We start from the raw sequence: 72,089 nt of genomic DNA, 5'->3' as shown, positions 1-72,089 counted from the left end.
CCTAAAGATGGCCATCTCCTCAATCCCTTATCCCTACTGACAGGTCTCCTTATCTTCTCCACTTAATCTGGGATTTAATCAGGGGGACTATGTAACTGCAGTAAGGGCTGCCGTCTCCCAGGGCCTGGCTGGAATTTGAAGCTGTGGGTGTGGAAAGTGTTTCTGATGGGTTTGTGCATTCTTCTATTGGAACCACATGTTAGTGGCTCACACAAAACCCCGGCACAGACTGAGGGAATGGCAGCTGATCCACCCCGGCGTGGCTGTCATGGTGGAGTGAGCAAAAAGGGAAAGCAGAGCCAGTATATTTGCCTGTAAGCCATGTACATTTCTGGGGGAGTAAGTGGAGCTTGGAAGGGCTTTGTCCACTGGTTCTTTTTTCTCAATTCAAGTCACATTCTCAATCTCTTACAGATTTTAAATGTTTGCACATCTGACATGAATATGTTGGTATTTAGTAATTTACACCAGATGGGATAGTACCATGCAATTCAGTGTTTCCTTGACAATGAAGTAAATTGTTTGGGGTGAAGCACAACAAAGAGATTTCCTGAAAACAATTATTAGGAATGCATTCAGAGTGTGAGACTGAGTGTGCAACAGGAACATATTTATGCCATGTTCTTTAAAAACACAACACATGAATATCTAAGCATTTATAAATAAAAGCAGAAACTGGCTTCAGTGGATAATATTACCAAACACAACATGCTGTGGGCCATAGTAACAACCAATTTCTCCTACTAAACTGTAAGTCATTACTCAGTTGGTCAGGTTTACCGCTCATGCCAGATGTGAATGCCTCGCTGCAAAGCCATCCTTCTGTGGGAGGCTCTTTACTTTATCATCGATAGTGGTGTGCGGTCGCTCAGTTAGCTTTCCATTAATGAACCTGCCACTCGCTCCTGATACATGAGGTGCCACCTGAAGGCCTCTTGAAGCGAGGCCAAGTAGGCTACACACGTACCCTGTGCACGTCTTAAATACAATGAAGCTCACTTTCCTCACAGCAGAAATCTTTGTGTTTATGGCAACCACAGCCTGTGAAGCATTTTTGCCTCACGACCACATTCCCAGTTAAATATGTGACGCAGACGTTTGGTTAGCTCTCTTACTTATCTTTTTTCTTTTTTAACAAGTCATGTCAAGCCTAAAATAATTCCGGCTGAGATCCTTTTGTTCCGTTTTCTTAATATGTTTTTCCCCCAAATAGTTTCCTACTCAATAAAACAGAAGATTTACATGGAGGCCTTTATTACTGGACGCACTATAAAGCACAACAGACAAAAACAGAACAATAATGAATATGATAATTACAATTTTTACATGCTTAAATAATTTTCCCTCTTTGGTCTCAGCATTGTGATATCAAACTAAAACTGGAAACAATAAAGTTCTTATTAATACACTGGGATGTCGTGCTAGAGGCTCAAGTTGTCCTCGTGAAATTCATCTTCCAACATCTGAATTGTGAAAAGTCCCAAAGTCGGCTTACATAAATGTCAAGAGGAATTATTTGAGTCATATGAGGTGGGTGTGTACATCGGGGATTGTGTATGGGTCAGGAATGTAATATGCTTTGGCTCAGTCAGTGCATAATGGGGAGCTGGCACTGTTGTGGTCATGTCGGCCAGGAGAGGATGCTGCCCGGCTCTTTGGCTTTCATCCGCAGCGCCACGAGGCCCGTCGGCTTGTAGTCGGTCTCGGGCCCCTCGATGGAAGGGGGCCCGAGGCCTCCTGGGAAGCTGTGGAGTGAATAGAGGCCGTTGATGCCTGGATGGTGAGGCGGGTGGTGGTGGTGGGGATGGCTAGGCGATGCGGGCATGCCCATGAAGCCCTGCAGATTGCTGTGGGGGTGAGGATACGGACTCATGCAGGACGAGGGGATGGAGTCGGCTCCCAGGACGCAGCCAGCACCTGAACCACCACCACCTCCTGATGTCGCCCCGGGCCACAGGTTGCCCTGCATCTGGACATTGAGACATTTGAAAAAAATTACTATGAGCACCAAATCAGGACACAATATCAGCAAAGTTCCTGTGAGCTTGAAAAAGAAACCAAGTTTGTGTGCTGCGGCATGTATGACACGAGAGATCTGCAGTGGCCTACCTGGTATGTATCGTGGCGAGGGAGAAGAGAGATATCATATGTAGCAGCAAAGTGGTTGCGGACTTCCTGGATCTTGCCATAGCGTTCTCGTTTCCTCCACTTGGCTCTACGATTTTGGAACCAAACCTTTTAAATACAAAAATATAGTACAATAAGAAAGTTTTAGAAGATAATGTGTCTTTCTCAGGTCATAAACTCTCTTCAGTTTCATAGCTATAAAATGAAAAGGATGTAAAATATGAGGTTGTTGCCCTAATACACACCTGAACCCGAGCCTCGGTGAGCTCAGTCCTCAGGGCCAGCTGCTCCCGGGCATACACGTCAGGGTAGTGCGTCTTCTGAAACACTTTCTCCAGCTCCTCCAGCTGAAAGGTGCTGAAGGTGGTGCGGTTGCGCCGCTTCTTGTTCTTGCCCGATAGGTCGATGGAGTCGGCGATAGAGTCCCCCTGTAAACCGCTGCCCGGCTCTTTCAGCTTGCCACAACAGTCCGTGCCAATACCAGGATAGCCCATGGTCTTCGTAGCTCCTTTCTCTCTGACTGAGACATGGAGGGTACACAGAAAAAGTAGACAGTTTGATGTAAATATCAATTTTTATGCATATTCTTATATTGTCAATTTATCAGAATAAATTCACTGTTTGATGGTTGCCTTGGAGGATTTTGAAAAAATCAACTTCTGATTAAGATTTAAGCATGTTTCATGTCTGATGCTCCTTAAAATAGTTTATGTAATCTGTTCACTTTATTTGTCTGGGACCAATTGTTGTTGTTACTGGCCTACTTGTTGCAACACTGAAGGGGATACGTATGAAATGGGGGATGGGGAGGGGGGAGGGGGGTTCTGCCAGGAAATGTTGACTGTCAAAAACTCAATTTCCTGCTTTCTGGTGATTTTTTCTGCACCAATTTGTACCTTTTCTGCATTACTTTGTGGTGGAAAAAAATCATTATTTTCTTCCAAATAAAAGTCTTCTGCTTCTTAATGTTTTTATCTCCAAGTTCTAAATATTGAGGTGGATATATCCCCTGTGTCCCCCTCCCCTGAAATCTACAACCATGACAAGCAAGCTCCTGAATTTTTTTAAAAATGAAAAATATACTTTTATTTCAATACAGCTTTTGTGGTTAAGTAAAGGTTTAAATAAATAAATACATTTTTTTTTTTTAGGGTTGCAGAATAATTGGGTAGCACACCGGCAATGACACAAAAAGGAATAAGCAGCCTTTTACAGTACAGAGAAACGGGGATTTACCCACTAACACGAGGATGAGAAATCTTTTATACAGAAAAGGCAGCTGCTGGAATTCATATCTCTTTGCATGTAAGGCAGCAGCACAAACAACTAAATGACCAACCACTCCCATTTTCAATGCCAGAGAAAAAGTTTCTTTAAAAGCAACACACTTTCACCTGGACATAGCTGTAAGCTTTTCGATTGACACTTTTTGACACAACTGTTAAATTTAAGAGGATATCACATCAAACATTTTGTCAAAAAAATCCCTTAATCTCTTGCTTGTTTTTTATGCTTCTCAGTTTGATTCCCAAAGTACCACAAGAGGCTGAACTGCGAGACGTCTCAGAAAAGCAACACACAACACTAATTCAGGCGAACAGCTGTTTTAATTTGATTAGCTGAGGTAACCCATAGTGAACTCTCAGTGAGTTAGTATGAATTAAACCCACAAGGCAATAAGTACAAAACAAGATTTGATTTGTTACATTTGGAAATATAGACAAGTAATGTTTGGGGTCACCTTCCAAACAGACAAATCCATTTATTCAACAGGAAACTCACTGCAATGTGTATTTCAAACTACTCCCATGCAGAGTAAAAAAAAAACTAGGATACAGCACTGGATTATATGACAGATTTATATCTGATAAAGCACATGATTGTTTGAATAAATAATATACATTCTGCCCTCCACATTCAGCAGTGAGGGGAATCTGAAAGCATTATTTCCCTTCCTGTTAACGGACCATGGAAAGGGCTGTTCCCTCCTGCAGTGTTTGGATGTTGTTGTCCATATTCATTATGCTTATCCCCGAGCTCCAAAACAAAATCACTCTGCGTCTATCTGCAGGCACTTACTCACTGGGGGCAGCCGAGACATTACTTTGCCGTTCTCCTAATTCAATATGGGGCCCAACAGAGAGCACTTTTCATTGCAACATTAATTTCCTCGTGTCCATTAGATCCCACCTCACACTGCAGTTCATGCTGAAAATATTCTCTGTTAAAGATTTCAAACTGGGGCCGCAGGACGTTGTATAGCTTTTACCATGTCAAACACCCACATCCGCTCTGCCTGCAATGTAACAGGAGATATATGTGAAATGCAGGAAGAGGCAAAAAGAGGAAAAATTCTAAATGTAGGTAGGAATATCATGCTGTGAGCAAGGGGATCAAATCTAAGACACTGAAATAGCCGTGGTAGAAATTTAAGCTGCACTTCTTCCAGGCCAACTGCTCTGTATATTTGAGGTTTTCAATTTGTGCAGTCTTTAAGCACGTTTCATCCTGTTTCTTAAGGATATATAAAATTCACTGATTTTGAATCAGTCTGCTATTGTTTGTATAGCAAATGAATAATAAAAATGACGGAAATTAAAAATGAAGCAATCGTACCCTCTAACAAAAGATTAAGGTTTGAATTTTAGTTTGTGCTGATGAGTTCACGAAAGGGTTTAAGTAGTGAGAGATTATTTTATTTTATATTACGGAGTTTTGAGATGCATTTGGATGTGAAGCATATCGCTATATCGGAGAGCATGAATAAAATAAGAAACATATTGTGCCCGTGGATACATTTTATGTTGGATATATTGTGGCAAATATGACATACATATATGGACAAAAAAACAAGTCTCTCACTGAAATATCGCACATGTAAACCAAAATTTAGCAATATTTATTACCATAAATATGGTATGAACATACTTTCAAGTGTTCAATCTAAAATAAGTATTTCTGACATTCTGACTCCTTTTATTTGTATTAAAAAATAGTGAGACACCTTTAGACTCTTTTTGTTGGAAAAATGTAAGTCCGCATTTTTAAAAATTTATAAGATCAACACCCCCATTAATTAAATTTTGTAAATTCCTTATTGCAATTGCGCAACTTGATTGCAAATAATATTACCAACTTAATTAAACCTTCAAAGTGTGAAGATGGTCGAGGGGTTTTAAATTCACTGGCCTGTCCCACCATCAATAAACTTTCCTCCCACCATAGACAAAACAGGAAGATGTGTGTGCCTTTGAAGGTTAACTAACCCAAACTCAAAAACACAAAGAGTAGTATGAGTAGATGCGCACACACACACAAACACACACACACACACACACACACACACACACACACACACACACGCTATATACTCTGCAAATACATGCAAAGCCTTAAACTCAGTTAAAGCAACATAACCAGTAATTTACAAAATAAATTACACCGACACTGAACTGTCAGTGCATTAGTGTGTGTGTGCGAGTGTGTGTGTGTGTCAGAGGATAGAGGAACCATACATGCTTTGTCTTGTTTAAACCCAATTTAAAAGAAAAGTAATAAAAGTCCACTTTCAAACAGGATAGCTGATATCGTTATCATAACCGTGGACAAAAAAAAAAAGTCTATTGGCTGTTTTTGGCAGTAACATGAATCAAGCCATTGTATATTATTCTGGACACAGATATCACAAAGACCTTATCAGCGCTCATATCCTCTGTTGCTTTGCAGAATCATCAACACCAATAAATAAAGTGAAAGACCACATCATTTCTTCAGGCTTCGGTTCAACATATACAAGCGTTACTTTTCTTCCCAAGATGGACATTTACGGGCTTTAATATGGGACAGCCTTTGAGCGCACGCCTGCTTGCAAAAGTTGACTCTGATGTATTTAAATTACAAAAGCTTACTTATGAAGAGAATAAGAAACAGTTGAAAAAAAGGCTCAGGGCTAAAACACAGAAATATTAAGCTGAATGTTAAAAGGCTGACTAGCAGCCTAATGACACACCCAACTTGCTGCCATGCTGACCTTTAACCTCTCTTACTTAACATCAAGCGCTGCCAAGTGAAAGAAAACTTGTTGACATTTTTATCACAACTAACCCTCATTGGCATAGCCAGTAAAAATCAGTCAAGGCATTTGTATAATTGTTAGTTGAAATGACATATTTAAAGAGCCTGCAAAAAAAAACAAAAAAAAAAAAACAAAACTGGCTCACTGGAAAAACGGATACACCAAATTTGTGCCATTTATGTTTTATAATAAATAAATTAAAAAAATTAAATTTAAAAAGGCAAATTTAAAAAGGCAAATCATTGAGATTATTCTCATATTTTATTTCTCAGTTTATTAATTTTAATTTACACCCGCTTATTTTATGCAGTGTGAGCATAATTTCATTAGAAATTAGTGAAAAAAAAACTGCTAGTGCAAGGATTGTCTTCAGCACAATTTGGGCACAATTTCTTATGCCTCAAGTATATCTCTTATCAAAATTTACAGAGCATTGCTGAGCAATTATACTTTTCATGGTTCAGACAGATATAAAAACAAGCTAAGATGAGTATTATCAGTATATTTTAAAGATTTTCCTGTTGCGCCTGCTTTTATTTATTGGGCAATTATTTGTTCTTTTTTTTAACTTCTTTTCTTTTTTTAACACATCACTTAAAATGTCTCAAACTCACCTTCCGAGTTGGTCTCATAAAACGCCGGTTTGCCGCTTATCGCCGTCCCCTTCTGATCCTGGTTTATACTTTCCAAGAACTTGCTGTGTTTGGACGGAGAGGCGGGTGGGTTCGCCGATGAAGCGCCGTGCGTAAAGTCCGCTGCAGCATCACCAAACCTCCCCATGGCAGCGGCATACAGATCCCCGCGCAGGCTGAGGCGGTGAGGAAGAGGGGGAGGAAGGTGCGAGGGTTTCTGCAGCTCATCGCAGGGGAGAAAGGAGCCGGAGCCGCTGTGCTCCAGTCTGGGAGAGTTTTCTGGCGTCCTCCTGCTGGTCTGCGGAGAGAAAGGCAAACAACTCTCCGTCTCCATCTTACGGATCCAGCAGGCAGCATAGACAACAGCGACTGGGCGCTGATAGTGTGGGCGCCCGAGACAGAGACAGTTTTTTTTCTTTTTCTGTGTTCATGTCAAGTGGGTGGGATTTAACAGATCAGAAACAAAGACCCGTGAAACCGGGGCTGCAGTGTGTGCGTGCGTGCGTGGGAGAGAGAGGGGGAGAGAGAGACAGAGAGGTGTGTGTGCGTGTGTGTGTGGGTGAGAGAGAGAGAGAGCGTGAGCGTGTAGTGTCTATTACAGCATCCAGCAGTCTGATATAATCCGCCAAAAATTCAATCACGTGTGGTTTCTGTCCCTCCAATTAACCATTTAATTCCTATTTCATATATTGTTATGGGCCTAATCACCAAATCAAGCAGGACAGGAGAAGCAGACAGCGCTCGCGCGCGCACACACACACCCACACACACACACAGAGAGAGAGAAAGAGATAACTGCCCGAATAAAAATACCTTTTAACAAAATGCCTTAATGACACTATCTGCTGTTTATTTCTTTTTTATATACTTTTTTAATTTACTTTTTCCCCAGCTATCGTACTTCCTTAATTTCGTTTTACTTTATTTTATCTGATGCCTATTTTATTTTTCGCAGTCGGGCCTAAATGTTTTTAATTTAATATTCTTTGTCCAATTGAGACTTTCTTCCTTTTCATTTACGATTCTCCGTGCATTAAACCAAATGGTTCATATGTTGTTGTTTTTTTTTTAAATTCGATGTAGATGCGTTATTTTATGCCAATAAAAATAATGTGCCCCTCTGTCGCTAAACAAGAAAATCAGAAGGCATGGACAGAATCCATATTACAAATAATCATATTCACTGTTGTGTGACACACATTTCTGACCACTGAAAAAAGCTCATGTAATATCAAAAGAAAAAAAAACTAATGCAATTACAAAGCATGTGAAAATCAGTTTCAAGACGGCCAAAGTCTTTCTCTGGTTAATAATTTCAACACAAATCCATATGTGAACATAATTATTAAATATGACAATAAAGGCCTTAACATACGAAATGCATTGAGATCATTTCTGTAATCGTGCACTCACTGCGTTAAAGGGCTTTTATTTTCGCTGTCTTTGTTTTTAAACACGCAGCATATATGCGTCGACATTCGTCAAAAAAAAAAAAAAAAAATTAAAAAATAACGGCATATACGGCTTTTTTCGCATTTATCCTTTCGAGATACATAGCTATATATAGCAATTTTGGATTTTGGAGTCTGTTATCTAAATAATCTTAATGCAAAACCAGAAACTCGGAGACTGTAACGACAATTATTAATTTAAACAAAACGATTATTCTATCAACAATCTTGAGAATAACGCAACACCGCAGAAAACTAATGGAAGGCAGAAATATGTTATAGATTATCACTAATATAATGATCGAACAGATAAATTCAAAAAAATCTAATTTTGTTAGCGATGTGTCTGCTGACGTTTACATTAGTTCACTTCGCCGTTTCCTTGTCGTTCAGCTCTAAAGTATGGTGCTGATTTCCTGTGGTTTCACTGAATAATCCTGAATGTCTTTAAGAAATGATGGAAACAGCAAAACAATAGTTATGAAGGTCATAACATCCCCCTGCTTGCAGTGAAATACAGTTTTAATTAATGCAATACAATTCTTAAATCTTTGTGGGATTTTTACTTAGCTCACTTGACAGCTGTTTTGATAAGAGTCAATATAAAAATAATAAGGACATTTAAAGTAAAAACAGAAAAATATACTTTGTCCACGGCACAGAGCAGGAGATGTGTTATTAATTCATGCAGCTCAAAACTGACTGAATGTTCAGAAAGAGACTCAACAGAAAGATAAAAGGCTTTTGAAACTGACATGTTATCTCTGATCTAGACAAACCCCGTCTAAACACAGTGCACTTACCAGGTTCAGACACGGTACCGCTGATTTTGGGGACATCTCACCATCTCTCTGGATACCTGAGGCCGCACGCTGCTCAGCTGATGGACAAGTGTGTAAACACCAGGTCCATTTGGGCCAGGAGGCCTCATAAGCTCCATTTGATTCCATTTTGAGCTCTGTAATATCAAAGTATCCACAGTGCACGTTACACATCCAAGTGCAGGAGAAAAAAGGCTGTGTAACAAGAAATACAGAGTTAAATTCTTGCTTAAATCATTATTTGTACAAAGTCTAGCTCCAGAATTTAAATGACAAATAGAGAAAAGCTGAAAGCAGCTAAATTGACATTAATAAAACAGAAGGAAATGTTTTAATTCTAATGATAATCTCATTCACTCCAACGTGCAAATACTCTCATTCCTCTCTTTACCAAGAGAATCCTAAAAGTGCAGTCATGAACAAAATCAAAATTCCAGTCTTCACCTGGATGCAAACTGCAAAGACATGGCTGCGTGCATGGAAAGGAAAAGCTCCTTCAAGTTTAAAATGATTAGTGAGCTTAGATATAAGGCCTAATGACATTTATGTGCAACATGACTTAGATTAACATGTTTAAGTCAGTAGAGCGTAGAGGCTTAAAAAGACCGTGCTGTCATGTTAATCACAACCACAATGCCACCTTTCATACCCTCCCACACTCTGAGTGTATTCATCCCTGCAAACTTCAGCCTGCGCATAGTTGCCAGCATTTATCAAACTGTCTGGCTGACCACCATTAAAAACCTCATAATTCTGTTAGAGGGGAGTTTAGGTTTTTAAGATGTACACAAGGCTGGGGGGGGGGGGTGTCGAGGGGCACGGATATGTTTCTCAAATCTCGTGACAACCATGTCCTCTGTAGCCCGAGGCAGCAGAGCACTCTTGAATTCACGAACCCAGCTGAGTAAATGCATTCCAGAAATGTGGGCAAGAGGAAGAACGTCTGCGCTATGATCTCAGAGCCGCCGCAGGTAACAGTGTTTATATGAATACTGCATCAAGAGAGCATGAGATGTGGAGGATTATGGGTATGTTCTTTGCTGGGGAATCAAAGTCCTCTATGAGTCTGTGTGGACGCTGGTGTGCTGTGGTTTGTTTAATTATACTTGGAAGTCCAACTTCCATAGAACATTGTCCTTTATGAAAATAAGCACATGAACTTAAGACAGAGATGTGTGCATTTAATCTTCACACAGGGAAAGAAGCCATAGTTAAAGGCAGAAAAATAACATCAACTCCCTGTCCATACTCTGACCACCTCCACTCAATGCTCCCCCTGGTCCTAAACCCTTGTCCTCCAAACCTGTCCTGGGCATGACCCCACACAGGAAATCAGTTCAGCCTGTTGGGAGTCCCGGGTCTCCGTCAGCCGCCTCCCGACTCTGGGCACAGACAGCGTGGATAAAGGTGACCCTGCACTCTCACCGTGCACCCTGCAGCCCTCAGGCTTTCAGAGTCACTTCCACCCCTCCTTCCTCCACTACATCCTCTTGACCTGGCTGTCAGTCTGCAGGGCTTTGTCACACCCTGTTACACCTTATATCCTCTCTCTGGCACACACACAACTTAATGACACATACACAGGCTTACATGTGTACAAACAGACACATTTGTACACATTTGTAATCTAATTGGCAGGGTCCCAACACATTTTCATGGCCAAACATTTAAATAAAATGTCATGATATTTCAAGGACCAATAATAAATGAAAAGTTTTGCCATACTTGCCTTGTGTTTTTTAAACATATCAGAGTCAAAAACATATTTTAAGCTAGCTGGTGTATATAAGGAGAGAGACAGAATGCAAGATGAAAATGGGGAAACACACGTGACGATAAACAAAATTACACATCGAGGCATAATAGAGCTACGTTATGTCGACAGCTACAGAAAGTAAATTTGCCTTAAAGTAAAAAGAAAGGCAGTTCAGACACTCACTTTTTCAAGTTAAAACAAACAGTTGCTTTTTACAGTGTATATTGCGTTACATGGAAAGTTATCCGTAGAAGATAACTGTAAAAATTGCATTACACACAACACAATTCTATGCCTTTTTCCAAAACTTTCAATGACTTTTACGAATGACATGACTCTTCCAGGCCTGGAAAAATGTGATTGTGAAATTCCATAACTTGTAAAAGTTTTTCATGACCATTAGAATCCCAAACTGGGATTCTTTATTACATAAATCCTACTTTTTTAAGCTTCAACAATAATTAAGTAGTGTTATAAAAGTGAATAATGTCATGTGTGTGGAGTGTGAACAAAAATCTGACCTTATTCAGTGACAATCTGTGGGATCCTCCAACAGCATGTAGATGGATAAGTTATTAAGATCGACCTGCCAGAGGAACACCAACATAGACAGCCAGCTAGAATGAAGTACAACTCTGTACTTCATTCAAGCTGGCTGTCTTTGTCTGGTTATCACCGCCTGGGGCCTTTCCTCTCACGTACAGGGTGGCGATTCAACCTGAGGTTTGCATTAGAATAGGAGAAGGATAGCTAATTTAATTACCCACCATGAATGCACAGAGATGATCCCATATGCAGAGCCAGGGCTCCTCTCAGAGGCCTCCCTCACATCCTCCAGTCTATGTCCAGAAGCTGCACAGCCAGCTGAAGATGTGATTGACAGCTGCCGACCTTGGGGTCAGCCGGCTGGAGAGGTGCATTCTGGGAAGTTTAAGCTGGTCTGCTGTAGGGATGGGGGTTGAGGTTTTTTCAAAAGGGAAATGGAAAGTGGGGTTGCTGTCCTCTGTCTGACCTCGTATGAGGCGTCATAGAGCACACTGGAGCCCAGTGAGTGTTAGCAGCAAGTCAGGATCCACAGCCACAACACACCAGATGAGCTGGGTACGAATCTGTCAAGGAGAAAGTTTGTCACAATAGATGGTAGAAAGTATTGCTTTGGTTAGAGTTTTACTGTTTGATTTTTTTTTTTTCACACTGCAATGACAGAGCATAAAACATTGAAAAGGAAAAAAAAATATATTCATTTCACTAATAAAAAGACTATGATACATTAAGCTTCTCTTTGAAACCCTGATGATCTTCAAGCTAAATAAAAGGACTTTGATGTTTGACATTGTAGACAGACAAGAAATAAACTTGTGCTACAGCCTTTGTTTATTAAAATTTGGACATAGCTATGGTTGATTTATCACAAATGACTTTCTGCTGCAACACACGCTGTGTGCTGCTTTGTCACTGTGCTTTTTGAAATTGGGAACACTTATTTCAAATCCAAGACAAAACTAGCATTAAGGCTCACAAAGCCCACAACACATGACCTAAGAGAATTGCCACATTGTCAGTTTTCTCTGTTTTTACGCTACACAGTTATGTTTTTCAGCGTAATTGAAGGGGAACACTACCTAAATTAAGAATACTGATGTTATTTCAATGGCCTAGAAAAGTTCAATATTTGTGAATGTGAGCCACTCTCAAAGCCAAAAATCAAACAAATAAGTCAAATTTGGGGTAGTGATACTCAACCTATGGCCTGTGGGCTAAATCTGGCTCCTGATAGGGTGCTGGGTGGCCCCCCGAACCACTTTCTAATTCAGAAATAAATACAAAGTTATTCAAACTGGGCAATATATTTTTTAAAAATGTTTTAGTGGGTCTATACATAATTTACAAGAATACATGTAAATAATCAAAATAGAGCTTGTTTATTAAAAAAAGCTAAGCCCCTAATGTCCTGAAATCGTAGTAATGCCCCTGTGTACAGGTATGGTGCTGCTGCGATTGGCACCTGGCCTCCTGTCATTTTGCAAAAGTGGCCCCAAAAGTTATATTTCCCTGCCATATATAACCAGAGGTGTAGTGGAGAGTATATGGATTATACCCACTTTTTCATTTGACATTGAGTATATCCACTTGTAAATCCCCTCTTATGTGCAACATTCAGAAGGGTGCTGCAAGCCAATTTCATTGAATTAATAGTATATCCACTTCTCCAGGCACCACTACACCACTGGGTATACTGTGTGGAGTTGTTCTGCAGACAGTGAATGGCTGCCTAATTTTGTGGACCAACAGAGTGTTTGTTTCCTTTTTTTATACCCAAATTAGCTTTATTCTTTCTTAGTGTTGTTAGTATTGAAGCAGAAAATGTACACATATTCTCATTCATTCCCTGGGTGCTCTTTAACATCTTTCCCAGTTCATTGTTCATACAGAGGCTCCAGACTTTATACCCTGTGACATCACTGATTTTTAAACAATGATTTTGGGACTCAGTTGTTCATTTTTGGACCGCCTTTGACCGTAAAAATAACACATATGAATTTTGAAAATGGACGTAGCTCCAATTTAAATTTTTTTTTAGTACAAAACAACCACAAAATACACAATTACTTACTGTAACAACATTGCTGGGATTTCGGTTGTCATAGCAACAAGCTGAAGGCCCTACACAGGTGCTAGCTAGCTAACTCAACGCTGGCACTTTAGCAGTTTAATACGAGCACTTAACCTCTATTATACTGGCAACAGAGAGCTGAAAGAGGAGACTTACTCGACACAGTAGCTAATCGAGAGAAATGCTGCGTGCGTGTGTGTGCGGGAACACTGGGTTATGAAAGCTCAGTCTGTCGTGATAAATGCCTCTCTGCTAGGACTGGCTCCTAATGAAGGACAGACTCGCCTCGCTCCTTACTCACAATCTGCAGGAATCCGTAAACATGCACCTTAGCAAAACCATCTGGACGCATCAGCTAAAGGCCCCGATACAGCAGACACACGCCACAGCTAAAAATAAATAATCCTTAAATGTGTTTTAAAGCGGACCGGGAACTGTTGACGAAGACAGGAGGCCCTGTTGGGGCGGTGACGCATGCGTAACTGAGGAGACTAAAAAATAGCCTGCAATTTCCGTTAAAATAAATTTATAATGAGGTCTTTGCTTTTGCTAACTGTCAGCATATGTAGCCAAATATTAAATTAAATGTTATATTGTTCAAATTAATAGCTATAAAGGCCTATCAAAATCCCACTTTATCTAATTCAGTCTATTTTAGGTAACTTGAGATACTGAAGTCAAAAGCTAGTAGGCCTAATCATCATCTTTATTAACGCAGGTTAAAATAAGATAACATTAGATTAGAAATGGTCAATAAGGGCTATTTCCTTGAGGTGGAAGCACAGTCTAAAGTGTTTTAGGAGCATAGCCTACTCTCGGCTATTTGTTTGCCTTGATCGTTTGAGTTAATGACTTATGTTGCCTCTGATTGGTTTTATTTTTGGATACTGAGGATAAGTAGGCTAATGCAACTAGTTAATTGGGATCTCTTCAGCGGTGAATAATGGCTATGATCTCATTGAATGATCAATGACACTTTATTTGTATAGCACTTTTCATTAAACTAATCTGTAATACAAAGTGCCCCCCCCCCCACACACACACACACAGACTACTAACACGAGGATACACCAGCCTCAGCACAAGGATAAAAGAAATAATAATAATAATAATAATAAACAGCAAGACGTTATGATTTGAAAAACAAAAGTAGGTATTTAAGTCAGGACACGCTACCACAATTGAGGAAACACCAGGGAGATTAAAACCTATAGAAAGACAGATTTTAAAATAAAGAAATAAGCAAAATAAAATAATAATAATAATAGTAATAATAATCATGAATAAAATACTCTAAACAGTAGATAAGAGGTAAATGAAAATATAACAGCACAAAGTAAAGTAATAGCCTAAGTAGGCTGTATGTCAAAATAATAATAAAGTTATAATCCAACTAGTGAAAGACAACAACGTATACGCCTAAAAAAATAGCCTAGTCAATAAGTAAATACGTAAAGTTTGATTAAAAGCCAGACTAAAAAGGCAGGCTTTTAAAAATTGTTCTGTAACAACCTCCAACACTGTCCGTGACCCGAGGTCTCGAATTGAATTAGAGGTGGTCACCCAGTGATAAATCTCACCGACTGGAGATCATGAGATTTTCATTACACAGAGCCAGAGGACATACAGGAACCTCCGCAGGTCCTCCTGTCCCGCAGACACAGCGGGTTTCCGACGAGTAGCCTAAATTTAAGGTGTCATCAGGATCAAAACATACAGCACCTGCACTCATAAAAAATCTGATGTCCAGTTTTCAGTCAAGAATAGTAGACCTAGACTAAGGCTATTAAAAAAAAACATTTAAATGGGCTAGATTTTATTAAATAATATAAAAGAAATAAGCAAATTCTGTTATTTTATATATTTAATTGATAGTCCTAGCATTTATTTATTAAATCTTTCTATCTGTATCTATTCAAGATACTTTGTAACCTATACATTCGAATAAAAATATAGCCTAATTTAACCAATTTAGGCAATTAAAGCTAATTCGACTCAAAACATAAAACCCGGCTGTACAGTGTTACTTTACAATCAAAATGTTAGTTAAATAGCGAATAGATAGCTTTAAATTTGGTTTGCAATTAAGATGGAATAAAGAGGCATAAAGTGTTAAAGTGTATCTAAAAATAAAAAAATAAAACTGCGTACAACTGTACTGTAACAGCAAAAAATGTCTCTTTTATTAATTTGGTCGTTCCAATAGACGATTTTAACACGCATTAGCCTACTTATCAATTTGTTTTTTCGTCTTTTTCGTTTAGGGGAACAAGAATAATGGATAAAAGAAAGTAAAGATAAAAGAGAGGTTTTTTTTCAGGCGTATGAACTACTCTTTTGTTACATCTCTAGTAGTACGGATTAATATTGGCATTATTTTCCGGAATAGAAAAGAAATGCGATGACTGAAAGAAAGAGAGATTTTTTCCCCCTGATGTTTGATTGCATGATTGGAAATTTCGCAAATCATCTTACGGTTTCCTTTATATTGTGTAATAACGAATAAGAGCAAGACAACGAACAAAAGATAATCATTTGAATAGGGTAACTTAAAAAAATATAAAAAATCATCAGACTTTTCTTGATTGAGATTTTCACAGCGAAAAAATAGGTTATTATTGTTGACGGAAAGTTGAGAGGAGATAATAGCTCAATAATGTTTAATTATTGCCTCCAGCGAGACAAAATAAAATTAAACAAATTAAACCCTCGGAAATAGCCAACAATAAAGTGAAATTGTTCTCATTTTCTGTGTTCATATGAAGCTTAAAACCATTAGCCTACAAAACTGCAAAATTATAGCCTACTTCGTTTTAAAAAATGTAGGGAGTAGCCTAACCTATTTTTTCCCTCGTGCGCTTTTTTATTTTATGCAATATTACAGACTAGGCATAGACAGATTTTTTATAGGCTATAGGCATATTGACAACTGTGAACCTAAGTATAAATCTACAGCTGGCCCAAAACTATAATCATGATCTTTGATGGAGAAATCGTACTTTTATTATATTGGTGATAATAGTCTTAAGTCGGAGCCTTTACATTCGTGTGTGTGTGTGTGTGTGTGTGTGTGTGTGTGTGTGTGTGTGTGTGTGTGTGATCGCTCTGGCATTGTTACAGACGACACTCACACTCTCAGGTCTGTAATCCTGAGGCTCCAGACAGGACCTGCGGCTTTGGCAGCGGCCTCCGTCTCCAGCGCATCAAATAAGAAAACTCCTGACGCACACAGGAGGTCTCCGGTAGCTCACCATCTTTCTCACATTTTTTGGACGAAACCTGTCAGCTATATTTTGGATAAACACTTATGAAAGTCCGCAGAAGAGCAACATGAGGATTTTTTTCTTTGGTCAGAGTACCTCACAATAAATCTGTCTGTTTTGCGAGCTCAGCTGAGGGGAGAGATGACAGTTGCAAAAATTACAACCAATTTAACGCGCCCATATTTCTCCCGTGATATCAGCGGTGTGGCAAGGATTTGTTGGACTATGATACCTAATGGGTTTTACAAATGAGTCAAGGTGTGAAAGATACTCCTTTGTAGTGGATTTTCCAGATCCATAAACGCCATATAACGTGAAATAACTCCCAAATAACACACGTGTAGATCTATAGCTAGATCTATAAATATATACATCTCCATAGGCCCATTGACTGTAATGGAATATTTCAGAGGATAGGTTAAAAAACAACAACAAAAAAAACCCCAGTTCATCAGCATCAAAACTTCAGGTGAACACTGATAGTTTGGTGAAGAGAAACAGGAACAAAAAGTTCAATGCACTGACCAAAACTAGTTTTCTCACTGTGATTCCTCATTATTCATATATTTACTTATATGTAGCCTTCATATGAACAATACAGGGGCTCATGCTAAGAGCATGTTCTCTATTCTTCTTCTCTACAAGACTGCAGAAAACATTGCAATTCAATAAATAAGTCTGAAAATGTGCACATAATAATACTGTTGCCAAGGACATTTCAATTCACAAAATGTTTTTTCTTTGGAGGGGCACATATTAAACTGGAGACTTAGGGGTCCTCCGACTGAAAATACTGAGCATTGAAAACTTTATTTTTCCAGTAATCTGGGGAATTTTTATGCACTAATTTTCACCTTCTCTGCACCATGTTATGGTGGAAATGTCTTCGGTTTTGTCAAAATAAATGTATTCTGCTTCTGTAATGTTTATATGGGAAAGACAAATGCACATATTCTAAATATTGATGGGGACGTGTCCACTGCTTCCCCTCCTGAAATGTGCACCTATAGGCTGCTGTTAAAAAATCAAGATTAAACTCATGCCCATCATGTCTGCTTTGCAGAAACACAAAACTAACACTGTTTTCATATTAAACTCATGTTCCTTAATTTTTTCCCATAATTCTCATTAATACAGATCAACATAATGATGTATGAGAGAGAAGAGTAGTGATTCTTGTCTAAGAGAATCACTTCATATCTGCTGAATGCCAAACCCCCTGGTGCAGTGCAGCTCTTTGTTCCTGTCCAATCAGATACAGCTGTACAAGCCAAACTCCACAGGGATAGCTGGGGTCATCCTCTCAGCGGATGCTCGAGCCCATCCTGCTACTGGTGCCCTGAGGGCCTGGGCACAGAGCATGACCCCCCAAGCAGCCACCCAGACACTTCAGACACCAATGCACCACTTCACCCAGCGCTCGCTGAAGCCAGCATAGTGGCTGGTGTTTTGTCTCTGCTGCGACTCATCCTCCGCTTTCAAATTTCCTTTTATCGTGTGCAACATACAATTGCGGTATCTATATGCACAGACATTTAAGCACTGCACATAAAATAGGTTTGTGCAGTCTCTAAAATATATAAGAGATAGTAAGACATATTTCTCATTAATTACACTGGATGTTCAACTGTACTCTGCGTGAAAGGCTTCAGCTGGAACTATTGTTTTGTTATCAGATCTCAGGCAAAAGATGAGATCTGTAAATTTAAGGAACTCTGACACGTCTGAACGAGCCTGTCACAAGTCTGCAGGGGAAGAACAGACCAGCATAGCGAATTAGACTGAGTGGAGTTCCACCAAGAAAGGACATGTGAGAATTCAGCCTGTTTAGAAAGAGAAAAAGCAAATGACCTTGGGGGCTGAAGTGGCTGGATAGAAAATAAACTGTTTGGAATTACTCTGCACATTGAGGAATAGAAAGCAGCTGCAAAAATCTGAACTTACTCAGTTGATTTCTCTGTGATTTGGAAAAGCTTTCAGCAGGCACATCACACTAACCTCTAGGCTCAAAGAGCAAAAGCATGAGTTGTAATGTTTTCAACATGTCTCTGCTTTTTAAAAGAGATAAATTGCACCACTGGTGGTTCCAGTTAAACTGAAACTAACTTTTTGCCTTGACTTGTTGGGAAGAAGCCCTGCAGAAGGAAAACAACAACAACAAAAAAAACATGCACAACTAAGATAACTTGAGGTATGTGACAATTGATCAGCGAAGTTTAAGGGATTTAGGTAATGATAATAAGAGCTGCAGTTGGCGAGTGGGGCTTGAGCGCTCCAGTGAACGACACACTGGAGACTACGTCTGCACCAAGTTTCAGAAAATCTAATTTATGGCCACTTCGCAGCAGCTGGATTTGCACTTCCGACCAGGGGATACCATTACCAAACACCATAGAGTGGACTGATGGAGTTGGGACGCTCTTGCTCTCGCTCTTATGACTCAATCCAACACAAATATAATGTTTATTTATAGAGACATGCACATAAACATGCACATGCTCACACAGCAGAAAAAAAATGCATGCTAGACACTAAAACTCAAATAGCTCAAAAATAATTTGATAAAAATTTGTATTTCCGCACTTTTTAGATGCTGTTGTTTTCATTCTTCTACTCTATGTGTAAGTAAACTCTTAGGTCAGTGGAGTGTGCTTGGGTGGCATTGAAAGGGAAATAGCACTCATTAAAAGTATTTATATATGTCATGAGCTCAATAGGGTTTTTAGAACTAAATAACCAAGTAACATGCAAGGCCAGACAGCTAAAGCATTAATCTGTAATACCACTTAGATCCACAGTCTGGAGCTGCTCCACTGGACATAAATTGGAGACTGACTTTGGGGTTGGTAATGAAACAGAAAATACATCTATTTGATGAAGAATCCATTGACTTCTCTGTCAACTTCTGTTCACTCTTCATGGAGCTGAGATGTGACATCCCAGATTATGGGCAAGACTGCTCTTTTTGTTTCTGTCCACAGAAAGCGATAGTATATGTTCCCCCCGGGTACAGTCTGAATTTGTCCCAGGACATAGGAAAATCATTTTTGACATCTTAAATTTGGTGGTGTATCCAAGTAAAGAGTTTAAGCCCTGCCATGGAAAGTCTAGTCAGCTGCAACCACGATTCGCTCCCCAAGAGCCACAATTCACTGACTTGGCGAGGGAGTGTAATCTTGCAACAACCTAGATGGAAAAAAAGCCCAAAGCGTTGCACTTACACTGGATCTTTCTCTGCCTGCTATCATCCTCAATCACAAGCTTCAGCACTCTCACTTTCTAAACTTCTTATCCAGTTTGCTAGGATTACCCAAACGTTTGGTAATCAGATAGCCCCGACTGAGACAGTTGACATTCCCGGCCTCAGATTTCAAATGTTTTTGCAACAACTTCATTTGAATCCCCGTCAACACAAACCCAACAAAGCAATTGTTATTGCTGGTGATCCAAATCATCTTCAGCAGATAAATCATCAATTTCATGGATGCTCATTTCTCCAGAGGCACTCTTTGTCAGATGATTTGTTGGTGTTGTGTGGAAAACAAACCGGCTTCACCGCATGTCAAAGCTTATTTTGACGAATGCTGGGAGAGTGGAAGTGACCACTGTCCCCCTGGTTTGGAGACCTGACAGTGAACTCTTAAAGGCCAGCCGCCCCCCAGACAGCTTCCCCTCCAGCCTCTAGTCTCCACCATCCAGCCGTAGCCTGGGGACCAATCACCCCGGCTGCCCTCTGCGTCTCTCTTTTTCCCCTTTTCTCCTTCTCTTTTACTATCTGTCTCCTTGACTCTCTCTCCCTTCCTCTTTCTCTCGTTTTCTCTCTCTCCAGGCTCTCTCTCTGCCCGGTGCTTTCAAGAGCTCCCTGTGTCACCAGATTGATTAAAACAAACACTGACCCTATTTTGGTATCTAATCCAATTGTGCTCTTTTTCTTCTCACCGGCCCTGGAGCACGCAGAGTATTAGGTGTCCTGGGAGCCACGGGGCCCCCCTCTGTGACTGATCTTAAATTTCAAACACTCTGGAACATCACATATGGTGGGCAAAGAGTAAATAAAGTCTTATTGAACTCCCTTTTAGCGCCCATGAGTAAACAGAATTTAGGATACATCATTATTATCAGCCTTACATTTCTGCTGTTGGAATAGTGTAAAAAAAAAGAAGAAGAAAAAAGATGCATGTGTATGTGCGTGAGCTGTGTGCATGCCTGTATACTAGTTTGAGTTAAGAGTAAGGGGATGAAAGTGCAGAAAGCGAACACTGCTGGCGAGGGTGCTGACTGGGGGGTTATTGAGAGAAGACTGCTGTTTATTGTTTTATTAACAAGAGCATGTTGGCCTCACCAGGTCAGGGCTTTACCTTTGACCCCGAGGAAAAGACTAGAGAGCAGCGGCCTTTATGTATCAAACAGAAAACTGTGTTCATTGAAGTGTGTGTGTGTCCATGTGTTTTAACAAAGTGCTATATTTTTTAAAAGCGGCTATAAATCTTTATTACCTTACTTTTAAGACTTGCAGCAGAGTTTTGTTTGCTTTATGTAGTTTCTTGCTGTTTTATTAGGAGGCTAGAATAGATTTCCTGCACATGCAAGTAATGCGACTTCTATTGCTGAAATTAATTTCATGCTATCTATAGTTACAGCCAGAGATCAGTGTTTGTTTTGTCTGGCCCGCTGACTTCAGTGCTGGAATACCAGTTGATATCAGATATCAGTGTGTACGCCCTGTCAAGAATTGAAACAGGACACAGGAAGCTGATGGATGCATTATGTGTATGGAGATGATGACATCCTGGATTGGAGCAAGACAGCCTGTCCCACAGTGCAACATGCAGCTTGAGATGCTATGTTGTAATGTGGATGGACTTTCAAGCCTCAAGCCAGCAAGTCATCATGATTATGTCACTTCCTGCAGCACAGTGATATTAATGATACCATCTAGTGGTGATTAACGGTTATATCACTGCACTGTTTTTGATATATGATCAGGGTATATATGGGTTTTTTTGTCAGTCTTTGTCTTCAACTTTAAGGCCTTTATGATAATATATACAGTATTGAGGTGAAAATCGATATCTGTATATTTTTGGTAGGTGTACTGATATGACAATGGAAAATGTAATCAGAATTTTTAGCTTTGAACATTTAATCAGTGGTGGGACAAAGAAGTTGTTTTGCAAGTCATTAGTAAGTCTTAAGCCTTTGCATTCAAGTTATCAAGTCAAATCTCAAGTCCTAAACCTTTAGTTTTAAACCCAGACAACTCATAATGCACCCTTCACCAAATGTAATGCCATGCTGACAACACGGTCTTGAGTTTCCTAAACAAGTCACCATTTTAACAAGAGTAACAGTAGTTAAATCTACAAAAACTGTGAATTTAAAAAAAATAGTATTTATTTGGTAGAATGAATTTGTTGGAAAATGGCACTCAATGACCTCGCATTATTTCTTCTTGATCCTAAGTCATGACAAGTAAGTCCCAGGTTCTAAAGTTTTGAGTTTTGAGTCCCAAACAAATCATAATGCACTCTTTTTTTTTTTTTTTTTTTTTTTTTTTACATTTGTAGCTATATTTGTTTAAAAAACTTGGTTGGAAAATGAACTTTTTCCAGCTGGGGCTCAGTAACGTAATTTGAGTTCTTTGCTATCAGATTGATTCAGTTTAAGTTTAGTGTTGACTTACTGCTAATAAAAAGCATTACCATTAGTTGATTCAGGAGATGGATTGATTTGTGGCACACTTTTTAATAGCATATTATTTAATCTCTAGGCTTGTGGAAACGTATCAAGTATCTGCAAGTCAAAAAGCTCAAGTCCAATGGAGTCCCGAGTCATCTGTGCTTAAGTCCAAGTAAATTTTGATTTTGTTGAGTCTAAAGTCATCATATTTGTGACTCGAGTCGGACTTGAGTCCAAGTCATGTGACTGTAGTCTGAACCTCTAAATATAACTAAGTGCATTTAATCAAGTACTGTATCTATGTAAAGGATTTCAGTTTTACTTGAATAAATGATCTGAATGCTTCGTCCAGCATTTCACTTCTGTATCCTGTATATAGAACAAGCTCATGTAAATGATAATTGTTATGAAGCCTGAGTATGCTCTCAGATATTGTGGTGACTGGTGAAATGATTTCATTAAAACCACGCAAGTCAGAATAATTTTTTCTCTTAAAGTTGGCACATATATGGAGAGCCGGGAGTGTAACAACTTCATGCAGCCAGACAAACGGCCTGTCAAACAGGCACCTTCAGTGTATGGAAACCAGCTTTGATTACAGCCAGAAAGTCTTTGTGGGCCTTGTGAATTATGGCCAATTACCTTTACCCTCTTATAATAATCATTTGTTTTCCCTACTGTCACAAGCAAGACCTTGGAGTTGCTATTACCTAAAAACTTCAGTAGGCGACTACAGGTTGAAATATATGGCGATAATCATTCCCACTAATGGCCATGGAGCTCAGAGCAAAGGCGGTTTTTATAGAGCCCAGAACTGTACATCAAACCCAGTGACTAGCCAGATTTTATGACCAGGTCATTTCACCCTTTACTCTGTTGTTTATGGTTTTAATGGCAGACTGTTGCCAGTTTTCAAGGCTGCGGTGGCTGATTTTAACTCAGGCAACATGCTGCTGACCCCAAAGTTAAGCATCTTTGCAGCAAGTATGACACTCTTACTTAATCATTTGAACCATCCTGCCAAACCAACAGCTTGTGAAAAGCATGGTAATATATAGTGAATTTCTCCTGCACGTATTATCTTTGCTTTTAGCCTGCAGGCTTTACTATTGCTGTAAAAAATAAATAAATAAAGCACACTGCAAAAGAGACATCGAGCTCTTGTCACCCCGCATTCGAATCAATAATGAAATAGGGTGTGAAGAAAACACAGAATTAAATGAGAGTGAGGCACAAGGGGAGGCTAAGAGCAGTGATAATCGATGGTGGCCACAGAGCGATGGCAGACATGAGGTCGTTTGTCTCCAGGAGAGGGAGAGAGAGAAAGAAGAGGAGGTGTACAGACAGAGCTGTCTGCTGATGGAGCTGGCAGCCGGCCAGACTCTGTATGAGGGCGTCTGAACAACAGCAGAATTTATCACGGTGACTGCTGGCCTTGTTACTGATGAAGACATGAATCTGAACATGGAGAGGGACTCAGGCTGGAGAGCAGGGCAGCTACATCGGTGGTAAAGCCCAGAGCTGGTGTACAGTGACCAAACAAATTTTAAAATCCACACTCACTGTACTCTATGTGTACTTTATCCCTCTGTGTGGCGTATGTGAGCACATTTATGCTCATTATGCCCCCCATCACCCTGCTATTGGACTTATAATTCAGGATTTTAATGGCACAATCATCTTCTATTGAAGAGGAGCATAATAGGCTTTTGTTTATTTATTGAGCTGCTCTGAAAACACTTTACTACTTGCTCACTGTTAAGAATACCCTTTTGCTGCATGTTCCTAAAGTAAACATAGGCCTGCAGCATGCTGTCATCCCACAATAATTCACAACAGACCTTGAGGCTAGGTACTCTGCAAAGCTGCATAGTTTCAAACAGCCTATAAAACATCTTTTTTGCTGTTTTGATGGATTTCTTTTTGCTTTTGTGTACCCTCTACTGTCATCTTTACTCATACATTAGGCTTTTATTCCACTATGTGTCTTGCTGATGGTACATAGAGGTTGTATGTGTGTCTTGGTTGCCACTCCCTGCTGCAGCCCAGATGGCCGTGAAGCCCTCCCTCCACAGCAGAGGTCTCAGCAGCCTGCCTCGACAGCCGGAGAGGAGATGGAGGGAGGAGAGGAGATTACCGTGCTAATCGTTTTGAGACATGAGACTGATTGCGCAAACCTGTGGAAAAATCAATCAATATTTGTCATTTGCTTATCTTGTAGGACAACAGACTAAACAAACCACAGTAAACAGGAAGACGCTACAAAGCAAACACCTTTATATAACACAACGTGTGGAGGTTTGCTCTGACCACCTCCCTTGTTTTCAGCTCACACTGCAGACATACACTAACTATAGTGAAATGATATCTTATGTTGGTTGGTGTTTAAATTCACATCATATGGTGCTGCTTTAATTATATCCAGTAGAGGGCGCAGCAATATCACAGTGGCCTCTCCAGAATCATAACTTTCATCAAAAGATAACACCCAGGGGCCACATTATTAGAAATCTAATGAGATCCAATGCAACATTTCAGCTTTACTAAAATGATTATATCGTTTTGTTTTGATTGACAATGTTAGAAAAATGTTCATTTAATAATAAATTAATAGAATGGCTTCCATAGTTTCCACATACACACACCCAGCAGAGATTTCAACTCGCTTTCCACATGAAACAATAAAAAGATGAGCGTTGAGTTGCGTGTTTTACCGTGTTTAAATGTTGATTGCAGCAGGTTGATTTTCACGGTTCAGTCTGAAGATATCAGTGATGGTGATCCCGAAAAACCTATGTGCAAGTAACAACAGAAAACGTAAAACAAACAAAAGTGGTTAAAAAACGGCGTGCTGGCGTCTTCCTGAGCTGACTGGCTAATGAGACACCTGCGACATTATCCTAATTATCTCACGTCCGTAGGTGAGACAAGCCTTCAAAATAAGAGCACAAAAATCTACTCCTGACATGCAATAGATGTCTTGTGTACAGAACAGATCAACACAATAAAATTAAAGAGAGAAAACTATACACTTCATTTAGGTAGAACATGTGGCAGGGAGTACATATAGCCTAAGTGATGGACAGATTATTAGCATTTACATAGGCTACACTGTAAGCAACAATTTGGAGATGATAACTTATTTTAATTTCTGTCAGGTTGCTTTGAAATTGCAACCATTTTGAATTAGCTTGTAGTGTGACAAGTGGACATCTGCAGAAGCCTCTGTAACAAATGCAAAATAACACTAAGAGCTGTGTGAAATGTGAAACCAAGAAAAAGAATCACACACACGCACAGGCGAGTTTTAAATTTGCAGCATAAAGACTGCAAAGATTTGGGAAGATGTAGTGATGTTTGCTGAACTACAAGGCATTTTTTGATCGTCTCCCAAAAGCTGGATTTAAAAAAAGAAAAGACAAAATCTACTTTTTGCACAGTTTCCTGGCTTCTTATTCAGGGCAGCTTGGTTTAAGCACTGAAATCCTCAGAGTGCTGCTGGCTGATGCATTAGAGGCAGGGGAACATGAGTCACATTGCCTTATGTTTGTGAGCAGTGGCCTTTAAGTCTCCATTAGGTGTTTGTCCATGAATAAATAAGCCTCACTGCATAAGTTTTCTATAGACAAGGGAGCTGGGTGAGAAAATGTTAATCAAGGCTGCATTCCTATATAGACATGACATGTTGTGTTTTTTAAATATCACTAAACATTCAGTTTCAGCACAGTGGGGCAAATTATGGCAAGTTGAGTGGAACTGCTTCAGATATAACATGGATTTTAGAGAAATATAACAGAGAAAGACCTCATTACATCCTCTTTTAATTTCACTGCAGCACCTGCTGCAGTCGAGGCTGGTTAACCAAGAGATAGAAACAGTAGAAACATAGAGTGTTTGGTTAGTTCAGATTCACAAACTATAATTATCAACCATGCAATGAAACACACACACACATGCACACACACACACACGCACATGAGCACATCCAAGTCGTCTCCGGGGAGTGAAGATTTTTGACAAGACCGCAGCTGACAGGGTCACAGCAGCCAGGGTGCAAACATTTTGTTCACAGTCTTTTATGTCGTTACATAAAAGACGGTGCATGCTCTGCTCCTTTAAGCGCTGCGGTGCCCTCCTGGCACCAGTCGCAGTGGATTAGTCATCTTGAGGTGGCAGAGAAGTGTCCACAGTCTGAGGTGGACATTTTACAGGCCACTGAATGGGTCTGTGGGACTTTGGTTTATCATGTCACTGTGTTTAGTAATGCTCCTCTGGGCACAATGGCATATATCACTGCACGGAGGTTTTCAGAGCTCTATATTATTGCATAATAAAGCAATAAATGATATGAGTTAACATTTATCCAGTTTTTGCATGAATTTGAGAAATAACAGCTCCCACTTCATTGTTTTGCTGTTTCTATAAGGGTCCATTAATACCAATAAGGCCCAGTGAGTTTTCATTATGCATAAGCATGAATGCACATCGATCTATGAACTAGCGGGAAGTCTTTATTGTTTGTGTATTTTTTTTATTTATTGTATAGCCTCAAACAGCAGGGTCTGAACAGCCATCTGTTACACTGGAGGGCAGAGACCGGGATGACCACTGTTCACACTATTAATCTACTGGGACGACTTTAACCCTCTCAGAGCCTTACTTCGCACTGTGACCTTCAAATGTCACGTTAAAGCGGCTGGTGGACACGCAGCACACTAAATACAAGAATGGTGACATTTGTTTCATTTCACATTTCATTGATTTTGGAAATTAAAATTCAGATTAGTTTCTGCCTTTTGCAAAGCAATTACACAATCAGGCTGTTATTTTATAATTGCCCCAAACACATGGCACATTACTTTCATCACATATTATTAGCAGGATAGATAGACGATGTGGTAATCCTGCTGACATGATAAGTCATCTGATGTATTTCCAGCAGCCTCTTCACACACCCCCACACACATGCTATGGGCTGCCACAGGGCATAAAGCACTAACAGAGGATTTGGCATTAGTGGTTTGCAGCGTTTATTCTCCATTTGAAGAAACCCTCATAATGTGTATAAAGAACTCAGCCAACAAAAAACAATCTCTACATTCTCTACTTGCAAAATGTAGTGCGACATAACGTGTCACAGCCCTCCTTAGCAAACTGTGGAAAGTTAAATAACGTTAATTTAAGAATGAAAAACTACTCTGTCAGTAAGGTTGAAGGTGAAGGTAATAAACTTGCTGTATAGTTAACAGTAAGCAAAAGCAATTTTCAGAGTTCTCTTTGTGACTTACATATTTTTAATAGTATTAAACATTATTTTTTTTGGGTAATGATCACTTTGAATAACATTTCAGTGTCTTAGATGATAGCTGTGAGCTAATGTTGGTCATCGCCAACATTAGCCCGATTTTCAGACCTTAGCAAACATTATGTAGCAAGATTTTGCAACTTCTCAGACCCTGTCAACAATTTTAGTTCTAAATCTAGCAACTTATGCTAACCATTGGGAAAAAAGAAAAATATATTTTATTGTAATTTATTCCAATGCATGGTGCTTTGAGTTATTGCAGTCCACAGCTCCTCCGCCATCAGCGCAGGATCTTTACCCTCTCTTCTCTTGTGCTGTTCTGTAGGTGTGGCACAGGTAGGAGTAAAGGGGAAGCCTCATAGGATTTAAATCTGCTGACATCATTCCTAAAAACAATGTGAAACAGTGTGCATAGAATGAAAAGAATGAATAGAAGTGAATTAAACCCTGCAATGATAAAAGGCTGCGCACCCTTCTAACACAACAAGGTGTTCAACGCAACATCGTTTGTGTTTAAATAAAGAATTTGCTACGCTTTGATGCAGCTTGATGCAGCCCAGTGTTAGTAAATTTGGTTACGTTGACACTCTGGCTCTCTGGAAGCACAAGACAGCAGTGCACTATGGTATAAGCGCCAATGTCATTCAAATGTTTTGTTGAAGGTTTTTTCAACATTGCTCTTTCCACTTGATGTTTGAAAGGGTTGCCAAAAATATTGAAGTGACTGAGGAACCAAAAGCGAACTTCAAAGCTCAGTACAGCTGACCGCTCTCCTCATGAACTTGATGGTGCTTTTCTTCAGTATGGTAGCCTGCTAGGTTAGCTGGCTGGCTAACCAGAACAGAAAATACTACCAACAATAAGCAAAAAGCTAATTGTGAAAAGTGGGGTTAACTAACTTATGGAGGAAAAAAAAGCGCCTTGATAACTAAGGTAAGGCGTAACTGTAGAGAAGGGCTGTAAATGTCAGAGATGTTAAATAATGGACATATTGGCTTCTCTGTACAGCTGAAGTTTCTGCTGATACTGAGGTGTTTGAATGATGAGATGTCAGAGGCAGGATTTTATAGTCGCTCTATTTTTGCTGACACCTCTCTGAGCTCATAAAAGCTTCTTCTGTACTAAATTCACACTCCCTGTGGATTTGTTTTTCATCAAAATGTTTTATTAACTATTCCTCTAGGAACTGACCAAACTTATTCTACTGATCCACGAGAAATACTATCTAAGAGTCAGATGCTATTGTCGTCTTCATGGTGTCTTGTTTCGAACCATCACGCCCATTGTGCATCACCAGCTTAATTTTGTGCTTATTACGTGGTCCCAAGGTCAAATATCTGCCATCGATTTCACCGCTGCACATTCATCACAGGTGTCAATACTCCTGTTTCTCCTCTTGCGGTCATGACTTTTTTGTGTATCTTTCTTTATCTGGGGAAGAGGACGGAAGCTTAACCAGAGTGCTAATGAGCCTCTCGTTACTTTAATAGCAGAGACTGGCGATAAAAGGGAAACATCAAAAGGGCAGGGGGAGGAATACTGAATGAGATATCTGTCCTGGAACATTGCAGTAATACCACTGATTTTTACAGTTTTAGTAAAAAAAAATACAAAGAAAAAAAGAAAAAAAAACACCTTTTCAGTGTGGCTGCATCAGCACTAGGTTCATGTGCTCTATTGACTTTGTACCTGATTCAGTGTGGTTACAGTTCTCTTTCTCCTTATTCTTGCATAGAAAAGTGTCACCTAGTTGAGCCAGGGATGAGCTGAAGCATCCCTCCCTCCTCATTTGTCCGTCTCTTTCCAATGGCAGCACTCTCACACCCAAAGAGAAGCGTAGGCAAAGGTGTCAGTGCATTGACGGAGTTGAGACTGCACCACTGATAACAGGCGAAGGGGGGAACGGAGAGAGGGAGTTGCATGGTGGGTGCCAACGAGGCTCAGCTGCACAGAAACACCCCCTGAGACACAGATCAGATTGTGCCCGCCAGTGTTCATCAGCATGTTTAATTTGTGACCTAGCAACCTGGTTCTCCTGAGAATGGAGATAAGGGCTGGTGCTCTGCTGATGGTGAATGAGATTCTCACAATATTATCAAATATATAAACATCCCCACCATTCACAATTCACAGTGTGCTCACAATGAATGATAAGATCCCATTGAGTAATGTGCAAGGGAAACATATTATCTTTTCCACCTGTTCCCATCTGGACAGAAAATAATATTTGATGGTGCACTCTTGGATTCTATTTTTGAGGGTCCATCTCCAGTCGTTCTCCCATGAGGGGGCAGGGTGGTGGTGGTGGCTTCCCTTATACAACCTGATACACTGTGGCAAAATGAGACTACAGAATGTCATAACGCCAAACACAGCTTTACAGCCTTGTTGTGGTCAGGATGTTAAATCCTGCGACTGTAATGTAGTTTATCTACAGCCAAACATAAGCTCTTTACTTGTGGTGATTGCATTTAGGCTTCAAAATTAATAAAACATTGTTGTACACATTCTCATTGCATTAAAAAGCCAGATGTTAGCAGGTGTTAGCAGGTTTTTGTGCAGTAGGAATGAGGCATTGGTCTATGCACATTAGGTTTTAACTGTACGTGACATTTTAACTGTAAAATAACAAACCAAAGTATATTGTATCCAACTCTTTAACTCCCCATATTGATATAGTTTCTAATAAGCCTACATAATTCAACAACATAATCAAATTCTTGATATTCAAATATGGCTTTTGGTTTTGATGTGCCATCCCAAGATTTTCAGGGGCCCCATTTGGCTACCCCTACGAAAAATTTCAGGGGGCGCCACTGTCCGCCATTGTCTTATCTATTTACTGGGTCTTTAGCAGTCCAACTCCACAAACTCTTATAGATAAAAGGCTCAGTAAATCACAGCCCAGTTTGATGGCTCATTACCCCTCCAGTCTGTGCTCCAATGTAACAACATGTAAAAACAATGAAGCTTGATCCAAGGGCCTCACTGCAGAGCTACCCTCTCTGCTGTGTGAGACGAATAAATATAAAAGCAGCTCAAGGTCAAGATGTTTCAGGTCAGAGCTGTGATGATGGAGAGCTGTGTTGATGCTGCACTGAGAGTGAAATTTCTCCTCTTGTGGCACCATTTATCTGATTTTTTCCCTCCCCCTTCCCTAGTGTATGCCTCAATGATCCAATGCCATCTCTCTGAAAGACATAACCTGTGGTTATCCATGCAGCTTTATGGTGAGTAATACTGCAGCAGAATCCCGGCTGTGACAGGAGGCAGAGCACATTGTGTCTCCTGTTGCATAATTTAAAGGTGTGATAAACCGTGTGTTTACGAGAGTCGAATCACACATCAGAAGCTATGAACCTCCACAGGCAGGAGAACCGAGCTTGTGATAAGTTGTGTTTTGTAGCGAGGAGGAGGGGGAGAAGGAGGTTGAACTTTAATTCAGAGGCTCATTCACAGACGCGCTGCAAAATGCCGGTAGGTGCAAAAGAGAGGAGGGAGGAGAAAAAAATAGAAAAGAAAGGGAAAATGCTCAGAGGGTGAGTAACCATCATATGATCGGCGGTTGCCATGGCAACTGATCCCAGCAGTCAGCCCTTGGAAAGTGAGTCACATGAGTGAATTGAAGGAGACAGGAAGCATACTGTGCATATACGTGTTGTTGGCTGATGCAGTGCTACTATGTGTGTGTGTGTGTGTGTGTGTGTGTGTTGGGGGGTGGGTCTTGTGATTATGCGTAGAGAATAGCCCAGGGTTAGCACGTACAGCAGGGTCAGGATGTCCTCTATGTTTATTTTCTCTAGAAGTTACAAGTCACACAGTGGAACATGATGTACAGTCAGAACCGGAGCAGTTTTAAAATTAATCACCAAACACCTTCACTGCGACAATCTGACACAAAATATTCTTACGCTATGATGACAGTCAAGAAGTTATCAGTAGGAAAACAAACTGCAGGATATCCTTCAGTGTCTGACACACTAGTAGCACACTGCCTCTCTAAATACTCTAATCTCTCAAACAGTTTCTGTGTCCTTGTTTGACTCACACCTTCTGACGCCTCATGTTTCACTCTCTGAGCTTGTTGTGGTGACAGAGGGAGGATGCTGCCATGACCTGCTCTCTGAACAACCTCTGTCCAAACTGCACCTGCACTGTTCATCCATAGTGTCCATTGTTGGGGAAAAACTGTGGTTTACTAAACTACAAGCTACTTCACAGTGAAAAGCACTTAAATTTCATCTCAACTAATACTAAAAATAACTTGTTAAAGTAAAACTACTTCAAAAAGTACATCCAAACTACATCACAGGATATGTTCACAATCTGAGTCTTTATTCATATTTAAATTATCTTAATTCCTATCATTTCCTACCAAAATTAAACTGCCTGTCCGATGGAAGAGTCCAGCGTCTTTCTGATATTGATGTCCAGTGCCAGCTAGAGTGTCCAAAAATTTTTAGGATCATCCTCATGATCCTCATAACTCCCTGACACTTTAAACTGAAGCGTACCCAGAGTTAAAAATGATGAGCAATAACATGCCATAAAGCAGAAAAAGGTCATGCAAACTTGTCTGTTGCCTATTTAGTTCAAATAAAAAGCCACCCAGTGAGCCAGGAGTTAAGATACCGAGTGTGGAGCAGCAGCAGGCGTACAGAGCCAGGGGCAGGAGGATAAATTGCTGGTGTCAAAGAGAAAAATGACTGTGCCGTAAATTATCTACACTTGAGAAACATCCATTAGGAAGCACTGCCTTTTCACACCTATTTTAGTCGACATCACTGAGGCCACAACAGCCAGTTTTGACATGTCTATTAGCTACTTACACCAAGTTCTGCCTCTGTAATGAAGGTGAACTATGTCACGGTAGCGTAATGATGAACTGGTCGGTCTATACGGTTTATCTTATCAAAGGCGGGCCAAGTCATCGCCTTGCAAGTCACAAGTAAGTTTCAAATCTTTCCACTGAAATCCCAAGTCAAGACAGGCAGGTGAGCCAAGTCCTGAGTCCCAACGTTTGCGTTTCCAGTCCTAAACAAGTCATAATGTGTTCTTCATCAAATGTAATGCCACTTAAATAACAGTTATAATATATACAATTTCCAAAAATCAGAAATGCTTTTTAAAATGTGTACTTATTTTTGAAAACAAGTTTGTTAGAGGTTGTTGTGTCTCTGTCTGTAAATTTTGACTGGTAGTCCATTCTTGTTGACTAATGTGTCATTTTTGGAGGCAAACGGAATAAGCTTTGGCTTCATTTGTTTCCACTGGAGCTTAGTAATGTAAAGTTAATTTATGCTGGTTTCCTCTTGCAACTTGATTGGAAGTGGTTGGATTGGATCAGTTAAAGTGGATCTAGGGAATTAAGCGTTGACTTTAAATAACATATTATATTTTTTAACCTTTGGACTTGGGGGAAGGTTTGAAGTATTGTCAGGTCCAAAGGTTCAAGTCGGGGTGAAATTTTGAGTAAGTGGTGTTGAATTCCAAGTCAAGTTGCAGGTCTTTTTTGATTTTGTGAAGTCGAGACTAAAGTCATCAAATTTGTGACTCAAGTCTGACTCAAGTTCAAGTCATGTAACATGAGTCCACACCTCTGTTTCTTGTGGTAGACTACTATTTGTGCAAATCTTATTATTTAAAAATAATAACAAAAACAACAACAACGACAATAACAGTCATTTAGTCATTAGGGCTGCAGGAAATGAATTATGACCATTAAAAAAAAACACAGTTTAAACTAGCAGCCTATTTGATCACTTCGTCTGATGTACCTTATTGCAGGCTACCTGTGTGATGCTCTTATTATCTTCCTGGGAACACTGCAGATGTTTTTTTTAGATCCACTGCTGACGTGCGCACGAGCGGGTGAGTCAAACCTGCGTCAGACTTCGTCGTGACTTGCCATAGTAATTTCTCCATACTATGGGGAGCTCATTTATCCCACAACACAGCCAACAAGCACGTGGAAACCAGAGGTGCGGTGCCAGCAGGTATTTTACAGAGCTGCAGAACGATAAAGCCTATTGCCTGTTAAAGTTATTATAGCGACCAAACTTGTGGCAGGCGCTGAGCTCCTGCGTCAGACTTTACGCACCATGAGCTCCTGTGTGACTGGAGGCTGATTTCGCATCTCTTTGCGCGCAGAGATGTTGTATACGGAGGCTGAATGAAGACACCGTGTACTCACTTTGGACTTGTCACGCTGACTCTGACGCTGCAACCCGATCTGCACGCGACATTAGGTAAGAATAACGCTTTTGCTGCCATTTTCACAGTTTGATCAATTTAGATGTGTTCCTCTCTTAGTGACGAGTAAACCGTGTTGTCGCGAGTCGCTCGAACAACCAGCGATAGTACCCCTCTCCATGAAAAAAAGACACCCTAAAATTACTTGATAGAGACAAACGTCAGCTTTCACCTCCTCACCTCACAGATGGTGGTTTCGCCGCAGCATTGACGGTGAGCGTCGCTCATTAATCCTCCGCGATTGACGACGCCGCGCCATGTGTGTCCAGATTTGTCTCGAATATGACGAATTTTGCGGGGCTGCTGAACACCTGCTGAATTTTATGGGTGTTGTTTGCATCCCCGCATTGCTATAATTATGTGATTCATTTGACCTTGACCGCATCAGAGGTTATATACAGTCAGCCCTCAAGCTGTGGTTTATGGGCCTGTCTGTGTCTTAAGGATGCCTCAACATGGCCATGCAGGTGCTGTTTCGCACCTGTCAGAATCACTGCGTTGTTCAGGATCAAATCACAATTTAGGGGGAAAGTAAATCATCATGACTGTGTAGCATCTGTGCAAACCTTATATTTTACAATGACACACTTCTCTGTCTGTGATGGCTGCCTGATTGATACTGCAATAGATCCCACAACAGAGCATCACCTCCAGCTTTGCCACAATCCATCCTCCTGCCACAGCAGCTCCATGTTATTTGCAGCAGACCCTCTGGGGATATCATGTCTGTCCATTTGAGATGGCAAGAGGAGAGATAGGCGACCACTGATGCTGCAGGGATGGGATTTCAGTTTTGCAGGAAGAGTCATTGCTTAGCAACCAGGCAAGATAAAAGTGGAGCGGATCTCTGTTGGAGAAACAGAGAACCTGTGCAGCTGTTATATCATCAACACCAAACTGTCTGCAGAGAATTGGGAAATATATACTTATAGGGGCATGCAGCAGAAGCCCTCTAGAGGCTTCTGCACATGTTGGTATCACCTCTCCAATTTCTTTAAAAGGTAAATACACTCTCTGCTGCACCTTTTTCTTTGTATTAATTTTCCCTTGGTTGCGAAACACTCCTCACTTTATACATTTTATTCACTGCAAAACAAAAAATGCTCTAGCCGCTCATCATCAGATGGAGGAGGTTGATTACTGAGTCATAATCTGTAACACTGTCTTGCACTGTATGTACATGAAGTCCTGCTGGCTCTGTAACGTGCCATCTGTGTCAGCACACACTGTAGAACTCTGAAAGTGACTGCTTTATTCCAACATTGAAAACTTCCACTGATAATAAAGCCAGAGAGAGAAGCTCTCTCTCTCTCTCTCTCTCTCTCTCTCTCTCTCTCTCTGTGTGTGTGTGTGTGTGTGTGTGTGTGTGTGATGGACGACCCTCATCTTTACCCAGAAGTAGTAAGTGGGGCAGTTTGTTACTAACTTTACCAACATTTCCATTCATGAGAAAAGTAGGGCAAAACACTGTGTGGACAGTCTGTCAGAGCTCCACTACACACCTTCAAATCCAAAAAAACTCTTCAGCTCGGCCAGAAAATGTTTGCAAACACACACGTCATTGCTTCACACTTCATTCAGCGAGAGTTCGATGGTGACTCAGTATTGTGTATCTGTAGACTGCTGTGCGAAAGTGCACTACTGTTCTGGGATCAGTGTGGAGCTCTCCGCCTCAGAGCTGCTGCATGTCGTGACTGCAGGGGCTCGTCGCCACTCTTGAGGAATGTGATGTGCGTGCTGCTGGCGCGGCCTCTGGGTGGGCTTCGAGTCCAGCCGGCTGGCAACCGTTTTTCAGAAGTCTCTGTGAATAAAAGCTCGGCGCCGATTTCAGTCAACTGCATCTGTTTTCAGATCAGAGGCCTTGTCCTCAGATCAAACACCTCTGGTTTCTATTCTGTGCTCTGGAGCTGTCGGAGTGAAAAGTCAGATCTCGTTCATAACTCACGATTAAACCCAAAATCTATCTTGAAAGTGTGGTCTCTGTTAATTCATGCTTGTGGAGCAGCTTTTGACGTTTAACCAGGATTGTCTGCATCATTTACCATAAATGCTAACTGTCTCACACTGTTTTCATGTTGTTTTTAAACACTAGTCTCACAGGGTCAATAGTCTTGTTATGTTGAGTGTTTCATGCTTGCAGCCACAAATTTCCATTTCAGTTTTAAAGGATTAGGTCCCCAGTGTTTATAGTTTTCCCACAGTGTTTTATGCAGATGTGGGTGGGCCACATCGACCGCAACATCAACCACTTGCTGCGGCATCATAAAAGAGCTGAGGTGATTTAAATTTAAGGAGAATCCCTGTGATTTTATACATCAAAGTCTGTTTACAGGCTACTTGGGGAGTGCCACTACATAATGTAACTTTTGTGGCTTTTCTATGTAATCTACATGGACATCAACTAAGGATAATACCATATTACAAATTACATTTCTTAAATTAAATTACATTCAATATGTAAATTAATAAAAAAAAACTGCATCACCATCAACCGGATATTTACTTTCATCTTCCAAGTTTTTTATCTGCAGTCAACTGGGCAACTTGTGTATCAAAAATTATGTAGACTTTCCCAGTTGTTGTCCGGATCTGGGAGGGTATTCACTTGGATTTTCGCAGTTGGGAATTCATTTTTCCTTTTATTCTGACACCACATGAATTCGGGGTAAATTAGCCATATCTTTGACTGAACTGTCACTGGTTGAGTTATGTTGTGGGTAATGTAGGCTCCAGATTTTACAAAGAAGAAAAATGCATGGAACAAGAAGGCTGATATTTCTGATTCTGCTTCATCATTCTGCTTTGAAACTTTTTAAAAATCCAAATCAACATGCCCTCTGTTGGGCCTGTTATCTACTTACCAAAGTGATCACAAGACAGGATGTTTGCTGGCTTACTGCCTCTGCCAAAACAATAACCATAAAATCCTCATTTTTGCAGGAGAATCTGAGCTTCTATAATTTCTGATACAGTAGCTCTTACACTTCATCAACACAAGTTTTCCTCGGGGGAGGAACTTCACACGGGATTGTAGGATTATTAGTGGATTATATTTGCAAAGGGCCTCTAAAAATGTGACACATACCAGGAAACTAACTTTGGACGCTGAAGTCTTTGACACCTTTATCACAGCTTCTGAAATCTTTAAAAAACCTGCACAGACAAAGTTGTGGGATGAGAAAAAAATACAGACACTAATAACTGATGGCACTGCTGGTTAGAGGCTTTAGATTCATTGCAGTGTATTCTCCTGAGAGCTGCAGCAGGCTGCTCGCTGCAGTTCATGCTATTCACATGACTCAACTTTAGTATAATGGGCTCTACTGTGAGTTCACTGTAATTCAATATTTGTCTCATTCAGCATAATGAAGTGGATTACTAAAATACCTCACTTATGGCTCCGGAGTGCTGTAATTTTACTACCATTTTAAAACACTCTTGGGCAAAATAGGAATCGTGGTTGCTTATAGCAACATGAATTTTGCATTGATTACAGTCTATCTGTTTTGTTTCAGGGTCCGATTCACAATTGATGTTGTTCTAATAATATTACTGTTGTTATTATAAACACACCCATAAGGTTTTGCAACTGAATTCAATTTGCCATTTTTTGGGGATCTGATTGCAATTGTCCATGTGGCAAAGGAGAAAATCCTTTTGTGGCAAGAACAGAATAGGAAGAACAATGGCAGAGAGAAAAAGTAAACAGGGTAACACTTTATTTGGATCGTCTGTCCACGGATAGTTTATAGAGTGTAACATTTTAACTGTGTATTAGCTCAGATGCAACAATTCAACTGTTTTTCTTTTCTGTAGATGTTTGACAGATTATCTGTTGAGTCTGTTTGACAATTCATGAACATACCTACAATTTCTCAGATAATTTGGTTAGACAAGCGAATAATTCAAGTTCAACTAAATTATTTTATGAACAGGCTTTGAATTGTCACATAAATATCGAAAGATAAAGTTTAACAGTTGAATTGTTGAATCTCAACTAATGAGCCATTGTTATGTTAGAAATACTATATAAACTATATGTAGGCAGAGTATCCAAACACATTACAGTAAAATGTAAACCCAGATAATGAGCTCCAGGTCCAGGCCGATGAGAGGGATTCCTCAAAAATTCTGGCAGTCTGGAAAGTCTGGGCATAACAGCTTCAGCTTCAGTTGCCACCAGTTTTCTGAAGATGCTAATAATTTCATTGTAAAAGCCTGTGGCTATTGGCACCGATGTTTGTGAATTGATCTTTTCTTTAAATAAGGCTCATTTGCATTGAAAGTGGGTCAATTTTTCACAAAATGTGTGCATATTACTCATTTTCAATAATTAAATACATTGAATAATATACTAATTTGTCATATTTGTGCAGATCTAGCAACTGTGAAAGGCAAGCAGTCTTTTTGTGAGTTTGACCCTCCCTTTACCAATTAGCAAAAGCAGTGCACATGATTCTGAGCGAAGACGGTCACAAGTCCCGTCCCTGAGGGGTTTTACTGTGATGTTGTGTAGAAAGCTGGAGCCAACTATTGTTTTAGTTATCGATTAATATAATTATTTTCTTGATTAATTGCTTGGTCTAGTATCATTGCAGTTTCTCGAATTCCAAGTTGACGCATTAATATTTCTTGTTTTGTACAACCAGCAGTTCAAAACCCCAAAATGCTTTTTGTTTAATATCATGGAAAAGTTTGAAAGTCAGTTTTTTTTTACTAAAAACTGACAAAGAAATAATCAGTTGTCAAAATTAATTGTTGTAAACCATAAGTTAAAAAAAATAAAAAAAAGTAAATTTAAAATTTCAAAATTAAGGGTATATTATGTTGTATTTTTTAAAAACACAACAACAAAAAACAATGTATACTCAGAAATATTCCCTCTCAATTTGTGTTAAAGTGTGTGACAGGGTATAGACTCTGCCCTTCTTTTCCGTTTACAGGACGTTTATGGGGCGTGTACCCCCACAGCACTTTGGTGAGGTCAGGGCTTTAATGGTAGTCACCAGGTACCCTAAGCCCCAGGCACCGATTGTCTTTTACTTTTACTTTCGCTGGTGAGCATGTTTATAGACAGTAACCAATAATCTTGTATAGTATCCTTTTAAGCTGTGTGACATCACATTTTCCGAAAGCATCTACATTTCCTGTCTGTCTCCACTATTTCTCTTCACAGATTGAAGAAAAAAGCACAACTTTATTTCCTTGCTTCGTCCTGATCTCCCTCCAATCAGTCACCTCCTCCTTGTCTCCTCCACCTTCAGTCTGAAGGAGGTCTGGTGTTGCAGCCATGCCAAAGAACACCAAGGTGACTCAGCGAGAACACAGCAATGAGCCGGTCACGGAGTCAGTGGCCGACCTGCTGTCCCTGGAGCACCCCATGGACTATAAGAGCAGTCAGATGAGTATGGGTCTGAGTCCTGGCTCTACAGCTCCAGTAAGAGCCCTGATACCATCCCCTGACCCAGACGCCGAGGACGGCCGACCGGCCTGGAACAACAAGCTGGAATACATCCTGGCCCAGGTGGGCTTCTCTGTGGGCCTGGGTAACGTCTGGAGGTTCCCCTACCTGTGCCAGAAGAACGGTGGAGGTAAGGTGGAAGGACATCTTGTGTAAATGTAAAAACACTTCCTGTGTTTGGAAGTCGGTTCATAATTGAGACACCCGTGGTGAGCATGTCTCCCCTTAGGGTGCTGAGTAATCGTTAACAAAGATCTTGTGCTGAGTCAATGCTTTTAATGATGGGAATTTTTTTTTGATAGTGTAAAATCCTCAATGAAATAAGTGGCCAGATGGGATTAGTTAACTTATTAGCATGTAACAATGTTGAGTTTATCCTTTTGTTTGAGCATGACATTTGCATTTGTCCAGGTAGTCGATCTGTGTCTGGCAACTGTTTGCTGTGACATGATTTGATTGAGAATGCCCACTTGTCTCTGTCATTGGCATGAAATTTACTGCTGAATTGTCCCATAAAACCTTAATTTGCATCGCATTACAGAATGAAATACTGTAGCGATTTCACAGATTGAGCTCTTATTTCCTCCATCAGTTCAATTCAGTAAGACTGTTCTGTATTTTGTGTCTGTTGTTGTATCTGACAAACAAACACACCACACTAACCCAACTGCTCTTACCAGTATGTAAACATTTCATCCAAGGACAAACCAGTGTGGTGACGGTTTCAGCACATAGACTCTATAAAAATTACTACAAACGCCACTGTGTCACCTACCACTGGTTTGTGGACTCCTGTTTTTCTTTTTCTTTTTCTTTTTTAATTTACCCCCATTCAGCTGTCATGAATGTTGAAATTAGTAATACAGAACAAAAACTTTTTTTGTACCAGGCTGTTAATATGTTTAATTCCACTGTAAAATTGGACATTTTAACATGTTGGTCTAAGGGGATTTTGTCTGTTTGGGAGCCAGCCTCAAGTGGCCATTTAAGTAACAGTTTTTGGATTCCACGTTGGCTTAATTTTGGCTTAAGTTCGCTGCTTGTTTTAGCTACATAAGTGTTGCGCTTGTCCAAAGTATCTGCTACAAAATAATGTAAGTATTAAATGTAAAGTACCTGTGGTTTATAGAAAGTTACAATGGGAGCATTATTTCTGGTGACTGAGCTGTCTTATTGAAGGTGTGTATTTTTGAAGAAACAGGATTTTGGATTAATGGGTGTTTGTTTTTTCTGGAAAAAGCAACTGTTAGAGAAATGGACTTCTGGTCAAATGGGCAGTACCCAGCTGGGTTTTCCCTTGTTTTCAGTCTTTGCACTATGCTAAGCTCATTGGTGACTGGCTGTAGCTTCATATTTTCTGTATAGTGACAGTCAATACCACAAGAGCGGTATCAGTCCTATCATCTTATTCTGAACAAGAATGAAAATTACGATTATTTTCCCAAATTCAAAGTATTCCTTTAAGACTAGGGAGTGAGTCAGTATCAGCTGTATATTGACAGCTTTTTGACTGACTGCTTTTTTTTTTTTTTTCTTTTTTGTGTATTGATTGAGATGTCATCATGACTTCTGCTAGTTTTCATATCATAGCCCGTGCTGCTCCTTACTCATCATTCTCATTTGAAAGTGCTGCTCAGTTTCCCTGATGACAGGGCCGCAGCCTTCTCGTCTCTGATGAATTGCATCCTGTCAACCAGTTAGCCAACTAATTATGCAAGTCAGAGGGGCAGCCTCTTAAACATTTCACCGACTTTGTGAACTTGTGCCGTCAGCAAGTACAAGATGTGATAATTTCTCCTCAGGAAGATGAGGTAGCGCTCAGGGGGTTGTGAGATTGTCCTGGTTGGTCTTTATTTGCTGTTCTTGCAGGTTTCTCAGCCTTATCTCTTCAGTGTTATGATTTACTTGTTTTATGGTAAGATGAGAGGGCGGTGATGACTAAGATGGAGAAAGTGGAAGAGTAAATACTGATTTCCTGGGCTTTCAGACATTGTTGGTTCTGCCTTGTGTGGGAGGTGTGTGTAAAGAGGGTATTTGAAATGCATGATATAACAAGGCTGAGTCATTTTAATCAGTGTGTACAGTAATGAGTGTGTATCCCCCACTGGATTTTCACTCAGTGGGAGGTGCTGCATTGTCTTGTCTGGGTTTGTTCCAGAGGTAGAGGACAAAATGTCTCAGTCTCCTGTCCACCCTTGTCCATTATATCCCCTTTTTCTGTCTGTCTTTGCCTCTCTCACTGTTTCTAGTCAGGTGAAGGATAGTGTCAATGTGTTTCATAAAATAAACTTAAAGAAACTAACAACAACCAATCCCGAAAAAGCTCCTTTGACCCATGCAACCACAGAAGTCATTTGTTACTGCTCTCTGATATGACCCACGAGTGTTTCTTACATTAACATATCCACTTACAAGGTTTCGTGTATCTTATAAATTTCACATACAACAGTTTATGCCCAAAGCACTGTTCATATGATATCTAATGAATTAGCACCTTACCTTATATTCTTAAACTATGTAGGTTAGGTTTAGTTAAATTATATAGGTTAGGGTTCGGAAAAGAAACATGGTCACAATGTACCTTAAAATAAGTTAAAGTTCAGCTGGTTTCACAAAGGTTTCAGGTTGTGTTTGACCCATCCACCACTCTAACCTTCCTCCTTTCCTGGAAAAATAATTGAACAACTCAAACGAAGATGAGGTTCTAGATTCTTAGATATTCTTTATAAAGCTGTGAAATAATGGAAGAATTAAGACAGGAGGCACAAAAGGAGAGAGAGCTTATCCTCTGAGGACCCTAAATGTGCTCATTAAAAGGTCGGAAATTCACTGAAACCATGAGGATTTAGCCTCTGAGGAGCATTCATTATTTGCAGAAATGTCACCGAAATCTGGCCATTTTATATTCCAGAGGATCGTTGTGCCAGAGACTTAATAGACTTTTCTTTATTCGATGCTGACCCTCGCAAAAAAGGATTATCATGAACTAAGCTACATTTACAAACAGGGCTGAGCACAACAGGGAAAATGAGTCAAACATTCAATCAGTCTTAAATAGTCTCTAGCTGCTGCACTGTTGGCGATCACAGACCTTAATGTGCCAATCATTAAGATCTGTCAGTCAGCAAAGGCAGAAAAATCTGTTTGAGGGAATTACATAAGAAACAAAGTCAGTGAATCCAACAGCAAGAAGCAAATTTGTCCATACTGGGATCTCCCCTAGACAGTAACAACCTGCCCTTGCATATTAAGCAAAGCCAAGCAAAAGCAATTTTTAAAACAAATGTTAAGGAGGACTTGTGGGGAGGGTTGATCCGTCACCTTTGAGGGAGGTAATTTGAACCATAGACGTGGAGTTGCAAGGAGGATCAGTAGGTTTATGGTGTAATTTGTTTGCTTGCAATGTTATGTATGTTTTTATGTATTCTTTACTGTTTACATCGAGGGCCACTTTGGAAATAAACGTTCTTAGTAACGCTTGCGAGTGCTGTGCTGGGATTGTTTATGTCAAGAAACTCATGGGTGGTGTTGTGCTGTAAAATTCCAAATACAAATCAAATAAAATAAAATCTAATCAAGCGCAGCCAAAAAACAGGGAATCAAACTCGAGGAAAAGGCTGAAGAGCATGAACACACAACGGCAGCAACAACACACTGGCAACTGAATATGGGAAACACTGGGCTTTAAATACACAAGGGCTGATTACTAACTACACACAGGTGAAAGAAGGCACAGGTGAACCATATGAGATAATCAACACAAGTGGGAAAACTCAGGAAGTAAAAATAACACTAAACACAAGAGGAACACATTTCAAAATAAAACAGGAACTGCCATAAATACTGCATTCAAGAACATATTTTTAACCACAGAAAATCAGAGTCAGAGAAAAGGGTAATGTGTATTTAAAATTACCAGAATCATCCTCTGGTTTACCATGTATTGATCTCCTCACCACCAACTCGTTTTGATTTCCTCTGTTGTGTGCATCTGCTGCTCAGAATAGACATCAAAGATCAGTGAAAGCAGGCAGTAGCAGCACAACAGTCACTTCTGACGGTCCAGATAATAATACTACTGTGCAACACGACACTGTGTCCCTGTCTTTGTTTCCTCTGTTTGCTGCTGTAGCTCTAATAGCCACTCACGACGTGATCAGTGTTTTTGATCGAGTCAAACGTCATTTGTTTTTAGACTGGAGACAGGCTGCTCCGCCCTGCTGTCCGTCAGCGAGAGCTCGTCCTCTCTGGCTGCGTATGGTTTTGTCACCATGGAGCCCCTTCATGTCCTGACGTAAGCTGGATAGGCTCGATGTGACTTGTTGTCTTACAGTGCCTGCTGCTCTTCTTTTCATTGTTCCCTCTGCAAAAAAAGGTTATATCTGTGGAAGAGAGGGGAATGGAAACAGTGAAATTAGATAAGTGGAGAATAATAAAAGAGACTCCAAAAATAGAACCTGTCAGAGAGAATTTAACAATGTCCTTCCTGCTGTGTTACAATGAGCTTTTGTCCTTCACTACACATGGATTTAACACATTCAGATAACTGAAGCAGCTGCACACACGACAGTAATGCCTCCTTCCTCTGTCTCTGCTCTGTCTCTCCTCTGTCTCAGGTGCATACCTGGTGCCCTATTTTATTCTCCTCCTGCTCATCGGCATCCCTCTGTTCTTCCTGGAGCTGGCAGTGGGGCAGAGGATCAGGCGTGGCAGCATCGGGGTGTGGAACTACGTCTACCCACAGCTGGGGGGCATCGGGGTTTCCAGTCTGATGGTAAGTGCCAAGATGAGCCCACTAACCAGTTAACTCATCATACTGGTGACACTTAACGACATGGCATAATAGAGTTGCCGAAGTAGGACGGGGTGCTTATTTTGTAACAGTTTTTCTTCATTATTTATTTCCTATTAAAATATTTTCTTTTAACAATGTCCCCATTTTTTAACTGGTTAACCCTTTGAAACCTGAATTAATTGGCTTGATTTCTTTAAGAAGAAAACATGGAAAGAAGTAAATGAGCAACTTAACAAGAAATTAACCTAATATTAGGAAGAAAATAGTGTCTGTGTGCCAGCCTGCAGGAGCAAGGCTGAGTCATTAATGACCTACTAATATTTGATGTCTTATTATTAGTGGAAAGACCCATGACACGTTTTTCCTAGACAGCCATTGAAACTGCATAACAATAAATGGAGCTACAATTTCAGAAGATTTCCACAAACCAATTAAGCATTAATAAATGATTGATTCACCTACAATAAACCTATTGGTGAAAAAGTATGTTCTCTCTTTTTAAAAAGTGACATAAAACAGTAACATTTTACCGTAATAGTTGTACATACGATTACAGCAGGCTTTGAAGAAATGTGTATTTAAAATAGTTAAAGGAGAACATTTATGCTCATTTTCAGGTTCATACTTGCATTTTGAACTAGAACATGTTTACATGTTTTAATGTTTCATAAAAACTTTTATTTTCCTAGTACTGTCTGTACTGGAACACCTGTACTCACTGTCTGTCTGAGCTGTCTGTCTTCTTTTAGCACCTAGGTCTTAAAACCCCCTCCTGACAAAACCCAGTCTGCTTTAATTGGTCAGTGTTTAAATATTTTTTTTTTATCCTGATTCAAGTTAACAGAGTGTTAAACTAGAAGTTAGCCACTCAGCTGTGCTTATCTGCCGAAAGTCTGCGAGTCTGTGTGCTTGCTCTATGAGCCCCAAAATGGGTACTTTTATAGTGCAGAAATCAAGCCACCAATGCTGTATCCAGTTGTCTTTATACATCCAAGGTCACTCCACTCTCATTGCAGCTGGGGAACAACTGCACCGGAGAATAGCAGCTCTTTCTACCGTGAAAAATCATCAATAGAAGCTTCTAAACACAACTGGACATTTTCCAGAAGGAATATAATCCAAAATTGGGAAGAAATTAGCATCAGCAACAAACAAATACATGTTTCAATGTTTCAGTGATGTTAGCATGTAGCTACATGTAGCAGTAAACACTTGCTGTAGTGTGCCTGGAGCAGATGACCATATAAAGAGATCTGTGTCTTGTCTTGAAAGTAAGAAAAAAGAACAGTCTATGTTCAGAGTGGTCTGGAGCCTGAGGTTTTTGCTCACACACATTATATGCATTTACTTCATGATGTGAAACTTTGGCCATGTTGAATATGGATTAGTAGACTATAGACTGTTTATGTAACTCGCTGTGAGCTGTAAATTCACCACCTCTTCACCTTAAGATGTGGTCTCTCTCTCCTTCTGTGCTGCTGCCTGCATGTCCACAGCTGCAAAGAGTAGTGTGAAAGTCAAGAGCACTCACTCCGCAGCAAAATCTTGGGACCAAAACAGGCATACTACATTTTAAAAATGACTGCTCAACTTGAAGCAATCTCAGTCGACTGAGGATTCAAAGACTCCATGGAGCAAGATGGATGCAAAGAGCGGTGAGCTTCCACTATTCATATTCATTATACTATCATTAGTAATTAGTATCAGTATTTATATATATATATATATATATATGTATATGACAGAAAGGAAGGAAAAGCATAATATGTCCCCTTTAAACACCAACTCCATGCAACTGGATTGATGTTGTATCCAAACTAGTAATTTTCTCACTTTGACTCCTCGGCTCAGAGTTGGACATGTTATGTGCGGAGACAACAAACGTGCTGTCGAGCTCACTCTCCTGGTCTCCCCCCTGCCTGCTCGTATTACTTCCTCTTGATGTTTTACAGAAAGCAGAATGCAAACACCAGTGCAGATCACTGTCATAATCTGCCCTCATCATCTGCAGGAGAAGTGACCTATCAAGCACCCGTCCCATTAACGTCATCAGCCTAAAACAGTCGGTCAGTGATCCACTGCGTCAGTCTTTCTGTTTGTCAGCCCCTCCAATAGTGATTTCATCAATCAAGTGCAAAAGAGGGGAGGGAGCGGCCTGGCCTGGGGCAGTGAGGCGTGTGGCAGCCTGGATATGGCAGAGGGAGATTCAGCAGCTATAAATACCTTCTCATAGAGGACCCCAGCCTTTGCTGCTGAGAGCAAACAGCTTAATAATTTATCCACACTCCAACTTAAGCTGTGTGCTCAGCGTCTGTGCCCTGACTCAAGAAGAGGTGTTCACCTCTACAAACTGCATGCTTGTCCCCTGTGCTGTTTGTAGTGATTATTTTTAGGAGTGATAAGTGTTGCTGTTTTCTCTGTTTCCCCTTCAGGTTTGCGGTTTTGTGGGCCTCTACTATAATGTGATTATCGGCTGGAGCATCTTCTATTTCTTCCAGTCTTTCCAGTATCCACTGCCTTGGGCTGAATGCCCCATCCAGAGAAATGGAACCCAAGCCAGTGAGTGCACAACACAGCTGCAGCTGTATCAGAGATGTGCAGACAAAAGCCAAGTGCCCATAAACTGTAGAAGAAAAATGAATACTGCAGAGTCCTGCACAATAATTCCTTTTTTAGCAGAGGATCTCAGCAGATGCAGACACACAGGCTACTCAGTGCTGCACAGGGTTGTGCTTAAAGCTGCAGAACATGTCTTTGCATCGAAACAGCTTGCCCTGCTATGGCTCTGCAGTCATGCAGCAGTGTCTTTGCAGGCTAACAGAAAAGTGTCTGTGCTGTCTCCATAGTCAAAGCAGCTCTGTTGGCGAGGCCTGTCAGACAGTATGACCCGGCCAGCAGTGTCAGTAGTACCTCGAATGGCTGTCAGCTGGTAGCCTGTGGTGGAGGCGCATGCAGGTTCTGGCAGAGTAAAGGGCATCAGCTTATATTAACATTAGAGGGCAGGATGTCAGCTCTGCTTATGGTTATGAATGCAGCAAGTTGCTGTGGAGCGTGCAGAGGTAGTAGTACAGTACAGTACAGTACATCCTCTCAAATACAGTCATGAAGTGCTTGTTCTTTACTTAATTTTTTTTCTTCTTTATACTGTTTAACTTTATTCTCCACTTTATTTATCTGACAGCTACAGGCAATTGCTACATTGTGGCTTAAAATGACACTGGAGTTTTTGACCAGAAGCTCTATGGCACATCATTTAAATAAGTGCATCCTTATTTTGCTTTAGACAAGCATGACGTGATACACGATCCTGCTGATGGTTTTCACTCTATTCCACTGAACGACAGGTGACTATCATGCACCAAGAAACACAGCAATGCAGGGCAGAAGAAGACTGCACGTCAGTCCTAAACATGGATGTAAACAATTATTCAAGAAACTGGCTTTGTAGATGTTTTATGAAAAAGGGAATGCATTTGACACTGAATGTAAACAGACATTTTGTTTGTTTTCAAGAAAACTCCAAAGGGCACCTTTAAGATTTTACATTCAAACCTATAAACAAAAATTAGACAGTAATTTATTTCATTCATTTGAGTCTGACAATGCAGTGAGGTGATTTCTCACCGAACTCTTCTCCAATACGAAATTCCATTATTTTAAGAGTGTCAGATATAAATGAGTGTCTGTATCTTAACATTAGAAAGACAATAGTGCTGAAACAAAAAAAAAGACACTGAAATGCTCTGATTTTAGAAACGTTTTAAAGCAAGTTGACTTGTTTCACACAAAAAATAATGCATTCACTTGAGAAAAAAAACAACTGCTATTTTTCTATTTCTATTATTTCTTTTAATTAAGAAAATAAAGAGCAGACTTTGTTTTCTGTGGTAACTTTTCTCATTATTTTGAGATAATACTCTCATTAATTAAAAAAAAAGGTAGAATTTTTACCTCAAGTGAATCTGAGTCAATTGGTCTTTTAAAAAGTTGTTCGGATGGAGGATTTCGCAGTGTTTTGTGTTTGAAAAGAAACAACATTAAGATAATGCTTGCACATGGATGCATTAGTCATCTGAAACCAATGAATACAGTATTTTATAGGGAACCTTTCTGCATGATGTTTATCTTACTTTTAGCATTTTCATCAGTACATTTTGCTGCTCATACACCTGAATTTTTAGTTAAGTTTGATTATGTACTTTGGTGTGGTTACTTTTACGAAGCAAAATATACTCAATACTTCTTCCATCACTGGCTATTTACAAATACATTTATCTGGCTGATAAAATTTAAGAAATACCTCAACTTTCCTGTTAACACTTTGAACTAAATTGGATGTACATCATTCATTTTGTGTATGTGCAGACTCCACTGTTTATTCCATGTCCCTCCCTTTCCTTTCTGTTGTAGTTGTGGAGCCGGAGTGTGAGAAGAGCTCGGCCACCACTTACTTCTGGTACCGTCAGACTCTCAACATCACCAGCTCCATCGACGACACCGGCGGCCTGAACTGGAAGATGACCCTGTCCCTGCTGGTGGCCTGGATCTTGGTCTGCCTCGCTGTCATCAAGGGCATCCAGTCCTCTGGGAAGGTATGGGGTCTCCGTGACTTTACAGCAGGGGTCGAGCCTGCAAATTGTAGCGATTACCATAGACGCCATATAAAGATGTACACAGTAAATCATTTTAACAAAAGCTTTTAGAACTCTGTTTGTAATCCATGATTCCTCCATATCACTGAGTGTTTTATTCACTTTGCTAATGCTCCTCAGTCAAAGGTGAGATGCTAAAGCCTCTCATCAGCAGTAGTCTATTTTTGGATCTCATCTATATTATGAAAGAGAGACACATGCAACATTAATAAGCTTAAACTGAACCAAGCAAAGGCCGGTTCAGGATGCAGATGGAAAATGCTTCGGTTGGCAACAACTGCAAAAACATCCTGTAATCTCGATCCAGAGAGTGACTCATGCGCCACAGCGCGACATCCAGCCCACATTTTCAATAGGAAAATACACGGATCGCCAAGGTCTGACACGGTTTTTTAAACACTAAACGTAGTAATCCAATTATCATCGTCAGTACTGCAATGATTCCCCGAAATGCTGTAGGAAGGATTTTTGACTCATCTCTCAAAACCTCAAGAAGTCCTCTCCACATTTGGTAAGATTTCACAGATTGAGTGCCAAGCAAACACAAAGCAGTTTTGGGAAGTACTCCTTGTGTGTTTGCATGTCTGTGTGTATGTGTGTGTATGGTTGCAGTTTCCTTCATGTGTGAGGCCTCAGAAAAGCGTGTCCATGGCAACACTCTGTAATAGACTTGACTCATTTTCTCTCTCTCTCTCTCTCTCTAAGGTGATGTACTTCAGCTCTCTCTTCCCGTATGTGGTGCTCTTCTGTTTCCTGGTGCGAGGTTTGATGCTGAAGGGAGCGGTGGACGGTATCGCTCACATGTTCACCCCAAAGGTGAGAAAGAAAAACGAAAGCTAAGTAATTATAAAACCAGGTGATGTCAACAGGATTTAGGAGATTTTCGTTTGCCAGACAGATACATATGTAACATATGTGGCACTTTGTCTATGCAAGCCGCTCAGCCATGGTTGATGGTTTTAGCTGATTTACCACCAAGGCCACTCCAACAAAAATGTCATTAACATTCACATGATGCCATGAGTTGGGTTGAAGTCTCCCTCTAGTGGTGAATATAGATAATTACAAAGAAAAATGGAACCTGCGTGGCATCATTTCAAACTGTGAAAAAAATTGCAGTTACCATATTATTTGCCATCTTTGACATGAATATGAATTATTTTGTAAACATCGAATGTCAGTTCAGTATACTGTAACAGGTGTGCTGAGCACAGGTAATATTGCATTATGAGTTCTTAAAAGAGCTGTATACACATTCAGAGCATTAATGTAGCAGAAAACAAGATATGGTGGAGTATAGCGCCCTGAAAGTCACACTTGTGTTTTGTAATCTGAGCTTCTCTGTGGCTATTGTGGTTGACATGTCAGTCAATGTGAGTCCCAGTGTGAGTGTCCCATTGGCTAGCTAATCTCCACTGCCCTGGGACATGTATAGCTGCAGCCACATGTCATTTGTAACATACACGACACGCCTTCTACCACAACAAGCCAAACTCACTAACACGATGGTTAGTTGAACTTTTCTACAGTACCACTTGGAGTCACTAAACATGAGGCCAAATGTAACAAAAACTTTATCCATTTACTTCATTCTCGTGAAGATGTGACTTATCTTATACTCTAATTATAAGATTAACTGCCTCTCTTTTAACTTTCTTTAAGGACCCCCGTGCACTGCATTTCATACAGCAGCTACCACTGATACGTGATAACCATGTTGAGAGCCATGTGCAGACAATCGGGGCTCAGACTGAAATAAAGAAAACCTTTGAATGTCATATATAGCACATTAAATTAAAGAAAAAGACCATCTAAGATACATTGTTAAACACATGTTGCACGGCCACATACACATATACACTGAACTTTTAAAATTCTGTTACCAACGTTTCCAAAGGCACCAAATAAAATGAATCATTTTTCTCTTTCTTCTCTCCAGCTGGAGAAGATGTTGGAGCCACAGGTGTGGAGAGAAGCAGCCACGCAGGTTTTCTTCGCTCTCGGTCTGGGCTTTGGAGGCGTCATCGCTTTCTCCAGCTATAACAAGAGAGACAACAACTGCCACTTTGATGCAGCACTGGTCTCCATCATCAACTTTGTCACCTCTATCCTGGCCACTTTAGTTGTTTTTGCTGTTCTGGGGTTCAAGGCCAACGTCATGAACGAGAAGTGTGTTGTCGAGTGAGTGTGTCGTACTGTAATCGATGCCTGCGGACCATTATCTGTTGGGCAGCTGTTTTTCCTGCAACCTTTACTCACTAACACGTCCTTCCTCTCCACATGTACTATTTTACATGTGCAGGAATGCAGAGAAGATTCTAGGCTACCTGAACACAGGTGTGCTGAGCAAAGAACTCATCCCTCCTCACATCAACTTCTCCCACCTGTCCGCCCAGGACTACGCAGAGATGTACGGCGTCATTAAGACAGTGAAGGAGGACAGCTTCAGCCAGCTGGGCCTGGATGCCTGTGTGCTCGAGGATGAACTCAACAAGGTCAGAGGAGGAGAATTTACAAGCTGGAATGTGGAAAAATACAATTGTTCTGAGTATTTCTGAATAATCAGAAGTGTGTTAAGCCATCAAAAGTTGTCCTTATATATAAAAAATAACACAGGAGTTAGTTAAAAAACACCATGATGTGTAGCAAAGAAGAATTTCCTCTAGAGCGGCCATAATTAGCCAATCAGTGTGACAATGGATTACTTGTTTGGGTCATTTTTCAAGCAAAAATGTAAAAATGTGGTGATTTTCTTTTTCATATGAGATAGTAAATGAAATGCCTTTGGTCAGATAAGACAAGCAACAATCACTTCGGACTCTAAGAAATTATAATGACCATGTTTTACTCTTTTTTTTAATTTTATTTTATATAGTAAACAATTGATTAATTGAAAAAAATGGCAGACAAATCGATAATGAATCGTTAGTTGCAGCCAGATTCCTCTATCATGTCTCTTGTTTTTTGCATAGCAGGAGTATTATTGCACCTATAGAATTACCATAGGCAATATACACAATATTTTGTGTAGTTTGAAAAGAAGCTGTCATCACCATCCAGTGATTATTTAAAAGTTACAGGAATATTGCCATGCCATATTATTATAGCACTTCCAAAGAGCTTTACAAAAATAAAAAAAAATTTAGACAGTGAAAAAATAAATTGCGACAAAATGAGTTATACAGGAGAGAAAGGTTTTAGGAATTGACGAACAGATAAAAATGAGTTTTGGCCATCCACATTTATAAATGTGATTTATGTGATTTAAAAGGGGATAATTCATACTTTTTTTATTGTCCTGTTATGTTGGTGATGAATTTTAAGGATAATCTCATTTAAAGTGTCTCTGGATGAGCACATCGCCTTAAATGGCTGCACTTAAATTAATGGCCCTAGAAATGGAAGTAAAGTGGGTGATTTTCTATTCAGAATCACTCATTTGCATTCAGCACATTGTCCATTATTGGCCACCTTTGACCTCCACCTCCCTCTGTCTGTCCTCCAGGCGGTTCAGGGCACTGGCCTGGCATTTATCGCCTTCACAGAGGCCATGACACATTTCCCTGCCAGTCCCTTCTGGTCAGTCATGTTCTTCTTCATGCTGATCAACTTGGGTCTGGGCAGCATGATCGGCACCATGACCGGCATCACCACGCCAATACTGGATGCTTTCAAGATCCGCAAAGAAATACTATGTGGTGAGGTGATGTCTCCGCTCTCAAATCTCTTGGTGAAATTAAAGTATATGTGATTCTCACTGGCTGTTTTGTTCCTCTCCGTCTCTTAGTGGCTTGCTGTATCATCGCCTTCCTCTTAGGCTTGCTGTTTGTTCAGCGCTCAGGGAACTATTTTGTCACCATGTTTGATGACTATTCAGCTGGTTTGCCTCTCACTGTGGTGGTGATCCTGGAGAACGTTTCTGTCGCTTGGATCTACGGCACTAAGAGGTAACTCAACCAGATAAAAATCTAAATGATTTTAACCATTGTAGCAGCTCAGATGATGATGAATCTAATGATATCAGCCTCGGCTATACTCTGAGTTTCAATTAACAAATGTTGCATGCCAAAACATTAAACTAAGATGGTAAACAGAGGGAACATTTTCTGCAAAACATCAGCATGTTAACTTCGTCAGTGTGAGCATGTTAGCATTCCCACATTAGCTTTTGACTCAACACATCACTGTGCCTTAGTACAGCAACACAGAGACACTAACATGGTTGTAGACACTCAGTCTTGTCCAAAATCACCTCTTTTTACTATATATGGTGCATGATCCTGAATGCAAATGTATGCTCTATATAGTTCTCTCAAAATTGAAACAACTGAACAAATTAGTCATGTCCCTGGCATGTGCACCTATCCCACTCACAGTTCAATGCCTCACATTTCATAGATGTGAAAATTACTCACCTGCGAGTGATGATGCAAAATGATGATTCATAGGAGTCCAAAATCTCAATTTACTGCTCACTATTGAATGTCTGTTATCCAAAGAGTAGCAAGTGAGTGAGCGGACACAATCAGGACAGATAACAACAAACAACAGAGCTTTTTCACAGCAGACATTCAGCACAGGTGTAATTAATAACTGTAACGATGGGTGGAGTCCTGGGCTGTTTTCAGCCTCAACAAATGGTAGCAAAACATTTATTTAAACAGAAATGAACTTATACGCAGTCACACTGCCCTTTAATACATGGGGGTTTCATTAAATTCAGTTAAATTCAAAGGGGTTATATTGGAAGGGAAATATACATTTATTGCCGAAGGAAGCGTGACATAAAAACAAAAATTAAACAATAAGTACACATCTACTAGAATTTAGTTTGTATACGCATTGCTCCAGATTAGGTAACGCCTCTGACACACAAAAAACAAGAGCAAACGTACCCATTGCAAGCTGTTTTTAGGGAATATGTTGTTAAAACCATGGCAAAACGATGCTCATCGTTTTCAGATTAAACTTGTCCCAGAACTATGGTACTGTGCTTGCTCATTTGCCAACACTCTCTCTCACCTCCTCGCAGGTTCATGCAGGACCTGGAGGACATGCTTGGTTTCAGGCCGTACTCCTTCTATTACTACATGTGGAGGTACGTGTCACCAGCTGTCCTAGTGGTGCTCATCATCGCCACCGTCATCGAGATGGCCGTCAGTCCTGCAGGATACAATGCCTGGGTGGAGGCTGAGGTCAGTGCTGCTGTTGTTTATCTTAAGAAAGAAAGAAATAAAGAACCACTAAACTTGCATAATTATTCCATTATTGTCCTTCTCCTCTCTGCCCCCTTTTGTATACCCATTTTTTCTTCATCCTCTCCTTTCTGAACGCTTTGTTTTCCAGGGTGCAGAGAGTTTCCACAGCTACCCTCCCTGGGCGTTAGCCATGGCCTACTCCCTCATTGTGCTGGCCATGCTACCTTTACCCCTCGTCTTCATCGCCCGCCACTTCAACCTGATCTCAGACGGCTCTAACAAGCTGTCAGTATCCTACCGCAAAGGCATGATGAAGGACATCTCCAACCTGGAGGAGCAGGACGAGCAGCGCTTTATCCTCAGCAAGAACCCCAGCGAGGCTCCTTCCCCCATGCCCGCTCACCGGGCTTACCTGGGGCCCGGCGGCACCCAGGAAATGACCAACACCAACTACGGCACCAGCACCAAGACAGGCTACCAGAACATCGGCTCGCCCGAGTCTGAGCTATGATCCACTGAGCTCATAGATCCTCCCGTCTACTAAACTCCAGAAGACAGAGGAAGAAGGGGAGGAACAGAGGAAGTTAAGAGGGAGAGAAAATCCACTGCCGGTTGTTGCAGCGTTCATCACACCTTAACCCACAGAGCCGAGTCCCTCTATCCCCCATTTTCTGCCCCTGTGCTCCTCACGAACAGTTCTTCCCTTCTTTCCCACCGTAGGATCCATGCTGCCTGCTGTAACAAAGGGATCATCGGAATGTGAGTCCCAACTAAGGTGACGATTTTTCCATCTGTCAACATTTTACAGGAAACTCAGACAGGTCCACTGAGGATTTAGATACAGGCTGTTTCATTATAAGCTCTGGTTGAGGTTAAGGTGTGTGCAACGCTAACATGCTTTACTGAACCCTGTGTTCACTAGTTTGGAGAAGGTTATTTCTGAGACAGCTGGATGTTCCTAGATCTATGAGATCATCTCATTCTGGTTGTAGAGGTTTGTTACTTGTGGGGACAGGATGGAAGGAGACTCAGATTAAAAAAAAAAACAACATATTTTCATGATTTGTATCATTGTTTGAGAAAATTTCTCACCTAGACAACAAAATGATTAGAAATGAATCCATACCAGTATGTAACTAGTTATTCTGATAAACAGTGTTACAAGCACACAAACACATCTTTATCGTGCCTATCATGCATCAGCAATAATAACCAGTCAAAGTCGTAAAACTGTGGTTCTCCTTCTATCCCTCCTTTCCCCACTAATGTAGAATACTGTACATATGTGTCGTGCAATCGTCTGAGATGTCACCGTAAATTGCATATATACACTTGCAGTAGTGCAAAAACGAGGGGAAACTTTCTCCACCTCTTCATTTCTTCTCCACCGAAGCACAGACGCCCGTCACCGTTTTAGAGCATCTCTGAGCCTTAACACAGAGCAGCACTTTTTCTTTTAAACAACCTTTCTCCTGACAAACGAGGCTCTGGAGCCAGCGGCACTGCAAACGTCGTCTCTGTGCTGTTCCAGTCGCAGCTGGTCCAGACAAAGCTTTCCATTTGAATCAATCATTTTAATCAAGCGTTTCCATTTTAATCAGCGCCTTAGAAGGACAGAGGTGGCAGTGCACCAGCACAGATAAGCAGAGCGGCTTCATGCTCATCTGTGTGTGTGTGTTAGGCAGGAACTGGAAAATTTGACTATTGTCTCTGTGTTTGTGCAGATGTGCATGTGTGTGCACGCGTCCGTGTTGTCGTCTGCCGCTGAATGAGAGCTCTTGGTGACCCTGGCTCTTTAAAAATAGAGCTGCATACACAGGGGAAGCCGTGGTAACGCACCATAGATACAGATCCTCTTGAAATGTGGAGGAGGAAGATGAGAGTGGACACCTTGCTTTGTCTGCTCCACCTGCACAGCTGTTTGTGCAGCAATACACAGAGGAGACATTTTACTGTACAAGAATATTTCTCTAATGTTCACTGCCATGCCGCGCCGAGGATTTATCATACGTCATCTCTGAGAGGAAGATGTTTGGGTTTAATTGTTGTACATTCCTTAAAATTGTGACCACGACGGACATCATTTCATAAGCACTACAATTTACACTTTGATGTCTTTTTGTGAACTGAGGTGTGAAAACTTAAAGCCTTTATTTTATGTATTATCTGTATGACAATGTATGTTTAGGGGTGTAATGTGGAAAACGTGCAGTGATATTAATGTTTGGAATAAGTGGTAATACTGCAGATTCACCACTGGATGTCTCTGCCGGCCAGCGGAGGAGCCTCTCTGTCTAATGGCCCCTCCCTGAGACATCACCAATACTTGAGACTGAACAGATGTAGTGTGAAGCACAGTTAGTCACATTGTTTGGTGCCTGAACAGCATCTCTGTTGTCTGTTTGCCTTATGCTTTTGTCAGTTGGTTTTCTCGATCACGTGGTGCGTCTGTGTAGAGTTTGGACCAACGTCTCGTCTCATTCACTTGAGCACTTTAATTAGGTAGAGACCCTGGAGTTGTTTAAGTACAGACTTGACAAAATCTTTGTCATTAATCTCAAGAATGCCGTCACAGAATGTGTATTGGTTAGCAATATTTATATAGAGAGAGATCGAGGGCTCAGATGCACAAAAAACACAAATTTGTTACAGGCCTCTTTGACAAAAACATCTGGTTTCTTGGTGTTAAAATTTGAGCATTTTAACCAATTATAATCTTTCATATTAGTACGTTAAAAGCATGCTGATGTGGTTTTTTTATTACATCAGTGCTGATTGATGCTTCCAAGCCATTAGCTGGCACTGCCAGGTCCTTCCTATATTATGTTATGTAAGTGCTGACCCATGCCTACGCTGTTGTCATATGTGGTCATGTGACGTCTTTCATGGCTCTTACATCTGCTCAGGTTTCAGGCTGCAGTTCTCAGTACTAAGTAGTGCCTAGAGTAGCTGTGATATATTGCTTGGTATATTTTTGTATGAAGTAATGAATTATTTAATTCCTGACTAGTCTGCCACAAAACATCTTAATATGATCTACTTTCCCTCGCGTGTTTCATAGATTTGTATGTTCTGTAAGATTCTGTTTTCATTAGCACTGGGTATTATTTAGATATAATGATACCAGTACCAATACCAGTACCCTTAAAGTGGAACCGATATCAATTCAGTCAGTAGAGACTCAGTCTGAGCTAAATGAATGTTTACATGTGAACATCAGTTTGAGAAATGTGAATATTCTTTTGGCAGTTAGACCCCAACATGATGTCATATATTTAAGGAAGGTGGTGAACATGATTGATTGATAAAGATAGTGGCAAACTTTGGTTAACTGGAAGAGCGAACTCCCACTGATCAGTCAACTGCAGGAAGTGGAGGGAATGAGAAAGAGAAAGAATTGTGAATGAATGAAGCATTTAGAAAGTCTGAACTTATGCTGAATACTGAATACAAAAACAATAGAAAACCAAAGGGATCTTTTCATACTGATGTCCACATAAATTACAGTTCCAGACTAACATGTATACACGTCACAGTCAGATTACGACCAGAATACTCATTAAAACTGTGCAAAACTACTGTGATAAAATGCACAAGAAACCAGATCTTTTTGGCCGATGGGCTTGTGACACAAACGGCGCATATTTCAGGTGAAAGCGCTCACCTGTAATCACCTGCAGCTTTGTATGAGAGTTAAAGCACATTATGGAAGCACAGGAAAGTGAGCACAAAGGAGTTTGATGTCTTGGTGAGTAAGCACCAGTCAATGAGATAAAAATAGAGCCAGTGTGGGTGAACTGGATGATGAAACTTGTAGATTATGTTAGTTATGGTCTGATTTCTGCATCCTCTGAGGGATCACTGGAGGAGAAGTCTGCACACTGAAATGCCAGCCCTGTCTGCTAGAAGTTACTGTTATATACAACTGCAGAAACATAATGCTAAGCAAATTAATTAAGTGTTAATGTGAAAGGCACAAAAATGTTAATAGTGAACATAGCAAACTGTTCACTGATAATTTATTTCACTTGTTTTCCACATAAATAGGCAATCTTGCAAAAAGTATCTACTCTGTGACTATGCCTCTGTGCTGTGTTTTTGGATTGTCAATACGCCCCTTTCTTGTGAACATAATATTTCAGAAATGCCTTTAGGAAATTTAATCAAATTTGGCAAAAACATCAGGTAGACTCAGACGTACTGATTAAATTTTGGTGGTCAAAGGTCAAGGTACCTGTGATCTCATCTGTTCTCCTTCTACAAGAACAACCTTGAGGGAATTTCCTCAAATTTGGCACAAACGTCCACTTGGATTCAAGAATGAAGTGATTAAAATTTTTTGGTCAAAGGTCAAGGTCACTGTGACCTCACAAAAGATTTTTGGCCTAAGTCAAGAATTCATACCCTTATTATGGCAACGTTTCAAACAAATGTCTATAGGATAGGTCAGAAGTCAACTGTGATATCATAATATTCTGTAAAAACATTTTTCTGGCCACTTTTCAACGTCTTCGCAGGAACAGAAGGGGAGACATTTGGTCAGATACTGAATTGATGACTCTAATTTTTGGTGTCCACCTTGAAGTTTGCTGATTGTATAGATCTTCTGTGCTGCCAGGAGAAGGATATGTGTGAAGCATCCATGTTTTCACAGACATGGATCTAAACTGTAACTGCAACATGACTGGTTTGTAGAGGCATTCAGGCACAAAGTGGTAATTCTGATTATTAACATTTAATAGAAATCACAATCGTCCATAACCTTAACCAAACTGCATACAAAAACCAAAAACCTGCCATTCTTCCCACCCCCCCACCCCCTTTCCGAAGCCACGCGGTACATGGATGTATTGTTTTGTTACCTGAAAGAAACTGAAAATAATTCAGGCAGAGTTTACGTCGCCAAAACAATGAAATTAATAAAGCTGTTTTGAACATACAAGCATAATTTCTTGGAGACAGGGTTGGGAATGCACTGCCATCTTCACCGGAAGCTAAACTGCACTATTAGTTTGTACTGTAGCACAATAAATACATGAGAAATGTCAGAGGTGACAAACCTTAGCTATTACTGGTGTGGAGGAGAGAACACAATCTAAACATGTTTATATCGTCTTTTGGAAACAGCATCCTTATGTTTAAACCTCTGGTTTATTTCAATACATGATGCACAGTTTTGCCAAGGAGTTCTCACATCTCCACTCCAGACACAGCAGGTCTCCGCCTCTGCACAGTAGAAAATCATTAGCCACCTTATCTTGGTTCAAATTTGATCAGTAGCAAGGTATTTAGATATCTGAGATATCTTATTTAAAAAAAATAATAAAAAAAACTCCAGGGTCTCTTTGTCTTGTCCATGTGTCGCTGTGTTACATTATGTACTTTAAAGCAACTTCTAGAGGTTAACTCAGTTGATTTACTGTGATTAACTCAACAAAAATAGAGTAATAGTGTATTTATTTAGCTGTGCAAATAGTCTTTATGTGACCAAACCCATAGTTATATTTATAGTATTTAAGAGGATGTATTTAATCTGTACATATTGATGTACATTCTGATAAATTCACACTGAGTATCTATAGTGAGAGTGACAAGGTGTATACTTGAGCTGTAAATAATAATTGTATATTTTGAGATATTTTTTGATTTTTGTACTGTAGGTAATGTTACTTTGGCGTCTGTTGGTGTCTGGTGTTAGTGTGTGGTTGTGTTCAATCAAAATAGCTGAGTGACTGTGAGTGTGCATGTGTGTGTGTGTGAGTATGAGAGAGAGAGTGTGTGTGTGTGTGTGTACGGGTGTGTGTAAAGTAAGAGTATATGTAGTTTTTTGGTGTTTAAATGTGTTGTTTTTTTCTCCTCTCAGTGTTGTGTGCTGCTGATCTAATCCAGTAGATTAACTCCTGTTGTTACAGTGAACTGGGACCACTAATGTAAGCAATCTCTCCTCTGTGTTTCTCACTGGAACTGCAGCAGCTTCCAGCACAAAACTGACAACACAATCAGCAGGAAATGTTCAATATATCAGTGAGACAGTAAGTTAAGTTTTTTGGTTAAAGAGAGTGCTGAACTGTACAAACATGATGGGGTCAACAGGAAATTAAAATAAACACTTTTATGAAACAGATCATGTTGTTTGTCTCAGTTATTTGGATTTGGAAGTTTAAATGCAATAGATTTATCAGGACAAAGTTTTGTTCATTCTAACATGACTTAACATTAGGTGTGAAACGGTTACCGTGTTTATGATAATCCATGGTATGACTAAACACTGTAGATAATAATAGATGGAGCTGTGGACTGCAGTTATGTATGCAGCTATGAAGCCTTGAGTTCAGCATCTTGGCTGTTGCCATCTCAGCTTTTTGGAGCCAGAAGTGACCATATTTGGGGCTGTGGAGGAGCATGGGATGGATCTGACTGAGAAGACCAAGTCTGCTCAATTTCAGTGCACCGGTGCACAGTTTAACATGTGATGGCAAGGGCCGGCAAAGCTGTTTAAAAAGAGTGTAATTTGTCAGCCAGCAGCAGAAACCATGCAAGTGTCAACTAACAAAACAGATAAAAATGTCATCCGTCTTAATATAAGCAACTTAAATAAGTTTTCCTCAAATACACACGCCAGTTTTCATATACATCCTCAGGACACTGACTGTAATACAGTGTTTGTATCAGTGCTTTTTAAACTTTAATGTTGTAGATGTTAAAGGTGGAGCTCATTAAAATGACTCTATATATTACTGGGTGGCTTAATTTATTGTAATACATCAAAAGTTATTAGTTGATTTTATTTTGTGTAAGTCTGAATCTGCAAAGTAACTACCTTTGTCAAATAAAATTAGTGCATTAAAAAGTACATTATTGGCTTCCAAAATGTAGTGAATTGGTAGTATAAAAGCATTCATAAAGCATTCGTGTGAAGTGGTGTTGGTGGTGCTATAACAGTACAGGAAGAAGTACTTTTTTACTTACATGAAGTTTACAGGTGCCTTTCAGAATGTTTATTAGCCCACTCTAAATGATAAAGTGAAAATCAATAATTGCTCTATTGTCATTCAATAGCAAGGAAGAAATATTTTGTTAACTGCGCTTTCAGTCCCCACCTCTCGAGTACATTATTCATGCAGTGTCTTTTTAACATATTCCCACAACTAAATTGCCTGAATTGCTCATCTCTTGTCCTGCGGTGGCAGACAGCTGGTCGGAAATGGACGCAGCAATTTGGACTGGTAGCCCACAGTGGTTTGCGCCATGTCCAGTTTAGCCTACCAAACAGCCACAAGATAAACTGCTGCATGTGCAGAGCTCTGCAGCACGGATCCAGCCTCTAAGAGCACTAACACAAATTGGGCCTCCTGCCAAGAAAAGCTTGCACACGCTTGTTAATCCATCGTAATGCAGACTTATTATGGGCTGTCGACAGGGACACATCATCATTCTTTTGAGCTGAGAGGTCCATCACCTGCTGGCTCATAGTGGCTCATAATTTATATAAATGCAGTCAGATTACAGATTTACATCAGGGTCACACAAGAGACACATTTGCTGAACATCAGTGGTCACAAACGTGTGAAAACATCCTGTTTCTACACACGTGGCTCCTGGTGTCCTCATGTACTACAGCCTGAAAAACGACCGAGATCAGTATTCCAGTCTAATTGTGGCTTTGCTTCAGCTGAGTAGTGGATTTAATAAAATGCTCCTCAACTCCCACAGGCCATCTTGGAGTCTACATAGTGACATTACTTTAATTGATATTGGACAGCATGCACTCAAAGTCCAAATACAGCAGAGACGGATGCTGTTGTGCTGGTTTGGACATCACAGATTGTTGTGCATGAATGTCAAGATATTTGTCTCCCAGGTTGCGTCACACTTCCTCTCTTGACTCGACTGTCCGGTGCACTTTGAAGAATATCTCACTATTCTGTATCCTGTAAACAAATCATTTCCCACCAGTACAAGAGACACACAAAAAGCCTGTGGTGACCTGATAATACACACAGAGAGTTTAACTCCACGTGCATTAATGGGAATCCCACCTGCAGGAACCCTTACAGATACTTATCTAAAAACAGCACACACAGCCAAGAGGCCGCTTCCCATTTTCCCACTACTCCACCACCTGATCCAGGAAAAGACTGTGTCGGGGGATATTTTTCACACTTTGAGCAGCATTTTCCTGGCAGATAGAGATTGCGTGGGCAGAGATCCATCAGTCATATTCTCACATGGCTGTTTCAGCTGCTGCCAGCCTCCACAGCGGAGGCCAGATGGTCTTCTGTGAGGCCTGCTCAGAGGACTGACCCGACAGCCGCGACAGCTCATTACTGTTTGACCTGCTAGTCTCAGTGCAAACAACACTGAGCCCTCACAGCATTGTCACTGAGGGAGGTCACATGTTGCTCTGTAGAAAGGCAGACATTGATTTCATGCTGTGGAGAATGTTTTTTATTCTACTTCAAAGACCTCAACCCTGATCTCAGCTAAATGTGGTTGTTTTTAGCATCACAAGGTAACAAGGCAACAGGTTGGACAGATGTTTACAACAAACTGTTGTTAGCTTGAATCCTTTGACTGTCTGCTCAGTGGATAAAAATGGCAAAAGCCCCAACACGTAGAATTTCAATCATGCAGATTTAAAGCAACCCTCTTAACACTAACAATCACGCTGATTGGCCACTCAGCTCAGCGTGTAAACAAACAGCTAAAGTTAAGAGCGAGTGCGGTCAAAACAAATTTGTTATATGAGGTAAGATTGTTTTCCTTTAGCCACTGAGCTCTTCACCGAAAAATTTCGTCACAAACGTCACAATTAATATGCTTTGTTCTTTCACTAACTGGCAAATTAGCGTCATGGCCGTGTTCAGGTTTGCAAATTTCAATGACGGGGAATCTCCTCTCACGCAGGCGCAGAACATACATGTTGGCTGTCGGTTTGCTGTGTTCCTGTGCAACTTTAGAGACACTGCGATGTGAGGGCGATGCAACAGAGGGCTTTTCCTGCTGCAAGTTTTCTGATGTTGGCTTGCCGTGTCATGGCCTTACACCTAACCAAGTGACTTTGTTGCCTAATCACAACCAAACTGCAACTGAAAACTGCAAAACAAAATACAGAAACAAAAAAAACTAACAAATAAAAAAAAGAAACACTTTCTCTCAGGACACAAACCCCAGTCTTCTGGGTGAAAATCCTGTGTTTAACCCATCCAAGAATCACAACCTCCCATATGTGCATACTTTATTGCTCGTTCTATTATGTCACCTGACTTCTTGAAGGGAAATGGAAATTTCTCTCACCAGGCAGATGGTTTTTGAACCATTACAATAACACCGGATGGAGATTTTTTTCCTGAGTGTACTCTTGCATTATTAGAAAATCAATTTCTTTTGAGAACTTTTAAACCTGGCCAGCTCTTTCATAATCAGCTGGGAGGCTGTTTGGACAGAGAAACCGGTAAAGCAGGTCGTGAGAGGCAGCTGTTTCCGCTCCGTTTGTTTTTTCCTGTTGGATGAGCAACAAGTTGTGTGGAGGGCTACATGCACAGCTGCGAGAGCTGGAGAGGTCAATTATCTGACGCAGAGCAAAGGAAAGCAGGAGGAAATTAGATGATTTTAAGGAACACCTAAATTTATCTTGGAGCATTTGTTTTTCTAAAGCTGACATAGAGCTATTTAAAACAGTGAGCTGTACATTTGAATCTACAGTAATGTTTGCCTACATATAAAGATTTCACTGCACAGACTGTCTCACAGAAAAAAACTTCAGAGCAGAGGACACGGACAGCAGCATTTCTCTCCACACTCAAGCCTGGCTAGACCACAATGCACCTTGTCTTCCTGAAACCCAATTAGATGGTTGAGACAACTGTGGCTTCACCGCTGACAACCAGCTACCTTTAACAACTGCAGCCTTTCCTGTAAAAAGGAGAAGCTCTCATGTTTCAGTTGCTCTGGAGCTGCATTAAAGAAGAGGCAGAAATATATCTGGACAGACAATAAAGACAGATGACTGTTTTCAACAAGGGCCTTTTACCAAAGCAGGCTTGTTAAAGCAGCTGTTGATGTATGTAAAATTTTCTTATCCTTCAGAACATGGGAAGTGCAACAAAACAACACTCTTTTTTTCCCCCTATCTTTTAGAAATGTTCAAATACATTCACCTTTGTATAAAAGCTATCTGTGTCTCTGAGGATGGAAGGTCACAGGTAAACAGGAAGATGTTAAAAATGCACCAGGAAAAGAGAGGTGGAGAGCAGAGGTCACAAGATCCATCAGAGGAATACAATGTAAACAAACAAGCCCATAGACAAACACTGCCTCCTGATTGCATCAATCATTTTGTGTTATTATGGAATAATATCTGTTGTGAAGCTTATAAAGAAGCCAAAAGCAAACCTTTTTTAGATGGAGTAGGTCACATGTGATTTTCACTGATAAATGCAAGCTGTCTTGAGAGTAGACTAAACAGACAAAAGTATAATATATAGATTTGCCCATGAACTCTCATAACGTGTTTCTGTTTGAATCCCTTAACATCCAGTTTCGCCGTTTTCTTTCCCTGTAAGTAGCTGTAAGGCTGGTGGCTCTAGATTAAATCTTTTGGTTTTGTGTGTTGGTAAGCTACATTTGTAGAGCCACCAAATGGTTAAATAAGTAACCATTTTACAGGGTTTGTGATAAAAGTACTAGTCAAAGGAAATATTCCTTTGGTATTGTTTTAAAAAAGCACAAATTTACTGTCATTATCCCCCAGATATGATTTGTCTTTAACAACTCTACACAACACAGAAACACCACAAAGCACTATGATGTGCAGTTTTACTTTTAAATGTGGGTTTAACAAACAGAACCGATTCCCCCACGCATTGTCATGTTATCCATGTCATCATCTTTCAAGATTTTGATGTTCAGATGGATTTGAGTTTGCTTTTTCTGCAAATAAGATGCACCCAAAATGCTGTCAAAACTTTTATTTATAATTGCCAAGCAAGTGACAGCCACGGCTCAAAGTTGAAGCCAAGATTGATGTCCAAAAACTGCAGTTCCCCAAATGGCCACATGAGGCTGGCTCCAAAACATAGTCAGTCGCCTTAGACACCCATGTTAAAATGCCCAACATTCGGAAATAAACACATTTACAGTCTGGTATAAAAATGGTTTTGGTCTCTTCTCCCAATTTCAACATTCATAATAACTGTACAGGAGGAAAAATTTATATAACTCATCTGTTTACATTTTATTAAGGCTTAAAGTTATTAAGGGCAAGCCACTTTGACTGACAGGTTGTCTGCTGACAATGTCCTTGGTTTTGCCCAAATATGGTCACTTCTGGCTCCAAAAAAACAAGATGGCAACAGCCAAACTTCTGAACACTTTCAAAGGTGAGTTCACAAACCAACGGGTGACGTCACAATAGCTTTGTCCATTATTGCTACTCAGAAAAAAGGCACAGAGAAAACAGAAAAACTAAAGACGACCCCAAATCACAGAGGTGGTGATTCAGACAGGACTACACAACCTCTGTGTTTGGGGAAATATGAGAGGTAATTTGCAGTGAAATATTTACTTAATAACATACATGGCAGATTTTACGTGGGATCAGAGATAATCTCCACAATTACTACATAATGTCACAATTACTACATAATGCCAGACGTCCCCCATAATATTATTCCCTTGCAAATGGGGCTTTAGCCATGAAAACCACCTTAAACTTAACAAGCTCTGCTGCTGTACAAATTGAAATGTCACCTTTTTTGTGGCAAAGGATTCTTTGAATTAAAATCTCTTCATTGAAGCTATGGGATGTTTACACTGTGAATATACAAACCCATCAAATGGAAATACTCTAAATGCCTTGTGCACCATTAATATGCTTTTTGCACAACATATTCACTATTTCATTAGAGAATTTTAAAAAATAATAAAGACCTTTGGGTATCAGCAATGTTTGGCAGTTCAATTTGTGATGTGTATTTTATCCTCTTTTACAGCGAAACATTTCTAAAACTTTTGGTGTCACTCATGAAATCCTAAAAATTCTGAATGATGGATTTACAAGAGACAAAGTGAAGCGTTCCACCAAAAACTAAACATGCTTATCAAGAGCAAAGGCCAGACGCTTGAGCAGATGGAAGGATCAACAAGGCTTCCTGGGATGAGTGTGGGGAGCGATCTGGCAGCAGGCAGCAGGATCTTTGGAAATAATTTTGAATCAGTTCATTCTTTCAGATTTCCTCCGGCAGCACTTGGCGGGAATCTTGCAAGTCCATATTGTGATATTGATCTCACTTAGCTGAAAATACAACATACTATCACAGGCTGTGACAGTGATGCCTCACACCAATTTCCAAGGCAGACATACTGTATTTCCCACTTGAGCGATCTTTGCCTCTGATTTCCTGGAGGGCATTGCTTCAAAAATGTGAGAAATGACATTTTGCTGCAAGAAATGGATTTGTGACTGTAAAACAGTGATACACACACCGATAAGAGCTGCAGCTGAATGATGACTTCAGGTGTTAAATGTGAACTATGCACACAGAAATCACGTTTTTTCAATTTCTGTAACAGATAAGCTGGAGACCATTGTCACACAGTGGGAGGGGGTGTGAGACATTGTAAGTCTTTGGATAACTGTGAAGCGTGATTTGCTGCATTGATCACAGCATTGATTGAAGCTGCTCCTATAGAGACTCTCATTGGTTGCTATGGTTTCAGGTCTATGCTGAATCCGTCTGTTGACGCTGCCTCGCAGATGCTTCTGATCGCACCAGGCAGGTTGGTGTGAATGAAGGACGGGAAATCACCACCGATAATAAATCACCCAGCTGGTGATGATTAATGTACAAACATGATGCTGCAGGTGAACTTGCATGTCTAGTTTGTTGGAGGCAATACGTTTATAGAAGTAATAGTTATACTAATATTTTGTTTTAAGAGCTAACATGGAAAAAGTATATTCAAGTTGTGTCTATTGCTGCTGTGCGCTATTTCTTTAGTGTATAAGGATATTGTCAGACTTTTTTGACACCCTTGCATTAAAATCGATTTTGGGTGATCGGACTGAAATTGGATCATTCTTGATCACATGAAAGTAGAGATGCGAATATACCCAAGGTGGTTAGGGGTGCATTCTGACATCACTGAACACGTGTAAATAAAGTTGCACTTTCAGTTCACATACAACAACCTGGGTGGAAATGCGTTATCATCAAGCAGCAACCTCTGGGGCTGAAAAATGAAGCCAATGTCTGAGTGCCCAAAACTGTAGTTCATCAAATGGCCACTTGAGGCTGGCTCCAGGAGTGATTCCCCATAGACCTCCATGTTCAAACATCCAAATTCCAAGCAGAAATATGTCTGTTAGATGTTGCTAAAGTCTCTGAGTCAGACACATCCCTTGCTCCTTCTATAGCACCACCCTCCTGTCCAAATATGGTCACCTCTGGCTCTAAATAACCAAGGGATTGGCCAAAATGTTGGACTCAAGGCCTCAAAAGGGGAATCCACAACACAATGGGGGATGTCACAGTAGCTATGTTCATTATTCATACAGTCTAAAGTAATCACATCATTGTTCTAAGCCAGTGAAGAAGCAGTCATTACCCAGTTAGCTACTAGCAAGAAAGCCTGTGGAAATTCAAGACACCCCTGGACAGAGTCAAGAAGAAACCAAGTGTCTGCTTTCAATGTGGTCTAATTGAAGTGTATAGGCAAAATTTAGCATTTTATGTTGCGACCGATCACTTATGAAGCAGTGAAATGGTGGAGAACAATTGCTGGTCCTGACTGTAGCACATGAGTCTGGCATATAGAAAAGCCAACAACAACTACAAATAAAGTGTAACAGGCAGGGTGACTTGTCCCTTTTAACTAGACTGGATGAAGCTGCGGCTATCAACCCATTTTTGCCCTGATGAAGGGGATATCATAGATTCTGAAGAGGCTAACTTCAGCATGGACTCCAACTGTGCCAATTGTTACAAGAACAATGGTTATGGAATCAATGATAAACATAGGTTGGCTGTGATGGGATCTCAATCAGGTCTCAATGTGGGACACATTAATAGCTCAGCTGTGCCTGAGTAAGCTATGAGATCACAGAGCTGCTAACATGACTGGAGACTAATAACTAGTGGCAGCCTCCATGGCTAAAAAGTGAAGCCAGTGCAGAAGTTAAAAAAAATGCAGTTCAGCATTAAGAGAAATGGTAATTGTGCAATTGTTCCAAACCTGGCAAAGTAGTAGCCATTTGCCTGTATGCAAGAAATGCTACAAGCAAGAAAGGATATTTAAGACACTCCTAGATGGAGTCAAGACAAAACCAAAAGTCTGCTTTAAGTTAAGTCTGATGAAAGTGTACAGGCAAAACTTCGCCATTCACATCAACCATTTATTTATGCCCTGGCTGCACTGTCAATGAAAAAATTAAGCAGGTGAAAAATTTGTCCACTAATTTTCAGTCTCTTTTGCTTGGTGAGTCAATGGGAAAAGGTCTTAATGGGCCAGATGGCAACACATGACGGATGTATATCCATTGTTTGGCCACTATAAGAAAATTGGATTCAAAGCCTGGGGGCCTGCCGAGTACAGCCTCACAGAGCTGCCAATAGGGCCTTAGACTCTTGTTTCTAATTTGCAAGAACAGACCGTTATATGTAACTCCGACTCAAGTCCAAGTCTCAAGCCAACAGCTCTTTTTTTCACTTTGGAAAATCCTCCAGCAAGTCTCATGAAGTCAGATAATCCACCCACTTGCAATTAGCAAATAGACAGCAATATCAAATATTTAACAACTTTACATTGTGTGCATTGTGAGTTGAAGGTAGCACAATGATTCCTTGATGACTAACAGCGGCGCCTTTATGTTTCCTCACCTAACTGGGGGAGGCCTCATCACTAATGCATTAGCCATTTAGTGTGTGCTGGCCCAGTGAAAAAGGGATGACTGTTCATTCGGCCATTCTATTGGAGTGCAACTCTAAAATGACAGCTGAAGAGCAGCGGGCACTGATTAGACCACTGCTGAGAAAGAACACATGTTCTCATTCTTCAACTCCTCATTGATTTCTGAAAGATGTAAAGACTTCATGTACATTAGTAATGACGTCCTGTACGGGTGAATGTTTGCAGTGTTACTGTAAAGAGAAGAGTCTTTCATGTTACAACAGAGGCCTTTACAGCATGTGACAAAGCTAAATAAATATTCATGAACTCCTGCTTTTCACTTCTTTCTGTTTTTTAATTATTGCCTTTCAAAGTGTTGGGAAATTACTGTATGGGTATCTAAATGGACCAAGTATTTCAGAGACTTGCATAGCAAAGAGGCAAATGCACATATGGCTACTAATGGCTGTGTTATTTCCTGCCTGTCTTTAGACATAATGGCCAAGCTCTTACACAAGACATCCCTCCCGTCTGAGAGGAATCTCATCCACCAGCAACATGAATTTACTAAATGGTAGTAAAGAGCTTTAAGAGAGGCTGTCCAGAAAACATTCAAAGTTTCATAAACTTTTCTGCTGTTTAGTCAACTCCAAATTCTAAACAAAGATAAACAGCCACAGTTTGAAATGTCACCCAAACATTATCATTCAGCAAGTCACTTGTCACTGTGATTGATGACTTTTTTTCAAGTTTGTTCTGGATATAGGATGTTTCCATGATTTTCAAACTGTTGCACAATACACCTGGGAGATATTTGTGTACGAGGGATCGGCTTCTCAGAAGAAGCAGCTTTTTTTTTTTTTCCCCGCCGCTGGCACAAATCCAGTCATCTGGGTCATGTGGTGAAGGTTGATTGTTGGGACTTCCAGAGCAGGAACACGACCAAAAAGTTCAGTGCAGTCAGGAAACTTGAGAGGTAAAAGGTGCGTACACACATGCCAGATTATATATAGCTTATTCCTTTATGTGATGTGAAATACTGATGTATCCTTTTTACATGTATATCCTCATTTCACAAATATCCATAATGAAATGGGTAAAACATACAGTTCATCTGATATTAAATGTTAAAATCTACAGTACATTCTTACATATGATATGTAAATATCAGCCTTTTGACCTTTCACTAAATCCTGCACCTTGGTTACTGTTTAGAATCAGAAATACTTTATTCATTGGGGCAAATTTTTGATACGTCACAGCCCCTCTGATGTAAAGCACAGGAAAGTATTAAAAGGTAGCCTACATAGAAATATACATTTTAAATATGTAAATTATGCTTTAATATAAAACATTATTATGTAAATATTTAAAATATATATATTTAATATACTAAGTATTTAAAGCCTGTAAAAAATATAAAAATATGTGAATGCAATGGACGTGCACTTGTATAGTGCTTTTCTAGTCATTCGACCACTCAAAGGGCTCTCACACCAGGAGTCACATTCATGTATTCACACACACATTTATACATCGCTGGCCAAGGCTACTGCACAAGGTGCTACCTGCTACTCAGTTTTGTTTTGTTTTTTGATATCCAAACAAACTCATACACTGATAGAAGAGCCATCAGGAGCAATTTTGAATTGAGTATCTTGCCCCAGGATACAGCAACATGCAGACTAGAGGTGCTGGGGCTTGAATCACTGACCTTCCGATCAAGGGGACGACCCACTCCACCACCTGAGCCAGCACCACCACGCATTACGTTACATTATAATGCATAAAACTATAGTATGTGAAATTTTACAAATACAAATATGTGTATTATGTTACAATGAATAAGAAATAAGTAAAGGAAAAATGTACAATAAATATGAGACATATTCCAGAGGAAATAAAAGCAAATTTATGGAATAATAGTTCCGAAATTATCAGAGAGAAGAAGCCAGAGAGACCTGCAATATGCATTGAGAGCTAAATTTACAATATAGCCTCATTTGTCTGCTGATTTTTGTGAAAGAAGAGGACATTTTAAAACCTCCCTGTGCATGCCAATACATTGTTTTGGTTAAACCTATAGAAGGTATATCCGTACTTTGGCCAGGAGGCCAATTGAGGGCCTTAAAAATATTTTAAAAAAATAATACTATATGTGGCCTACCATACAAAATTGGTCAATCAAGCAATATCAACCTTGCATTTCTTCCCTTCACCTCACAATGGCAAGACTTCCATACAGGTTGTAGACTTACAACAAGTAGGAACTATACAGGCAGAACTGATTTGTTTTGATGGTAAACAAGCAAACGGTTACCTAAGAGCAGACATTTCATGGTAGGTAGCAGACATGGCCACAGCAAAGAGGCATAAACTCGACAGTGAGAACAGCCACTTTCAGGAGCAGCTGAAAGTTGAATACTTTTTCACTAAGCGATTAAACAATTGCATTTGACTCATTTGTTTGTTTGTTTTTTTTAATAGGCCATTTGATGTGAGAAGCACTTGGCCCTCCATTCAAAAAAGTTTAGACAACCCAGCCCTATAACTTTAATTATGTTTTAGCCCATTGCTAGCAAAACCAAATTATACTGATTTTGCATTTGCTCAAAGTGCAAATAGCCTTAAATGGAATACAACTTCCAAACTTGAAGTACAATCAAAAGTAACTTATTACTAATATACAAACATCTTTGTTTGCTATTTTGCGAATCAAGATAACATAAGATAGCACCTTACTTTGGACTACAGGTGTTTCAGTTGATCTTCAAAGGTTTCAGCTGCGACAGAGGTCTCCCACACGGCAAAGTCTATCATCTCTCCTCCTGTGTTTTTAGCTTTTGAAAAGCCAAAAAAAAGAAAAGAAATAACAAGAATATTAATATCCCCCTTTAAACTTTGAGGACAACTGTTGTTGGACTTGCAGTTTCCCCATTTTGGCGTTTTCCCACGTTCTGAAAGCTTCACAGGCCTCCGAAGCCAGTATAAGGTTGCTACAATAGGATTAGACAGTGGCCTGTCGTGGTCACTGCAGGCAGGTAAAACCAACAGTGAGGCAACAGGAACTTGAAGAAAATAATTATTTGACTTGAGCCATGACAAGAAGAGAAAACAAA

The 72,089-nt window shown here is 40.2% G+C and overlaps 2 protein-coding genes and 1 long non-coding RNA gene across 3 annotated transcripts; 1 reads left to right on the top strand and 2 right to left on the bottom strand.

The window, feature by feature from the left end:
* Positions 1–1,253: 1,253 nt before the first annotated feature.
* On the bottom strand, positions 1,254–9,184 carry alx3 (ALX homeobox 3). The gene is made up of 5 exons (XM_042492448.1): positions 9,089–9,184; positions 6,817–7,132; positions 2,373–2,647; positions 2,110–2,235; positions 1,254–1,969 (listed from the first exon to the last, which is right to left on the bottom strand). Exons 1-5 carry the CDS (start codon positions 9,122–9,124, stop codon positions 1,622–1,624), a joined length of 1,101 nt encoding a protein of 366 aa, XP_042348382.1. The 5' UTR covers positions 9,125–9,184; the 3' UTR covers positions 1,254–1,621.
* Positions 9,185–33,687: 24,503 nt separating this feature from the next.
* Positions 33,688–58,401, top strand: slc6a17 (solute carrier family 6 member 17). The gene is made up of 12 exons (XM_042491460.1): positions 33,688–33,971; positions 39,152–39,566; positions 44,053–44,210; positions 46,664–46,790; positions 48,642–48,823; positions 49,589–49,699; positions 50,823–51,064; positions 51,186–51,378; positions 52,389–52,581; positions 52,671–52,830; positions 53,916–54,078; positions 54,230–58,401. The coding sequence occupies exons 2-12, from the start codon at positions 39,266–39,268 to the stop codon at positions 54,590–54,592; spliced, it is 2,193 nt and encodes a 730-aa protein (XP_042347394.1). The 5' UTR covers positions 33,688–33,971; positions 39,152–39,265; the 3' UTR covers positions 54,593–58,401.
* On the bottom strand, positions 43,103–48,767 carry LOC121946735. Its single transcript, XR_006106037.1, has 2 exons — positions 48,683–48,767; positions 43,103–43,818 (listed from the first exon to the last, which is right to left on the bottom strand). It is a non-coding gene; the product is annotated as an uncharacterized LOC121946735 (long non-coding RNA).
* Positions 58,402–72,089: the final 13,688 nt, after the last annotated feature.

The sequence above is a fragment of the Plectropomus leopardus genome, chromosome 8, assembly GCF_008729295.1.
Source record: "Plectropomus leopardus isolate mb chromosome 8, YSFRI_Pleo_2.0, whole genome shotgun sequence".
NCBI classification, from domain to species: Eukaryota; Metazoa; Chordata; class Actinopteri; order Perciformes; family Serranidae; genus Plectropomus; species Plectropomus leopardus.
Note: the sequence above shows the minus strand (reverse complement) of the source record. Positions and strands in the feature narration are given on the sequence as shown.

What these genes read in the sequence shown, in the direction of transcription:
- slc6a17 (XM_042491460.1), top strand. Translation starts at nt 39,266, where the DNA reads ATGCCAAAGAACACCAAGGTGACTCAGCGAGAACACAGCAATGAGCCG. An exon ending in GAGAAATGGAACCCAAGCCA is followed by an intron (nt 46,791 to 48,641) that starts GTGAGTGCACAA and finishes TTTCTGTTGTAG; the next exon opens with TTGTGGAGCCGGAGTGTGAG. An exon ending in TCGAGGATGAACTCAACAAG is followed by an intron (nt 51,379 to 52,388) that starts GTCAGAGGAGGA and finishes TCTGTCCTCCAG; the next exon opens with GCGGTTCAGGGCACTGGCCT.
- alx3 (XM_042492448.1), bottom strand. Translation starts at nt 9,124, where the DNA reads ATGTCCCCAAAATCAGCGGTACCGTGTCTGAACCTG. An exon ending in CGGTACCGTGTCTGAACCTG is followed by an intron (nt 7,133 to 9,088) that starts GTAAGTGCACTG and finishes TTCTCTCCGCAG; the next exon opens with ACCAGCAGGAGGACGCCAGA. An exon ending in TTATGAGACCAACTCGGAAG is followed by an intron (nt 2,648 to 6,816) that starts GTGAGTTTGAGA and finishes TCCATGTCTCAG; the next exon opens with TCAGAGAGAAAGGAGCTACG.